The sequence below is a fragment of the Penicillium canariense genome (assembly GCF_028826845.1).
Source record: "Penicillium canariense strain IBT 26290 chromosome Unknown utg000004l_segment0_segment0, whole genome shotgun sequence".
In the NCBI taxonomy this organism is placed as follows: domain Eukaryota; kingdom Fungi; phylum Ascomycota; class Eurotiomycetes; order Eurotiales; family Aspergillaceae; genus Penicillium; species Penicillium canariense.
Genome location: NW_026622731.1, coordinates 12,032 through 75,108, shown reverse-complemented (window position 1 = coordinate 75,108; position 63,077 = coordinate 12,032). Strand labels below are relative to the sequence as shown.

General features: G+C 37.0%; 5 protein-coding genes across 5 annotated transcripts; 2 read left to right on the top strand and 3 right to left on the bottom strand.

Annotated features, from left to right (window-relative positions):
• Positions 1-31,427: 31,427 nt before the first annotated feature.
• Positions 31,428-36,506, bottom strand: N7482_006370 (uncharacterized protein; the record flags this gene model as incomplete). The annotated part of the gene is made up of 9 exons (XM_056688495.1): positions 31,428-31,995; positions 32,049-32,606; positions 32,693-32,813; positions 32,872-33,052; positions 33,136-33,954; positions 34,148-34,246; positions 34,293-34,502; positions 34,560-35,060; positions 35,127-36,506. The coding sequence occupies 9 exons, from the start codon at positions 36,504-36,506 to the stop codon at positions 31,428-31,430; spliced, it is 4,437 nt and encodes a 1,478-aa protein (XP_056540924.1).
• Positions 36,507-39,442: 2,936 nt separating this feature from the next.
• On the top strand, positions 39,443-40,264 carry N7482_006369 (uncharacterized protein; the record flags this gene model as incomplete). The annotated part of the gene is made up of 1 exon (XM_056688494.1): positions 39,443-40,264. The coding sequence occupies one exon, from the start codon at positions 39,443-39,445 to the stop codon at positions 40,262-40,264; it is 822 nt and encodes a 273-aa protein (XP_056540923.1).
• A 12,550-nt stretch (positions 40,265-52,814) lies between these two features.
• Positions 52,815-56,761, bottom strand: N7482_006368 (class V chitinase; the record flags this gene model as incomplete). The annotated part of the gene is made up of 4 exons (XM_056688493.1): positions 52,815-55,172; positions 55,245-55,284; positions 55,340-55,496; positions 55,576-56,761. The coding sequence occupies 4 exons, from the start codon at positions 56,759-56,761 to the stop codon at positions 52,815-52,817; spliced, it is 3,741 nt and encodes a 1,246-aa protein (XP_056540922.1).
• Positions 56,762-58,814: 2,053 nt separating this feature from the next.
• On the top strand, positions 58,815-59,710 carry N7482_006367 (uncharacterized protein; the record flags this gene model as incomplete). The annotated part of the gene is made up of 2 exons (XM_056688492.1): positions 58,815-59,203; positions 59,263-59,710. 2 exons carry the CDS (start codon positions 58,815-58,817, stop codon positions 59,708-59,710), a joined length of 837 nt encoding a protein of 278 aa, XP_056540921.1.
• Positions 59,711-59,970: 260 nt separating this feature from the next.
• N7482_006366 (uncharacterized protein) lies at positions 59,971-61,656 on the bottom strand (the record flags this gene model as incomplete). The annotated part of the gene is made up of 1 exon (XM_056688491.1): positions 59,971-61,656. The coding sequence occupies one exon, from the start codon at positions 61,654-61,656 to the stop codon at positions 59,971-59,973; it is 1,686 nt and encodes a 561-aa protein (XP_056540920.1).
• Positions 61,657-63,077: the final 1,421 nt, after the last annotated feature.

Genomic DNA, 63,077 nt, shown 5'->3' with positions numbered 1-63,077 from the left:
AGGGATATCGCGATAACTAAATAACGACTAGATATAACTAACGAGGAACTTAAAGAATACGTCCTTATTAGTAATAAAAAGATATCCCTTTACGCTACGGGAGCGCTAGAAGAAGAATATAAGATCCCCGAGGAATATATTAAATTCTAGGATATATTTACGCTACTACTAGATAGTAAGCTACTAGAATATAGTCTATTCGACTATAAGATTAAAATTAAAGAAGGCGAGGAACTAAGGTTTATACTAATTTACCTACTATCGCAGAAAGAGTTAGCGATACTATAAGAATATATTAGGGATAATCTTAAGAAAGGAAATATTAGAAAATCGAAATCGTCGGTAAGATACCTAATCCTATTTATACCTAAGAAAGAAGGGGAACTTCGGATATACGTTAATTATCGATAACTTAACGATATTACGATTAAAGACTAATATCCGCTACTACTAATCAGCGAGATATAAGATATTATTTAAGGAGTAAAATATTTTAGTAAATATAATATTACTAACGTATATAACCGACTCTAAATTAAAATAGGAGACGAATAGAAAACGGTATTTAGGACTAAGTTCGGTTACTACGAATATACTATTATACCCTTCGGACTTACTAACGTACCTATATTATTTTAACGTTTTATCTTTACTATATTAGAAGAATATCTCGACGAGTTCGTTATCGCGTACCTAGATAATATTTTCGTATTTTCTAAAACTAAGGAAGAATACCTTAAATATAATAAGAAAGTACTATAGAAGCTAAGGGAAGTAAAAGTTACACTTAAACTTAAGAAATACGAGTTCTATATTTAGGAAACGAGTTTCCTCGGATATACTATTAGCCTAGATAGGTTAGGGATAGAATAAGATAAAGTTAAGAGTATTCTTAAATAGCTAATATCGATATACGTTAAGGACGTTTAGAGCTTCCTCGGATTAGCTAATTACTACTAAAAGCTCGTTCCGAAATACTTATAATATACGGCCGGACTCTACCGATTTACTAAAAAGAGAGTACTATTTAAATAGGACGACGAGACGGAAAAGTCGTTTATAGTACTTAAAGAAATATATAATAAGAAAATAGGAGAGGTAATTCTTATAATCTTTAACTACGATGCGCTAATTATTATAGAAACCGATATATCAAACTTCGCGCTCGACGTATAGCTTATATAACTAGGAGAGGACGGTAAGCTTAGACCTATTACCTTTTAGTCTTAGAAGATAATCCTAGCAGAGCTTAATTACGATATCTACGATAAGGAATTATTAGCTATAGTGTTAGTATTCTAAACCTAGAGAGCGTACCTAGAAAGAGCGAAATATACTATAATTATATAGATAGATTACTATAATCTTATATACTTTATAACGATAAAAAAACTTATACGACGATAAGCTAGATAGGTAGAAACCCTAGCCTAGTACGACTTTAAGATAGTATACTATAAGGGAACAGAAAACGTAGTCGTAGACGTACTAAGTCGACGACCCGACTACGAACTTAGGACTAAGGAAGTAGTACCTACTATCCTAACTACGAACGACGAGGGATATATCGTCTATAATTACTAAATCCTCGTAGTAACTAGCGAAGTATAAAATGACGAATAGCTACAGAAGATTCGAGAAGCTATAACTAACGATAAATTAATATAAAAGATTTTAGGTAATAATACCGCGCTAACTAGAAATAGTTTAGTCTATATTTATAGTTTAGTATACGTTCCTAGAAACTTATAGACTAAGATTATCTAATTACACTACGACGAACTAATATAAGGATATTTAGGAATCGAAAAAATAATCGAGAAAATTATACGGAACTACTATATCCTAGCGATATATAGAAAAGTTAAAAAATATATCTAGTAATATAATTTATATTAATAGAATAAGCCGTCTCGATACGTACTATACGGAGAGCTATAAATAGTAGAAATACTAACCCGACTATAGGAGTAGATTACTATAGATTTTATTATTATTATATAAACTACTAATAGAACGATTAGATAGGATTATTACTAATAGCGTAATTTACGTATAATAATACTATATACTTAATAACTAAAGAAATACTATTCTTCGTAAATTATAGGCTTAATCCTATAATCATCGGAGAACCTATCGGTAAATAACTAATTACGGAATTATTACGACTACTAGCGATAGGGATAAAGTAATTATACCTTTAACTATCTAGAGATATCGAGTTTCTTAATATACGTATAAAGTTCTACTACGACTAGTTACGCTAGGAGGCGCCGGACTTCTAAGAGGGGGAGAAAGTTTACCTCTTACGACGTAATATTCGCACTAGACGACCTAGTATAAAACTCGATCACCTTAAATTAGGACTATTCGAAATTACAGAGAAAACGGGACTACTTAATTATCGACTAAAGTTACTAGAAAGTATACGACGTATCTATATAACATTTTATATCTCCTTATTAGAAAAAGTACCTAGAAACGCCGAAATCGCTACTAATATAGAAATCGAGGAAGAAACGGAGAATAAATATAAGGTCGAGGAAATCCTAGTAATAAGTAAAGTTAACGGGAAACCTTACTATCTTATAAGATAGTAAGGATATAATACCTCGGAGAATACGTAGGAACCTATCGAGAATTTAATAGGCTACTACTAGCTTATTTAATAATTCTACTAGCGCTACTAACGGAGAAGTTTAAGTCGTTCCAGAAGGACGGCGATATCGGAGTTATCTCTAACATCTAGATCAGAGTAGGATTCTCTAACGTAGCGGCAAGAGCGCAAGTATCCTCGATATCGGCGAGACGATCTAGCTCCGTAAGATCCTTAGCACTAAAAGGATCCTTAGTATCTAACTACTCTATTATTTTAGTATCGTAACTTAACATCCGATCGTTACGAGTTCGTAAAAATTATCGTTACCTGCGAAGACGAATTATTTTTATTATTATTTCTATTTACTATTACTCAGCCTAAGTAAGGTTATTATTAACTTTCTTCTACTCGCGAAGAACCTTCTGCTATTCGGACTCGCTATAAAACTTCTTCGCGTATTTACGACCGCGACGAGTGTATTCGGTATAGTTACAATATTTCGGGTCTATTATATAATTAATACCGCGAGAGAAGGAATATTCGTAAGACGATTCGGAAATAGACCTATTAGTCAGAATAGACTAATATTAGATAAGCCTATTTTACTTACGAGTTTTGTTATTAATAGGTATATTATAAGAGGTATATAGCCAACAAAAAAGAATAAGGAAAAGAAGAAAAACATATACTTACCTAAGGGGATACTAACGTTTAAATCCTTTAGGGATAAAGGATAAGGAAGAGGGGGGATAATATTACGAACCTTAAGAAGGCGTAGGGGCCGTAGCTATTTAAGGGTAACCGTAGACTAATTATTCTACGGACGCTAGAGACTAGTATTATTACGTACGTTTCGGTATACTTAGGTATACCCCGGTAGGGCTCTAAGACGGACATCCCGGGCGGGAGCTAGGACCGGTATACGACTAACCGTCATAACCAGTACGCGTCTACTCTACGGGACGGTTAGCGTAACGTAGGAAACGGCTATTATTTTACTAGTACCGAGATTACGCCCTAAGTGTTAGGTACCGGTAAAATACGTAATACTAAGGATATACTCCTAGCGTAACTCTAAAGAGTAGATAATAAGGTATACGGCGACTCTAGATATACTCCTAGGGAGTAGATCAGGAGTAGGAAGGGCTAGATATATAAGGACACTTATTTCGTATTATATATTTAGTTCTTCGCGATCAATTATATATTATTACTTAGTTACTACCTTTAGTACTCTACTTCATAGTTCACCTTTAAGATAACCTAACCTACAAGCAGGGGAGCTCACTTCGTAGTAACACTTAGTGACTAACCTACTTAGCACGCACCTCTAGCACGTTCTGCAAGATACTCAACAGGACCCGAACCCGACGTAAGGCTAAGTATAGTAACGGTACAGTTACGAGATACTCTTGGAATCCGCAGTTGGAACTAGGTAAGTATAACCCGAACGTTCTAACTCACAGTGACCAGTCGGCACCGCGTAACATTAGTCCGTACCGAGGATCGGAAGTAAAAGATAAGGGATTAAAAGAGGTCGTTAAGGACCCTAATCGGCTACGAACGTAAATATTTAGACTAGAAATACCTTAACTATATCTAAATTTTATTTAATCTAGAACCTTTATTTAAAAAACTTATTTTATTATAGAAAGTACCGTAGCTACTAGCCCGGGATAGATACGTCCGATTACTCCCGTTATAGAGAAAGCCTTTAGTTATCTACTAAAGAACCTAGCCGATTCCTACCGGGAGCGGATTATAAATAACGCTAATCCTAATATCTATAAAGAGATAGCGAAAGAGACCGCCTAGATAATTTATAAAGTAGCTATCTAGCTATAAGCGCCTATTCCGGCGTAACCGGCCGTATAGATATCTATATCTCTACTGTAGGCTACTATAGGACTATTAGTACCTTTTAATTAGGCCCGATAGGAGATAAAAAGAACTATTCTAAAATATATTAGAAAGATTAAGGAGTATAATAGTAGTATTCCAGATAAAGCCGTACGCTATTATCTTCGTAATTACGAGCGTTATTTCGCGGAAGTAGCTAGATTCGTAGATATTAAACCTAATAATAAAGATAAGGTTATATATACTTACGGAGCCTTAACTAGCTATACTAATAATCGCTAGGAGCGATAGCTCGTGAATTTATATAGTAAAAAGATCGAGACCTAGTAAGTCTACTAGGATTAGATCTTATATAAATTTTCGGAGTATCTTAATAGTACAAAAAAATAGGACTATTTTATATTATATAAATAAGGCCGAAAGACTTTTACGTAGTATATTACTAAACTCTAGTAGGCCGTATCCGAGTATAATCCTAAGATATAAAAGGATATTATTATCTAATACCTCCGAATAGGCGTAAATACTAACTTATAGAAGAGATAGGTAGAAGAACGTAACCCTCCGACCGATCTATAGGGCGTTATTAACTATTTTATTAATTTTAAGCGAGGGTTAATAATCGCGAACTATATTAGTAGAATAATTACTAGCGACGAGTATAACCTAGATAAGATAGATCTAAATATAGTATAATCCTAGTAGAAAGATAAGAAAGGATCGAAATCGAATAATACTAAATACTTCGCTTATAGTAAAAAAGGTTATTTTAAGCGCGAATACCCTAATCCTAAAACCGATAAGTTAAAAAGGGACTAGAACCTACTAATACCTAGGGACTCGAAAAACTAAAAAGGCCGACTACTCTCGAAGTAGTAGTTAGCCGTATAAAAAAAGCTTCGGTAGTACCTAAACTACTAGATTAGGACCTATTAGATCCGGAGTAAGCTAATTAGGCTAACTTAAATACCTTAGCGTATAAGTTCGGCCCTATTAGGCCTAGAATTAAAGCTTCCCTCTTTACTCTAGGGGATTTATTATTATTTTATAAGATAGTATTAGGAGCTACCTATAGAAATATAGTAGTATAGGCTCTTCTAGACTATAGTATATTATATATCTTTATCTTAATAGATATTATAAAGAGATTTTCGGGCCTAGGACTAACCTACTAGTAAATAGATAAGCTAAGAGTATAGATACCCGATAGTAGCTATTTAGCTACTAATATATCCGTCCGTTTACTAGTTACCTTAGGTTTATAGCGGGGATATCTAATAGTATAGATTCTAGATCTTTCTAACTATAAATTTATCCTTAGTAAAGATTTCCTTACTATCTAAAATCCTAAGATTAACTAGGTAACTTCGAAGATAAAATTACGTAATTATAAGCGAACCTATATAATTACGCTAATTAACCGCTAGAATACCTTAGAAGCAGACGACGGTTATCTAAACTTAATAAGAGCGAAATAAATTCTACGGGTAGTATAGAAGAAGAGCACCGAGGCTATCCTTTTAGTCCTAAAAGTATTAAAAAAGGAGAAAACGGACGAGGTACTAATATTAGTACTAGATTATAGGAATAGATATATCCGGAAGATTATATATAAGTTTAAGTATATCTTTAAAGATAAACTCCCTAAGGCACTCCCGCCCGAGCGTATTATCGCCTATAAAATTAATACTAGGGATATACGACTAGTTAATATTAACTTATACCCTATATCGGATAAAAAGCTCTAGGAATAGGTATAATAGATCGAAAGCCTATTTTAAAAAGGCTTAATCCGTCTATTAGCGAGCGTATAGGGCTTCCCTATTATCTTTATAAAAAAGCCTAATAACGATTAGTATATATATATAGATTATAGGGCTTTAAATAAACTAATAGCTAAGAACGGGTATCTATTACTATATATCTAGGAGCTTTTAGATTAGGTAGGTACTGCTAGGGTCCTATTAAAGATTAATCTTACATCGGGGTACTAGTAAATTCGGATAGGGGAGGGATTAATCGAGAAGATTACTTTTAATATAATTTAGGATAAGTATAAATAGCTCGCTATACCTTTCGGACTCTATAATACCCCCGCTACTTTCTAAATAACTATAAACGAGGCCTTTCGGCCGTTTTTAGGAGATTTCGTAGTTATCTATCTCGACGATATTTTAATCTTCTCTAATTTAATAGAAGAGTATTACTAATACCTAGAAAAGGTCCTCTCTATACTCGATTAATAGTAGCTAATCGCCTAGCTAGGTAAATATATAATAGCGACTAAAGAGTTAGAATTCTATAGCTATATTATCGGGAATAGTTAGATCCGTCTAGTCCCTACTAAAGTTAATATTATCTAGAAATAGCCGACCCTTTAGAATATATATAAAGTCCGTTAGTTTATCGGACTAGCTATATACTATCGTAAGTTTATCCGAGGTTTCGTATAGATCTACGTACCGCTATATAAGTTACTAAAAAAGAAAAACGAGGATTTATATAAAAAGAAATTCCGTCCGATTTAGTAGACGACTAGTTATAAGAGTACTTTCCGAAAACTTAAGAAAGTACTTATAGATACTCCTATCCTAATCTAAGCGGATAGAGTAAAGCCCTTTACTATCGAAATAGATATATCCGAATAGGCGATTAGGATAGTATTACTTTAAGCTAATTAAGATAAGAAGCTATACCTAATAGTATTCGATAGCCGTAAGCTAACTAGAGCGGAATTAAACTACCCTATCTACGAGAAGGAGCTATTAGCTATTAAAAAAGCGCTATATCTATAGGATCGATATATCGAGAATAGTACCTAGACTATAGTTATTACCGATTATATAAGTTTATAGTACTTATAGATAACCCTAACCTATAGTAAGCGTTTAGCTCGCTAGATTAGTAAATTCTAGGAATATAACCTAAAAATTTAGTACTATAAGGGATCGGACGCTATAGTCCCTAATATAATTAGTAAGAGACCTAATTTCGTTTATAATAGCTCTACGAATATATTATAATCCCGACCGGTCTAGGATATCGCCCTAGCCGTAATTTAAGCAGTCCGCTAGACTATTAATAAAGTCCTAGAAGAAGATTAGTTAGCTATAACTATATACTTCTTTAACTATAAGAAACTACTAAATAATAAAACTACTATAAAAGCTATATAGAAGTTTACTCCGAACTTAAGCTTCTATATACCGAAGGGCGTAAAAGTAGAGGAACGGTAACTAATCTTTATCTACAAAGACGGGCTTTATATATCTTATTTAGAGCTAGTCTTTCGTAGCGATTTAGTATCCCGCCTATATAAAAAATTCGGCTATTTAGGCTATCTAGGCCTAAATAGAGTTATTCGCCTACGGGCGTAGTAGCTATAGATACAGTAGAATATAGAAGATCTCGTACGATTATATCCGAATTATTAAGTTTTATAGGGCCTTAAGAAAGGATTAGAGCGGGAAACCCCCTAATATATAGTTACTACTAGGATCCGACCCTTCTAGAGATAGGGTATCGACTTAATCGGACGCCTACTAATTACTCCGAATAGGAATAGATAGATTATTATAGCTATCGATTATATAATCGGTTAGCCGGTCGTTAAAACTATCCTAGAAGTAATAGAGGAGGCGTTAGGCTAGTTCTTATATAATAAAATCTTTATATACTATAGTATACTAATAGAGTTAATTTCCGATAACGGCTAGAATCTCCTAGCCGGTACCGTTCGTTACTACCTAAATCTATTAAAGATAAAATACCGGATAATAATACCTTACTATCTACGAACGAATAGGAAGGTAGAGAACTTAAACGGACTCTTAGGGCGGATACTAATAAAATATCTAATAAATAAGCCGATAAAAATATAGGATCTATACCTTTCGTAAGCCCTCTTAGCTATAAGGCTCTATAAGTATACTATTATAGGCTTTAGTCTATTCTTCTTAGTATATAGTGTATATCCGCGAATCCCTAGTAACGATTCGTCTACGAACGCTTAACCCTTTACGGAAAGGCTAGATAAGCTTTAGAATCTTAATAATACCCGGACGAAGGTAAACGAGTTACTACTCGCTAGGACTATTAGGATAAATCGTATTCGTAATAGTTTAGTTACGAAGATAAGCTTCCGGGAGGGAGACTAGGTTCTTATTCGTAATAAAAGTAGGTAGAAGTTCGAGAGTAAGTAGTTTAGGCCCTATCGGGTCCTATTAGCCTATCTACTTAGAATATATGCTCTCGAGGAGCTAAATAGTTATATACTCTAAAGCCTTATTAATAGATTAAGACTCTTAGAAGCTAACGTAGATAATCCTAAGCGTTTATAGATATCCTAGGTAGCGTATAGTACCCTTCGTAGGGCCGGATTACGCCTAAATAGACCTAAAAAAGTTAGAAAGATCCTTAAGATAGATAAATATCTATCTAGTTACTCGGATTTATCTATATTTACTCGAGAAGAATAGGATAAATTTAGGTATAACGATATATACTATAAATAAGTAAGGAAGGAAGCGATCGTTTAGTATATTATCGCTAAGAATATAGCTAAAAATATATAGAAAAAAAGAAGTAGTATAAAACTACAGAAAAAGACTAGGAGGAACTCTAGTCGGAAGTTTTAGGGGACGAATCTACTATAGATTCGGAAGCTTTAGTCGAAGAAGATATTCTTCGGGAAGGTATCTAGCGCTATCGGGACGCTAATAAGTACGAAAGGATACTATTTAATAGGCTATTTATAGTAATAGTCTCTTTAGTAACTAAAAGGCTACGGATATCTTCGGACTAGTCGCCTTAGTTACCTCTATAAAGGCTAAATCATATTTATAGTCCTTTTAGGAATAAGATTATATATATAAGCCTACGGCTAGAAGCTATAGTTACCTAGAAAAGAAAATTCTTAGAAAGTATATTTAATTCGTAAGTAATTTACGAAAGATCGGAGCTATTTACTAGTAAACGGGTACTATTAATCGAGAAAATTTAATAAAAAAGCTACATCGGCCGCCGAAAAATAATATATTAGATATTCTTATCTAAACGCCTCTAAATACTAGAAGCTACCTTAGTCTAAGAGGTAGGGATTCTTTATACCCTCCTCTTTCTCTTTTTTAGACTCGATAGGGAAGGGAATAGGAGTATCTAACTAGCCGAACTTCTCTAAAGGGCCTTTTATCTTATATTAGTACTTCTATAGGGCTTTAATTATACTAAGAATAGACCGATAGGCTATACGGGTAATAGTAAAGTTATCGTCTACGGTAGTTACCTATATATATAGGTTATCGGTAGGTAGGACGAGCTAAGGGTTACGGAAGGGCAGGTTTAGGATAATAGCTAGGCTAATATCGGCCGTAGAAGATCTAGTCTAGGAAGTCTCCGGGGCCTTACTCTTTCTTTTATTAGAGGTTACGGGTACGTATACTCGAACGGATATAGTACTAGGCGCCGGGATAGTAATATATAATATACTACTAGTACTAGAAGTACCCTTATAGAGGGTAGCGATAGCGAAGCGGGTCCTACTAGACGTAGAAGAGTTAGTTAGGATCTTTTTAGTTATAAACTCTATACGAGTATAGGGGAGTTTAAGGTATTTCTAGTAAATATAGTCTACGTACTTACGAGTTAGGGTCGAGGGCCTAGTAGAAACTACCTATTTAGGAGGGGGAGCTTTAATTTCCTCTACGTCGGAGTCCGTAAAAGCCTTATAGGTACGTTTACCCTTACTAGACTTACCCGGACTACTCTTATTAGGATACTTTAATACGGGGTAGTAAGGGTTTAGGTCTTTTAAGGGCCGTAAGATAAATTTCGGTAGTATCTAACTAGGCTACCGGAAGCTATAGTAATTACTAGCTATATTAAAATTATAGTAGGCGTAGGACCTATTAAAAGTCGGCTTAAAGGTACCTTTCTCGTCCGTAATATTAATAACGTAGGTCGCGAACGGTCTATATCTATTTACGTATTACTTATAGGCCTATTCGGCTATAAACCTAATCTACTAAATAAAGATAGAGTACGTTTAGGAGGGCGTAGTGTAGTTCTTAGGCTTTCCCCTACGCTAGTCTATATTCCGTTAGGTAGGCTATTTTAAAAAGGCTAGATTAAGTATAGTATAAAAAAGGGAAGTGTCCGGATTACTATAGTCGTCTAGCCTTTTAACCTAAGCGGGAGGGTTCGAGACCGGAATAGAGGGGACGGGGGTAGTAGGAATTATAATAGCGATAGGGACAGGAGCTATAGTAACGGGTATAGCTTAAACGGGAGCTATAACTAGGTCCTCTTCTAGCTTATCAAGTATAAAAGGAAGTAAAAAGTCCCTAGAGATAGGGGGGCTAGTAGAGCCGGCAGCGTTAGAAGGCTAATTATTATTACTAGTAGCGATAGGAGTCAGGGAAGGATCGGCTATAATTACGACCGAAAGGATACTTCGAAGGGAACCTAGTTATAGAAGTATTAGTAAGACTATTTCTAAAGTGCTAATAGTAGGGCGTAGTAGGAAGGCTGTTTCTAGAAGTGCCTAATAGTAGTATACTATAAGAAGGCTATTCCTAGAGTGCCTAATAGCTATATATATTAGAAAAGCTATCCCTGCGGTATCTACTAGCCGTATATATTAGGAAGGCTCTCCCTAAGGTATCTAGCAGCCGAATATATTAGGGTAGCTAATTCTAGTGTATTTAGAGATAGACGACCGATAAAATTAATAGAAACTTACGTAAGGTAGATAAGATAGGCGTTAACGAGCGATAATAGACGGTAGGGGATCTAATAATATTTATATCGGATACATAGACGGCCTTAGGGCGCCTACTAGCCTTAGGCCGTTATTTAAGCCGTTTATTTACCTAATACGCTATATCTTTATTAATATTTTTAGCTGATACGTCCCTTTATATCCGAAAACGGAAATATTACCTCTATTTACGTTTATCTACTACAGGGGGTGTTTCTACGTACTAATACGTTATATAATACCTCCGTAACTACTAGGGTATTATATAATACGTCGGGTTACCTACGGATAGGTACCCTAGGTAGTTTAGTAGGGTACTTTTACACTACAGTTTAACTACAGTTTAGCCGCGACCGGCCACTTTTCTTTTATCTACGTATATATTTATGTGTACTAGTACACTTTCGGGTCCGACAAGGACTGATTTTATACGGTAGACTCGGGTCGAGTCTTATTAAGTAGGGGAGGATATAATCCTAGGCGTACTTTACCTTCCTTTAACCTTACATATTCGGCCCCTTACGGGTACTTTCTGCCATGTTTGACCGCACTTATATCCTTATAGACACATTCGCTTACGATAATAACAGAACATGCTCTTACACTCCCGTTATCTCAATATATTGCTAATATACTACGCGAGAAAGCACCAAACTAGCTAATTATATATCGAGATCTATATAATAAACGACGTAAGATTTAATAAGATAAGATCGGACTAAAGAGTAATCTTGAATATCTTCAAGAATTACTCGATTCGGAAGGATATAAATATAAATTTAGGCAAGATAAAGATGGCTATATTAAATTCTTTCTATTCGCTTACCCCTACGTAATCTAATTGGCTAATCTCTATAATAGAGTCTATATATTAGACTGTACATATAAAACTAACCGTTTTAGGATGCCGCTTTGTTATATAATTGGTATGACTTCATCTAATACTATATTTATAATTGCTTTATGTTTTATATAAAATAAGCTTTAAATAAGCTATACGTAGGTCTTAAAGACCTTTTTTGATTGGCTAAGTCTACCCCTAAATTATTATCTAATCTTAGTAACTGACCGCGATCTAGCGCTATTGGCTATAATTAGTAATATTCGATCTGATTATCTATATCTATTATGCATTTGGCATATAAATAAAGCTGTCCTAGCGAAGGTAAAGCGTCTAATAGTATTAGATTAATCAATAGACCAATTAACTAAAGATAAATTTGATAATTTTATACGGAAATGGAATGAATTAGTCTAATTACCTACTAAGGATGATTATAAGATTAATCTGATTAATCTTAATAAGATCTACGCTAAGCCTTACCCCTAACTAACTAACTATATTAAAGATATATGGCTAATCTATAAACAGAAGTTTGTTTACGTATGGACTAAGAACTACCTACATCTAGGCAATTCAGCATCCTTACGTGTAGAGGGGGCCTACGCAGCACTAAAAAGCTATCTAAATAGCTTATCTAGTGATTTATACACTATTTGGAGGGCTATTTATTAAGCTATATGCGTATAATATACGTAGATTAATCTAATCTCTGCGCAAGATAAGATAACTAAGCTAAATCTTGCATCTGATTGGCTATATATCTATATTAATAAGCGAATATCGCGGTATTCGCTAAGATTAATCGATAAACAGCGATTCTATGTAGATCAGGCTACCCCCTAGGCCCCTATTAGTGTATGCACTAACTATTTTACTAGTATAATAGGTTTACTATATAAGCACCGATTGGCTAGTCTAATTAGATCAAAACAGCCAATCTTATTAGCTGAGATTCATCCGTTCTGGCGGATTAGATTAGATTCATCTGATCTAGCTTATTTACCCTTACTAGACCCTCTGATTACCACGGCAACGACGCAGAGATCTGCTAATCAGATCGATAATACTACCCAAGATCAGATTACAAAGCGAAGGGCGCCAGGGAAGTGTTCGAATTGTGGGGAAATTGGTCATAGATATAAATCATGCCTAGTAGGTAGATCAGACCATTGAATTTAGATCAGATGAATCAGATAGATCAGGTGATTTGATTATGTAAAAGCTCCTGATACTGATTACATAATAAAATGTTGTGCCCCGAACAGAAATTCTGTTGTGTCCCGATCAATTCCCAGTAACGTAATTCCCGCCCGACCGAGCCACCCGGCCGACCGAGCCACCCCATCAAAAAACGCATCTTCTAACCCACCTACCTAATTTAACCACCTACTATGCCACCAATTCGCTCTAGATCTGCTCAGAAATCAGCCAATCAAGAGGGCAAGATCTTATTAGCCCTTAACGATATCAAAAATGGTCGTGTCGAGTCTATACGCGTAGTAGCGAAGCTATACGTAATACCTCGCACTACACTACAACACCGCGCTGTCGGCCGCCTCCTACGCGTCGATGTGTGCCCATCTAGTCATAAATTAACCTAATACGAAGAGGATTCGCTTACTGAGTAGATAATCTCTATGGATACGTATAGTGCAGCGCCTAGGCCCTCTATAGTGCGAGAAATAGCTAATATTCTACTAGCTACGCGTAGTAAAGACCCTCTAGCTACTGTAGGTAAAAATTGGCTATTAAGCTTCGTGTAATGACGCCCTAAGCTTCGTTCAGCATTCTCTAGACGCTACGATTACTAAAGAGCCCAAAACGAAGACCCTACCTCACTACGAGCCTAGTTTACGACCGTATAAGATATTATCGACGCGAATAGTATCTAACCGGAGGATATCTATAACTTTAACGAGACCGGCTTCGCTATAGGGATTATAGCTATATAGAAGGTCGTTATAAGGCCGGAATATTATAGTCGGCGATCGATTTTATAACCGGGTAATCGTAAATAGGTTATAGCGGTCGAAGTAGTTAGCGCTAATAGCTACTCGCTACCGCTATACGTAATATTTAAAAGTAAAAACTTTATAGCGTTATAGTTCGACGAGAAGCTTCTAAAAGATTAGCGTATCGAGGTTTCGCTAAACGGCTAGACTACCGATAAAATTAGCCTTCGGTAGCTACAGAAGCTATTCATTCCAGCGACGACGATATATACAAAAGGGAAATATCGACTCTTAATTCTTAACGGCCACGGTAGCTATCTTATACCTCAATTCGACTAGATCTACACAGAAAATCATATTATACCACTTTATATACCTCTACACTCTTCGTATCTTTTATAACCGCTTAATATTAGGTATTTTACTATATTAAAACACACATACAGTCGCTACGTAAGCGATCTTACTCGTACGTCGTATAACTATATCGACAAGTTCGATTTCCTCGTAGAGTACGCCTAGGCGTATACGGAGGCCTTTCAACCTTATATTATTCAAAATAGCTTCGCTACTACCGGTCTTATTCTAGTCGACGCAGATCGAGTGCTTTCGAAGCTTAATATCTTACTCCGAACGCTATCGCTACTAAATAGCAGGCCAACCACTAGCTACAGCCAATTTAGCCCAAAAACACCCAGGACGGTCGTGTAATTACAAAAATCAGCTTCGATATTAAAGGATCTATTAAGATATCGGTTAAATAGCCCTCCGAGCCTATCAAAAACCGTACTAGATCAGATTATCAAAGGCGCTTACATATCGCTTCACGGGGCCGCGCTATTAGCGCAGGAAAACAGCGATCTACACACAGCGAATTAGAAAATACGCCAAAAACGCACACGATCTAAACAATAGATAGTGCACGAAGGAGGCCTCACGGTCGAAGAGGGCCTACAGCTAGTTCAGCAGCTAAATCAGCCAATTAAAGACACTCTAGTAGTAGTGTAGCCGCAGGGCGATGAGGCTATTTAACTAGCTCAGCCAATTAGAAAAGCTCCACCGAAGTGTAGTGGGTATGGGCAGGTCGGACATAAGGTTAATTATTGTAAAAACCGCTAGATATAGCTAAATTAATACGTTTTGGTTAAGATATTAAGATTCAAAATTTCCTAATGGGGTAGGGTGGCTCGGTCGGCCGGGTGGCTCGGTCGGGCGGGAATTACGTTAGTTACGGAGGTATTATATAATGTATTAGTACGTAGAAATACCCCCTATAGTAGATAAATGTAAATAGAGGTAATATTTCCGTTTTTAGATATAAAAGGACGTATTAGCTAAAAATATTAATAAAGATATAGTGTATTAGGTAAATAAACGGCTTAAATAACGGCCTAAGGCTAGTAGGCGTCCTAAGGCCGTCTATATATCCGATATAAATATTATTAGATTCCCTACTGTCTACCGTCGCTCGTTAACGCCTATCTTATCTACCCTACGTAAGTTTCTATTAATTTTATCGGTCGTCTATCTCTAAATATACTAGAATTAGCTACCCTAATATATTCGGCTACTAGATACCTTAGGGAGAGCCTTCTTAACGTATATAGCTAGTAGATACTATAGGGATAGCTTTTCTAATATATATAGCTATTAGGTACTCTAGGAATAGCCTTCCTATAGTATATTACTATTAGGTACTTCTAGAAATAGCCTTCCTACTACGCCCTACTATTAGTACTTTAGAAATAGCCTTACTAATACTTCTATAACTAGGTTCCCTCCGAAGTATCTTTTCGGTTATAATTATAGCCGATCCTTCCCTGACTCTTACTGCTGCTAGTAATAATAATTAGCCTTCTAATACTACTAGCTCTACCGGCCCCCTCTATCCCTAGGGACCTGTTACGCGGTGCCGACTGGTTACTGTGAGTTAGAACGTTCGGGTTATACTTGCCTAGTTCTAACTGCGGATTCCAAGAGTATCTCGTAACCGTACCGTTGCTATGCTTAGCCTTACGTCGGGTTCGGGTTCTGTTGAGTATCTTGCAGAACGTGCTAGAGGTACGCGCTAAGTAGGTTAGTTACTATGTATTACTACGAAGTGAGCTCCCCTACTTATAGGTTGTGTTATCTTAAAGGTAAACTGTAAAGTAGAGTACTAAAGGTAGTAACTAAGTAATAATGTGTAATTAATCGCGAAGAACTAAATATATAATACTAAATAAATATCTTTATATATCTAGTCCTTCGTGATAGTATAGGTAGTAGATAGTAGAGTAGTAGATAAGTCTTAGTACGATCTACCTATATACTAATCTACCCTTCTACTACTAGAGGTTACGTATAGTTTTACTAGTACCTAGTACTTAGGGCGTAATCTAAGTACGGGTAAAATAGTAGCCGTTTCCTATATTATACTAACTACCTCTTTATGTAAGTAGGTATTATCCGTAGTAGTTAGCTATAGGTTATTTCTAGTTCTCTTTCCGGAATATCTTAGGGCCTTCCGGGGTATACCTAAATATACCGAAACGTACGTAATAATATTACTCCTTAGCGTCCGTAGACGATTAGTTTACGGTTACTCCTTAAATAACTACGGTCCTTACGCCTCTTAAGGTCCGTAATATTATCCCCTCCTCTCTAGTCCTTTATCCTTAAAGGATTTCCTTTTAAACGTTAGTACCCCTTTAGATAGGTATAATATTTTTCTATTTTTTCTTCTTACCCCGTTATATCTATTTATTATACCTAAACGTAAGACTAACTCTATTCTTAAAGGTATTCCTAAACTTCCTATTCTACGCACTTAGGTCGCTAGTCATATTCGTTAAGCTAAATATATCGTTATAAATAGCTTTATTACGTCTATTCTTTACGATTATTACCGGGAATCTAGTAAAGAGTATATAATAGATCGGAGTCGTCGATATTCTAAGTGTACTTCTTATACTTACGCTAGTCGGGCGTATAAGCGAGAGTTTTATATTAGTCGGGAATAGGATTTATTACGTTACGTTAAGGATAAACTTTCCTCCGATATCGAAAAGAATAAAAATAAACTCGACTTATTAGAACCTAAGTTAAGCGATTTATAGTCTCGTCTCGTAGAGCTATATTAATAATTATTAAATAAATAAAAATAGTATTAGGAAGCTATATCTCGATAGTGTCGTCTATAAAAATAAATAGCCTTCCTTAAGTAAAAGGGTTTTAAAATATTAGAATATAATACTAAATTATTAAGAATTCTTAATAAAAAAATATCGTTCCTAGAGTAGGCTACTCCCTCTACCCTTAAAGTTTAGTAGTTAGCGTCTATTACTAAGAATCCGAACTTTAATTAGATATTTTAGGAGATTACTTAGTTACTTTTATCCTTCTAGGATAATTTAGACGTTTCTAGGCTAGGTAGCTCCCTCTTTACTAATAGAACTATTAAACTAGCTAGTAGTAGCCTATTAGGTTCTCGATAGGTTCCTATATATTTTCTAAGGTATTATATCTTTGCTATTTTACGAGGTAGTAAGGTTTCCTATTAACTTTATTTATTGCTAGGATTTCCTCGACCTTATATTTATTCTCTGTTTCTTCCTCGATCTCTATATTAGTAGTAGCTTCGGCGTTTCTAGGTACTTTTTCTAATAATAAGATATAAAATATTATATAGATATATTATATACTCTCTAGTAGCTTTAGTCGATAGTTAAGTAGTCCTATTTTTTCTGTAATTTCGAATAGTCCTAGTTTAAGGTAATCGAGTTTCGTACTAGGTCGTCTAGTACGAATATTATATTATAGGAGGTAAACTTTCTCCCTCTCTTAGAAGTCCGGCGCCTCCTAGCGTAACTAGTTATAGTAGAACTTTATATATATATTAAGAAACTCGATGTCTCTAGATAGTTAAAGATATAATTACTTTATCCCTATCGCTAGTAGTCGTAATAATTCCGTAATTAGTCGTTTACCGATAGATTCTCCGATAATTATAGGATTAAGTCTATAATTTACGAAGAATAGTGTTTCTTTAGTTATTAAGTATATAGCGTTATTATACGTAAATTACGCTATTAGTAATAATCCTATCTAATTATTTTATTAGTAGTTTATATAATAATATAGGTATTATTCTAAGGTCTAGTTAACTCGTTCTATTTATCCGTTAGTTTAAGGATAGTATACAGTAAAGAGTCTATACTTAATACCGATCTAATCCGTAAGTAATTACTATATATTAGATATAAAGAGTTTATCTCTATCCGAGGTAATCTTACTCGGTATTCTATAGTTAGCGAATATATATCTAAGTAGTAGGTTAGCTATTATCTATACGTTAATAGTTTCGGTTATCGGGATTATATATATATATTTAGTTAGTTAATCTACGACTACTATAATTATATCGTTCCCCTCTAAGATAGGTAATTTTATAATAAAATCTATAGTAATCTATTCCTACAGTCGGGTCGGTGTTTCTGCTACCTATAGTTCTCCGTATAGTATATATCAAGATAACTTATTCTGTTAATATAAGTTATATTACTAGATATATTTTTTAACTTTTCTATATATCGCTAGGATATAGTAGTTCCGTATAATCTTCTCGATTATTTTTTTAATTCCGAAATGTCCTTATATCGGTTCGTCGTAGTATAATTAGATAATCTTAGTCTATAAGTCCTTAGAAATATATACTAAGCTATAGATATAGACTAAGCTATTCCTAATTAGTGTAGTATTATTACCTAAGATCTTCTATATTAATTTATCGTTAGTTATAGCTTCTCGAATTCTCTATAGCTATTCGTTATCCTAAACTTCGCTAGTTACTATAAGGATTTAGTAGTTATAGATAATATATCCCTCGTCGTTCGTAGTTAAGATAGTAGGTACTGCTTCTTTAGTCCTAAGTTCGTAATCTAGTCGTCGACTTAGTACGTCTATAACTATATTTTTAGTTCTTTTATAGTATACTATCTTAAAGTCGTACTAGGCTAAGGTCTCTATCTATCTAGCTTATCGTTATATAAGTTTTTTTATTATTATAAAGTATATAAGGTTATAGTAGTCTATCCGTACGATTATAGTATATTTCGCTCTTTCTAGGTACGCTCTCTAGGTTTAGAATACTAATACTATAGCTAATAATTCCTTATTATAGATATCGTAATTAAGCTCTACTAGGATTATTTTCTAAGACTAAAAGGTAATAGGTCTAAGCTTACCGTCTTCTCCTAGTTATATAAGTTATATACCGAGCGCGAAGTCTAATACGTCGGTTTCTATAATAATTAGTGCGTTATAGTTAAAGATTATAAGAATTACTTCTCCTATTTTCTTATTATATATTTCTTTAAGTACTATAAACGACTTTTCTGTTTTATTATCCTATTTAAATAGTACTCTCTTTTTAGTAAATCGGTAGAGTCTAGCTATATATTATAAGTATTTCGGAACGAGCTTTTAGTAGTAATTAGCTAATCCGAGGAAGCTCTAAATATTCTTAACGTATATCGGAGTTAGCTATTTAAGAATACTCTTAACCTTATCTTATTCTATCCCTAACCCGTCGGGGCTAATAGTGTATCTAAGGAAACTCGTTTCCTAAATATAGAACTTATATTTCTTAAGTTTAAGTATAACTTTTACTTCTTTTAGCTTCTATAGTACTTTCTTATTATATTTAAGGTATTCTTCCTTAGTTTTAGAGAATACGAGGATATTATCTAGGTACGTAATAATAAACTCGTCGAGATATTCTTCTAATATAGTAAAGATAAAGCGTTAGAATAATACGGGTACGTTAGTAAGTCTAAAGGGTATAACGGTATATTCGTAGTAACTAAACTTAGTCCTAAATACCGTTTTCTATTCGTCTCCTATCTTAATTCGAAGTTAGTTATATACGTTAGTGATATCGTATTTACTAAAATATTTCGCTTCTTAAATAATATCTTATATCTCGCTGATTAGTAGTAGCGGATATTAGTCTTTAATCGTAATATCGTTAAGTTATTAATAATTAACGTATATCCGAAGTTCCCCTCTTTTCTTAGGTATAAATAGGATTAGGTATCCTATTAACGATTTCGATTTTCTGATATTTCTTTTCTTAAGATTATCCCTAATATATTCTTATAGTATCGCTAACTCTTTTTACGATAGTAGATAAATTAGTATAAATCTTAGTTCTTTACCTTCTTTAATTTTAATCTTATAGTCGAACGGACTATATTCTAGTAGCTTACTATCTAGTAGTAGCGTAAATATATCCTAGAATTCGATATATTCTTCGGGGATCTTATATTCTCCTTCTAGCGCTCCCGTAGCGTAAAGGGACGTTTCTTCGTCGCTAACGAGAATGTATTCTTTAAGTTCTTTATTAGTTATATCTAGTCGTTATTCGGTTATCGCGATATCTCTAATATCGGTTATTTCTTAGTTAGACCTACCTCTAGGCCGAAAACTCCTCTTAAGTTTACCTTCGTAAGGGTTCTCCTAAGTATCTACTTCCCCTTCGCTAGGTCTCTTTAGCACTTTTTATATCTTATCTCCGGTCTATATCTCGCTAGTTTATCGATAGTTATATCTATCGAATAATATATATTCTTATTACTAATTAATAGCTAGGTTATACTTCCTTAGCTAGGGTACTCCGAGTACTATATTATATTCTCCGAGGCTTATAATATCGAAGTTAATTACCTCGAAGTAGTCTCCGATGACTATTAGTAATAGTCTACTCTTATATATAATTCCTAGTCCTAGGCTCTCTCCGTTAAGCTTAATAATAGGTTAAGGTTATAGCTTTTCTACGTCTTAGATCTTATAACGGTATTTATACCGTAGGCTTATAAAGTTTCCTATTACTCCCGAATCGAGTATTACTTTAGTTAATCGAAATACGATATTAGTAGTAATCTTTATATACGTACCCTATATAGTAGCTACGAGATACTGTAGTTCGGTATTTATCCTCCGGTCTCTATACTAGAGTCCTATATATTCCGAGCTCTAATTTAGTTTCTTTTCTCGTCGTAGCGGTTTTAGTTCTAGGCTATTTTCGACTTTTCCTACTATATATATCGTATACCCCTCGTCGTAGTATCTTATTATAGATCTAAGTCGGTAGTTAGGGTATTATATATATCTTTAGTATATATAATAGTCTTGCTAGTATAGATAAAGTCTGTCTTTAATCTTTACTTTTAATTGATATAGTTCGTATAACTAATTAGTGATTTCGAGGGCTTTATCGATTATCTAGCTATTATTTCTTTCTTTATTTTAGAATAAATCTTAGAGTTCGTTCTGTAGCTATTTAATATCGGCGATGATATCGGCTTTCTAGGGTTTTTCTTAAGGCTGTTTAGTTATATCTATCCCTAGGAGCTAGGGTAGAGTCTCCGGGATCTCTAGGGTTCCTAGAATCTTAATTAGTATTTTTAGGATCCCTATACCCTACTCCTAGTACTTATCGGATAGTTTCTAGGAGTCGATAGTATTCCTAGGACTATACTAGATCTACCCTTAACTCTTAATATTTTCCTAGTCTATCTCGGGGAAATTCTCTATTATATACTTTACGCTATTTAGGCTGCGGTATTCGATGTCGTCCGTAAAGGTATCCGTAGTTTTATCCTTCGTAGCGTTCTTTATAATCTCTACTCGGTCGTTATAGGTATATTCGGCCTTTTCTAGGCTTAGTTCCTATTCTTTAGTCCCCTTAGTAGCTTATAGCTATTAGGGTCGGACCTTACTATCCTAAGTAGCCTTTAGTTATTATAGCTTTACGTTATTACGTCCGTTATCCCGCTTACGTGCCTATAGCTTTACGTTATTACGCTTATTATACTTATACGCCCGATATCCTAGCTTCCTGTACTCGAAGTATAGGTTATTATCCTTTCGCCGTCTCTTTTCTTTAGTAAGGAGTCTTACTACGTTAAGCTCTATTAGTTATAGCCTATAGGGGTCGCTATATAACTCCCTTAGTTAGTTTCGTCGCTACCCTCGCCTACTTTCGTAGCGGCGGTATTAGTGTAGTACTATACCTCGGTTACCTCCTTATTACTACTCCCGTTATTAGAGTTTACGTTTATAAAGTTAATTATCGAATTTAACCGCGAGTTTAATTATTTTATAAAGTTCTTCTAGTCGGTTAATTCTTATAAGTTCGTTTTTAACGTCTTCCTTAAGTCCTTGTTTAAAGAGCTAAATATAGGTATCGTTATCGAAGTTAAGGTGCGAAATAATCTATTAGAATTTAGCGGTGTATATACTAGCTAATCTAGTCTATTATAGCCGATTAAGTCGTCTCTCTGCTATTTTTACGGCGTTAATATTACTAAAGGTTTATTCTAATTTTTTCTTGAAAGTTTTATAGGATACGAAAATTTCTTTAGTGATATCTCCCTAATCCCCTAGGGGTTTATCGTTAAATTCCCGGACGTAAGGCTTAAACTATTCGAATACCTATCCGCAGAGGTAGGTAGAAGCGTAGATTACTCTATTAGCTTCTTCTATATAATTAATTAAGCGGAGCTATATATCTATTTAAGTTAAGAAAGAACGAAGCTTAGTTCGTTTACTATAGTAAAACTCGGGTTTCGGTAGTTTAACTATAGCCGGCGTACGGGTATTACTTATCTATACGAGTTATTCTTATAACTAGGATATTATCTCTATAAGTTACGTATTAGTAGGTATAGCGTTCGATCTGCTCGAAACGTTACTTAAAGTACTATTATTACCTACTATAATAACTATGCTCTACGGTTTAAAGATAGGGCGATTAATATATTACGCGATACCGACTAGTTACTATAAGTTAGAACGTTCGGGTTATACTTACCTAGTTCTAACTACGGATTCTAAGAGTATCTTATAACTGTACTATTACTATACTTAGCCTTACGTCGGGTTCGGGTTCTATTGAGTATCTTATAGAACGTACTAGAGGTACGCGCTAAGTAGGTTAGTTACTATGTATTACTACGAAGTGAGCTCCCCTGCTTATAGGTTATATTATCTTAAAGGTAAACTATAAAGTAGAGTACTAAAGGTAGTAACTAAGTAATAATATATAATTAATCGCGAAGAACTAAATATATGATGCTAAATAAGTGTCTTTATATATCTAGTCCTTCGTAATAGTATAGGTAGTAGATAGTAGAGTAGTAGATGAGTCTTGGTACGATCTACCTATATACTAATCTACCCTTCTACTACTAGAGGTTACGTATAGTTTTACTAGTACCTAGTACTTAGGGCGTAATCTAAGTGCGGGTAAAATAGTAGCCGTTTCCTACGTTGCACTAACTACCTCTTTATATAAGTAGGTATTATCCGTAGTAGTTAGCTATAGGTCGTTTCTAGTTCTCTTTCCGGAATATCTTAGGGCCTTCCGGGGTATGCCTAAGTATACCGAAACGTACGTAATAACGCTACTCCTTACCCTCCGTAGACGATTAGTTCACGGTTGCTCCTTAAATAACTGCGGTCCCCGCGCCTCTTGAGGTCCGTAACAGGACCCTTCGCTTCTTTTCGTGCTCGATAAGCTAGAAAAGGATCTAGTTATAGCTCCTATTTAAGCTATACCCGTTACTATAGCTCCTATCCCTATTACTATTTTAATTCCTACTACCCCTGTTCCCTCTATTCTAGTCTCGAACCCTCCTACTTAGATTAAAGGGCTAGACGACTATAGTAATCTAGATACTTTCCTTTTTTATACTACGTTTAATCTAGCCTTTTTAAAATAGCCTACCTAACGGAATATAGACTAGTATAGGGGAAAGCCTAAGAACTATACTATACCCTCCTAAATACGCTCTACCTTTATTTAGTAGATCGGGTTTATAGCTAAATAGGCCTATAAGTAATATATAAATAGATATAGACTGTTTACGATCTATATTATTAATATTATAGATAAGAAAGGTACCTTTAAGCTAACTTTTAATAGGTCCTACGCCTACTATAATTTTAATATAGCTAGTAATTACTATAGCTTCCGGTAGCCTAGTTAGATATTACCGAAATTTATCTTATAGCCCCTAAAAGACCTAAACCTTTACTACCCTATATTAAAATATCCTAATAAAGATAGTCCGGGTAAGTCTAGTAAGGGTAAATATACCTATAAGGCTCTTATAGACTCCGACGTAGAGGAAATTAAAGCTCTCTCTCCTAAATAGGTAGTTTCTACTAGGCCCTCGACCCTAACTCGTAAGTATATAGACTATATTTACTAGAAATACCTTAAACTTCCCTATATTAGTATAGAGTTTATAACTAAAAAGATCCTAACTAACTCTTCTATATCTAGTAAGACCCGCTCCGCTATCGCTACCCCCTATAAAGATACTTCTAGTATTAGTAGTATATCGTATATTACTATCCCGGTGCCTAGTACTATATCTATTCGAGTATATATATCTATAATCTCTAATAAAAAGAAGGATAAGGCCCTAGAGACTTCCTAGACTAGATCTTCTATAGCCGATATTAGCCTAGCTATTATCCCGAATCTATCTTTCCGTAACTTTTAGCTCGTCCTACCTACCGATAACCTATATATATAGATAACTACTATAGACGATAACTTTACTATTATCTATATAGCCTATCGGTCTATTTTTAGTATAATCGAGGCCCTATAGAAGTACTAACGTAAGATAAAGGGCCTTTTAGAGAAGTTCGGCTAGTTAGATACTCCCGTTCCCTCCTCTATCGAGTCTAAGAAAGAGGAAGAGGAGGGTATAAAGAATCTCTATCTCTTAGACTAAGGTAGCTTCTAGTATTTAGGGGTATTCGGATAAAGATACCTAATATATTATTTTTCGGCGGCCGATATAGCCTTTTTATTAAATTTTCTCGATCGATAGTACCTGTTTACTAGTAAATAGCTCCGATCTTTCGTAAATTACTTATAAATTAAATATACTTTCTAAGAATTTTCTTTTCTAGATAACTATAGCTTCTAGCTATAGACTTATATATATAATCTTATTCCTAAAAAGACTATAAATATAATTTAGCTTTTATAGAGATAACTAAGGCGACTAGTCCGAAAACGTTTATAGCTTTTTAGTTACTAAAAGGACTATTACTATAAATAGCCTATTAAATAGTATCTTTTCGTACTTATTAGTATTCTAATAGCGCTAGATACCTTCCCGAAGAATATCTTCTTCGACTAAAGCTTCTAAATCTATAGTAGATTTATCTTTTAAAGTTTCTAACTAGAGTTCCTCCTAGTCTTCTTCTATAGTTTTATACTATTTCTTTTTCTTCTATATATTTTTAGCTATATTCTTAGTAATAATACGCTAAACGATCATTTCCTTCCCTATTTATTTATAGTATATACTATTACGTCTAAATTTATCCTATTCTTCTCGAGTAAATATAGATAAATCTAAGTAACTAAATAGATATTTATCTACCTTAAGGATCTTTCTAATCTCTTTAGGTCTATTTAGGCGTAATCTAGCCTTACGAAAGGTACTATACGCTATCTAGGATATCTATAAACGCTTAGGATTATCTACGTTAGCTTCTAGGAGTCTTAATCTATTAATAAGGCTTTAGAGTATATAACTATTCGGCTTTTTAAGAGTATATATTCTAAGTAGATAGGTAGATAGGACCTAATAGGGCCTAAATTACTTACTCTCGAATTTCTATCTACTTTTATTACGAATAAGAACCTAGTCTCCCTCCCGGAAGCTTATTTTCGTAACTAAACTATTATAAATATAATTCGTCCTAATAGTCCTAGCGAGTAGTAACTTATTTACCTTTATCTAGGTATTATTAAGATTCTAAAGCTTATCTAGCCTTTCCGTAAAAGGTTAAGTATTTATAGACGAATCGTTACTAGGGATTTACGGATATATACTATATACTAAAAAGAATAGACTAAAGCCTATAATAGTATATTTATAGAGCCTTATAGCTAAGAGGGCTTATAAAAGGTATAGATCCTATACTTTTATTAGTTTATTTATTAGATATTTTATTAGTGTCCGCCCTAAAAGTCCGTTTAAGTTCTCTATCTTTCTATTTATTCGTAGATAGTAGGATATTATTATCTAGTATTTTATCTTTAATAGATTTAGATAGTAACGAATAGTACTAGCTAGAAGATTCTAGCTATTATTAGAAATTAACTCTATTAGTATACTATAGTATATAAAGATTTTATTATATAAAAACTAGCCTAATATCTCCTCTATTATTTCTAGGATAGCTTTAGCGACTAGCTAATCGGTTATATAATTAATAGCTATAATAATCTATCTATTCCCATTTAGAGTAGTTAGTAAGCGTCTAATTAAGTTAATATCCTATCTCTAGAAAGGTCGGATCCTAGTAATAACTATATATTAGGGGGTTTCCCGCTCTAATCCCTTCTTAAAGCCCTATAAAACTTAATAATTTAGATATAATTATATAAGATCTTCTATATTCTACTATATCTACGGCTACTACACCCGTAGATAAATAACTCTATTTAGGCCTAGATAGCCTAAATAGCTAAACTCTTTATATAGATAAGATACTAAATCGCTACGAAAGACTAGCTCTAAATAAGATTTATAAAGCCTATCTTTATAGGTAAAGATTAGTTACTATTCCTCTACTCTTATATCTTTTTATATATAGAAGCTTAAGTTTAGAGCGAATTTCTATATAGTCTTTATAGTAGCTTTATTATTTAGTAGCTTTTTATAGTTAAGGAAGTATATAGTTATAGCTAACTAATCTTCTTCTAGGACTTTATTAATAGTCTAGCGGACTACTTAAATTATAGCTAGGGCGATATCTTAGACCGGTCGGGATTATAATATATTTATAAGGCTATTTTAAATAAAATTAGGCCTCCTACTAATTATATTAGGGACTATAGTGTCCGATCTTTTATAGTACTAAATTTTTAGATTATATTCCTAGAATTTACTAACCTAGCGAGCTAAATACTTACTATAGGTCGGGGTTATCTATAAGTACTATAAACTTATATAATTAGTAATAACTATAGTCTAGGTACTATTCTCGATATATCGATCCTATAGACGTAGCGTTTTTTTAATAGCTAATAGCTCCTTCTTATAGATAGGGTAGTTTAATTCCGCTCTAGTTAGCTTATAGCTATCGAATACTATTAGATATAGTTTCTTATCTTAATTAGCTTAAAATAATACTATCCTAATCGCCTATTCGGATATATCTATTTCGATAGTAAAAGGCTTTACTCTATCCGCTTAGATTAGGATAGGAGTATCTATAAGTATTTTCTTAAGCTTTCGGAAAGTACTCTTATAATTAGTTGTTTACCGAATCGGACGAAACTTCTTTTTATATAAGTCCTCGTCTTTCTCTTTTAGTAACTTATATAGCGGTACGTAGATCTATACGAAACCTCGGATAAACTTATAATAGTACGTAGCTAATCCGATAAACTAATAGACTTTATATATATTCTAAAAAGTTAGCTACTTCTAGATAATATTAATTTTAGTAAGAACTAGATAGATCTAACTATTCCTAATAATATAGCTATAAAATTCTAACTTCTTAGTCGCTATTATATATTTACCTAGCTAGGCGATTAGCTACTATTAATCGAGTATAGAGAGGACTTTTTCTAGGTATTAGTAATACTTTTCTATTAAATTAGAGAAGATTAAAATATTATCGAGATAGATAACTACGAAATCTCCTAAAAACGGCCGAAGGGCCTTATTTATAGTTATTTAGAAAGTAGCGGGGGTATTATAGAGTCCGAAAAATATAGCGAGCTATTCGTACTTACCCTAAATTATATTAAAGGTAGTCTTCTCGATTAATCTCTTCCCTATCCGAATTTATTAGTATCCTAATATAAGATTAATCTTTAATAGGATCCTAGTAGTACCTATCTAATCTAAAAGCTCCTAAATATATAGTAATAGGTACCTATTCTTAGCTATTAGTTTATTTAAAGCCCTATAATCTATATATATATACTAACTATTATTAGGCTTTTTTATAAAGATAATAGGGAAGCCCTATACGCTCGCTAATAGATAGATTAAGCCTTTTTAAAGTAGGCTTTCGATCTATTATACCTATTCCTAGAGCTTTTTATCCGATATAGGGTATAAATTAATATTAACTAGTTATATATCTCTAGTATTAATTTCGTAGGCGATAATATACTTAGGTAGGAGTACCTTAGGGAGTTTATCTTTAAAGATATACTTAAACTTATATATAATCTTCTAGATATATCTATTCCTATAATCTAGTACTAATATTAGTACTTTATCTATTTTCTCCTCTTTTAATATTTTTAGGACTAAAAGGATAGCCTTAGTACTCTTCTTCCGTACCGCCTATAGAACTTATTTCGCTTTTATTAAGTTTAGATAACCGTTATCTATTTCTAAGGTATTCTAGTAGTCGATTAGCGTAATTATATAGGTTCGCTTATAATTATATAATTTTATCTTCGAAGTTACCTAGTCGATCTTAGGATTTTAGATAGTAAAGAAATCTTTACCGAGGATAAATTTATAGTTAGGAAGATCTAGAATCTATACTATTAGATATCCCTGCTATAAACCTATAGTAACTAGTAGGTAGACGGATATATTAGTAGCTAAATAGCTACTATCGGGTATCTATACTCTTAACTTATCTATTTATTAGTAGATTAGTCCTAGGCCCGAAAATCTCTTTATAATATCTATTAAGATAAAGGTATACGATATACTATAGTCTAAAAGAGCCTATATTACTATATTTCTATCGGTAGCTCCTAATACTATCTTATAAAATAATAATAAATCCTCTATAGTAAAAAAAGAAACTTTAATTCTAGGCCTAATAGGGCTAAATTTATATACTAAGGTATTTAAGTTAGCCTAATTAGCTTACTCCGGATCTAATAGGTCCTAATCCGGTAGTTTAGGTACTACTAAAGCTTTTTTTATATAGCTAACTACTACTTTAAGAGTAATCGGCCTTTTTAGTTTTTCGAGTCTCTAGATATTAGTAGGTTCTAGTCCCTTTTTAACTTATTAGTTTTAGGATTAGGGTATTTATATTTAAAATAATCTTTTTTACCGTAAATAAAGTATTTAGTATTATTCGACTTCGATCTTTTCTTATCTTTTTACTAGGATTATACTATATTTAGATCTATCTTATTTAGGTTACGCTCGTCGCTAGTAATTATTCTATTAATATAGTTTACGATTATTAATCCTCGCTTAAAATTAATAAAATAGTTAATAATACCCTATAGATTAGTTAGAGGGTTATATTCTTCCGCCTATCTCTTCTATAAGTTAGTATTTATACCCGTTTAGAGGTATTAGATAATAATATCCTCCTATATCTTAGGATTATACTTAGATATAGCTTACTAGAGTTTAGTAATATACTATATAAAAATCTTTCGGCCCTATTTATATAATATAAAATAGTCTTACTTCTTTATATTACTAAGATACTCCGAAAACTTATATAAGATCTAATCCTAGTAGACTTACTAGGTCTCGATTTTTTTATTATATAAGTTTACGAGCTATTACTCCTAGTAATTATTAGTATAGCCGGTTAAGGCTCTACGAGTATATATAACCTTATTTTTATTATTAGGTTTAATACCTATAAATCTAGCTACTTCTACGAAATAACGTTTATAATTATAAAGATAATAGTATATAGCTTTATCCGGAATACTACTATTATACTCCTTAATCTTTCTAATATATTTTAGAATAGTTTTTTTTATCTCCTATCGGGCCTAATTAAAAAGTACTAATAGTCCTATAGTAGCCTATAGTAGAGATATAGATACCTATATAGCCGGTTATACTAAAATAGACACTTATAGCTAGATAGCTACTTTATAAATTACCTAGGCGGTCTGTTTCGCTATCTCTTTATAGATACTAGGATTAGTATTATTTATAATCTACTCCCGGTAGGAATCGGCTAGGTTCTTTAGTAGATAACTAAAGATTTCCTCCGTAATAGGAGTAATCGGATATATCTATCCTAGGCTAGTAGCTATAGTACTTTCTATAATAAGATAAGTTCTTTAAATAAAGGTTCTAGATTAAATAAAATTTAGATATAGTTAAGGTATTTCTAGTCTAAATATTTACGTTCGTAGCTAATCGGGGTCCTTAACGACCTTTTTTAATCTTTTATCTTTTACTTCCGATCCTCGGTATAGACTAAGTCTACGTACCCGAAGGTAATCTCCGGAAGGATACTTTATTATAGGGTAATCTAAAGTAATTAGACTATTCTATCCGTTTCTCTATCTTCCTATTATAGTCGGGAGATATCGTATATATACTAATATAATTATTTATAGATCTTTACGTAGTAATAAAAGGTTTCGGTTACTACTACTTTCCTAAAGACCCCGAGGTCGCCGATATCGCCGACTATAAGCTATCGCTCGCTAGGTCTTAATACTGTACTACTACGCTAGAATAGATAGAAGAAAGGTTCTTAGAGCTCCTAATTAACCTAATTTTTCCTTTACTCTCTCCGTTATACAGAGATCGTTTTAGGAGGACCTCCCGATAGTTAAGATTTACTATACGGTTAGGCCCTCCCGTAAGCGGCCGTAGAAGGCTACTTAGTTTTAAAGGTTTACTACTATATAAGATAACGGGAGTATAAGAGTATATTCTGTTATTATCGTAAGTAAATATATCTATAAGGACATAAGTGTAGTCAAACATGGCAGAAAGTACCCGTAAGGGGCCGAACATATAAGGTTAAAGGAAGGTAAAGTACGCCTAGGATCACAGAATAGTGATTTCGTCTACGGGGTTCGCCGGGACTAACTATACCGTATAGATTAGGAATAACTTAGAGTAAAGCCTTTCGCGGACGCTAGTATATATAACTTTACCCGATGCTTTATCTCAAAAGATGTATATAAGATCAGCATCAAAACATCTACACCCTCAAAGGTAGCGTCCATAGTTTTACATGAATCAAGGTATTTTGTTGTGAGGTCTCTGTTTAGAAGAAAACAATACGGGTGGGTGAGCGGCTCGCTTGTGTCAGCGGCCTGTTTGAGAACTACACATCATTGCTCCTGCAACATCTCCTCGTCCTTCTAAACTCAATTGACTTGTCGAAGAGCATCGATACAAATTAATTACTGCTGAGCAGTCCTCGAGAATGGAAATTGAACTTCTTGCCCAGAAAATATACATGGGAAAAAAAAATAAAAGATAGGACGGGCTGACAAACAACAGTTGGGGAGTATATCACTCCACTTTCGTTGACAGATCCTTGTTCCTCACTCCTCTCCCCAGCACGAGATAAAGGTTTCTCCCTGCATCAAGCGCATGGAGTAGCCTGTCTCCCACATATCATCTGATCTCATCAAGTATGGTAAAGCCCCCAGTTAACATTGTCGTTTCCTGCATCTCCCTGGCATGCAATGTTGCCTGAGGCACCCACCAAGCCACCCGACGCAAACATTTGAATCGATGAATTGATAAGATCCACGATATCCTGAGCGCCTACATTGAAGTCAACATCACCGGTTCCAGTTGTTCCCGTCACCCCAAATGCACAAGTTCCATACTGCACTAGTTGATGCTGCTCACCAACCGAGCATTCGACCTCCCATGAGCCCTGGGTGCCAGCAATATTGGTCACAATCTGCTGGCAATCAGTAACAAGTGGGGAACCGCCACTGGTTGCGTCGGTGAATGTCGAGGTTCCGCAGTCATTGGGGCTTGGCACTACGGCGCAGGGATAATTGGCCGAGGCAGTGATGTCGGCTTCAACCGCAGTTTGGGCCATCTCTGGGGTACACACTGCAATATTGATGAAGCCAGGAGTAGTGTAGTCCTGGCTAATCAAATCATCAACGGTCGATTGGGCGTTTAGATCTGCGACGACACCACCGTTGGCATTGTTATTGGATTGATAGCTGCGAACGGCTCTGTGAGTTTTGTTAGTCATGATCGTCAATAGCGACAAACGGGCGCAACTTACCCTTGAATAAGAGACTGTACAGTGACACCTCCCCACGCCCCCTCAGTCAACGTTGAGAGTCCAGGCGGAGCTGTGAATGGAACCTCTGGGCAACGTCCATCTGGTGGGTTACTGCCACAATTGGGCATGAATTGACTCGTAACCGGCATAGCGAGGTAGTAGAGCTCTCCGGTATTCTCAGGATAGCAGCCCCATGAGACTGCCTGATCTTCAGTAGTCATGTATTGGGTGATAGGATTGACTGTGCCGCAGGGAGCTCCGCTGTCGATGACGAACACATCATAGCTTGCAGCCGACCAAATAGCAGGGATAGCGTACGCATAGAAGGCGGAATCAATTGACACAGTAAGGTTCTCCTGGTCCGGTGGGAAACCGTTATTCTCTGGCATGCCAGCGATGAGTTTACCTCCTGTGATCAGGGTATCAAGATTGAGTAGAGAGGTCGAGTCGCCAGACAGTAATTCTTGTAGCGCTAGATCCGTTAAGTTTGCCCAAGCGCCCACAATTTGTCCCATGTATGTAGAAAACGCATTTTGGTCATCCGCTGTCCATGATCCACTGCGCGTTTGAAACGTTAGCAATGATCCAAGCAAACGTGGAATTTGGGTTAGTACCAGGAGATGAAAGCTGCGGGGAAAACTTACATTGTTGTTTGGCCTGCGACAATATCTTTACCTACTACTACTCCCGCCGAGATAGCAGCGTAGGTGACATCCTTAATTGTGTCACTAGTCGCTGCGGCGAAATACGGCAGCTCTGAGAAAACTATTTAGTTTATACAGTAAGCATGAGTTTGACATGAATGGTGGGACTGAACACTCACAACTATTGAAAAACGGCGCAGCCACAGCGGTAGCTCCAAGACTGACAAAGTCCAGGAGGATTTGAAGCCAAGTATTGTCTGGTTGTGGAGGCACTGGCGCAAAGGTGTTCTCAAATTCAGTGAGACTGGGTTCGAAAATAGCAGCGGCTGTCCACAATGCATCCCATACGTCTTCGTATATCTGAGTTATGTTATGTTAGTCAATCTATTCACGTAAGCAGTCAAGCGTAATATGGCCCAGCTACAACATTTTGGGATACATACTTCGTGAACCATAACAAGGGAATTAAAGATCTCGTAAGAAACTGCACCAGCAGCTGGTGAACCATCAGACCCCGCTGTATCGAACCAACACTGTTGAGTCATTTGACAATTGTTAATCGGCCCGATCGACTCGCAATTAGTAAGCTCGGGGCCATGGATTGAATTCACAATAGAGGCAACGAAGGTGATGTCGCCGTTGGGTTGGTCCACATTTATCCACTGGTTTGTGACGTCTGCCCAAGCATCATCACCGTCCATTTCGCTCCATCGTTGCTGTGAGCTCATCTGATCTTGAACCCAAAAATTAGCGGCAGGATCAGTGCATTGTACACTAGTCCAGTTGCCAGTTATGTTCTCAGATTCAGAGAACAGGACTTGGCCGATCCTGATATCTGAGATAAATTCGGGCCATGAAGTCGCCGGGTATGGGACATTGTTGTAAGCCTCCAAATCCGTAGCCCAATCCGCGGAGCCACCCATGTTCAGACCCTGATAAAGAGACTGCCTTGAGGCTTTGATGGCATCGTCCATATATCCAACCCACTGAATATCGTCATAGACGAGTATGTTAGTGTTGCTAGCTTCGTCGATGTAGTTCTGGTTGACGCGGGTGGCGTTTTCGAGAATACTCTGAATCTCAGCGTTCGCAAGGATACCAGCCGTAGCTGTGCATGGACCCTCTTCTGCATTCGATTGAGAACTGGAACCAGTGAAAGTACAGTCCTCGGTCCAGCAGGATGCATCCGACATCTCGAAGGACCGTCCATAGCTAGTAACGCCAACAATGACTTGGCTGGAGGGCACACCGGCTTTTGTGATCTAAAAATGGTATTAGATGCGGCTTATAAGGAATGTGCAGAGAGATTTAGAATTGATGACAAACGCGCTTTCCGTTTGTCCAGAGTCATGCCAGGAAATTGGGCTTTTGTCCAAGTTGGTGACATGACTTGAATGGTTGAGATGGAAGCGACTGATTGTTGATCTGGAGCTCGGTAAAGTAGACTTAACTTACCATGGATAGAGAGTTCAATGTCTCCGTCAAGTTGACGTCACTGCGTAGACAACTTCCCGTTGCGCAGCCGTCTTGAGAATATGAATTGGATGCGTCCCACTATAAATAATTAGTATTTTTCTCAATTTGGAGTGGCAGCGCTTACTTGACCATGCAAATCATAGGTCATCAAAATGATATAGTCAATCACCCCAGCAATCTCTTGAATAGGGTAGTGTTGCAAATACCAGTATGAGGAGGGTGCCGTGATGGAGACTGTTTGGTTAGGAAGCATGCCCTTCAGAATAGTGAGGAATGCCAAGAAGTTTGCACCATCATCTGAAGATGCAGGAGGAATGCCTGGAATATCTGGAGCCTGAATAAATCGGATTAGAACGAATTCAATAATCGTAGAGGAGTTATCGACACTCACCCCAGGGTACTCCCAGTCAATATCAATACCATTGAGGTTATTTTCAATGATGAAATTGGCCATGTTTGTCGCCATAGTCTCCGCGTTAGCAGATGTCACACCGTTGCGGAAGATCATATAAGTGGATGGGTCCGTTGAGAAATCCCAGCCGCCAAATGACAGGACTCTTGCCGCTCCCGAGATTCTTAGAAACTGTGAAAACTCAAAGCTTGTCAGCTGATCACCTCCGAAGGTGGGGTCCACTGAGTAGTCGGAGTTGAGCAAGGCGAAACCAAAGTGCAAGTTCGTATACGCTGAAGCGTCGATTTGCATGGCGTCTTGATAAAGACAAGCACGGTCAAGACCAAATCCTTCAAAGTATGCAACCGTTCGCCACAAAGCAGGCGCATCGCCTGAGATAATGTCTGTGCCACAGTTCGAAATGCAGCCATTGGTTCCCGGTGCGGCAGTGCCGGGCGCTCCAGTGTTGGTGTTTACGCAGAATTCGGGCGTAGTCCCACACTACAGGGACATTCGTTAGCTGGCGGGGAGACACAGAGTGGTTGCTCTGGCTGTGGATGGACTTACCTGGCCCCAGAAATCGCAGCATGCATTGAGAGGGCAAGGATTGAGCATGGATATGTTCGTCCCAGCAGGTGGCGTTGGTGTACCCGGTACTGTTGGTCCGCAAAGAGCATTGGCGACTGCAGCGGGCATGGGCGGAGTGCCAGTGCTTAGGCAAATGACGATACCGACGAACAGATCATCACAGCCGTTCCAAGACCAAGTATCAGCGTTGTACTCGGTCAATTCTTCAGTAGTGATGCTGTTTGCTGCTGCAATGGACGAGCAAGTGTCGCCGCTATTAACGGTGTACGAGGCACAGGATCCATCAGAATTGGGTTGTGGAGCAAAGTCAGGAAGCGTTCCCTCTGAGCAGCAGACATACTCGCCAGGTTGGAGATCGTTGCAAAAGTCGGGGTCCGAGGGATTATACTCGGAAAGTTCGTCCTGGGTAATGCCACACTTTTGCGACAAAGAGTAGCAACCATCCCCCGAGGCGACTTGAATGTAGGAGCAAGTATCGCGGATCTGGAGACGTCTGGTCGATGATCTCTTGGAGGAAGTGCCTAACGTGGAGTTGGTTTTGATAGTTGAATTGGTGGTCTGTGCTTGTGGCAGATTGAGTACCAAAGGAGTGGTGAAGTAGGCAGGACCAGTAATATTGCTGGTATTGCGGAAAGATAGGCACTCTGCATTGGACCATGACTGAAGAGCCTTTTGAATAGGTTCAAATGTTGAATTGCTGGTCGCCATGATGCCAAACACATGATCACCATCGTTTCCAGGCTGGCAGAGCTGCATAGCCACAGTTCCAGTACCTTGCACTGCAGACGCAACAGCCCTTTCAAAGAATTTGAGGGCAAAATCACTAGTACCTTCCTTTTGCAGGCCCTTTCCAATATAGAGGCCTACCGAAGTCTTAGCGACTCGGGCGAACAGAATAACGGAATTGTTCGTGGCCCCAAATCCATTTCCGATGTACTCGCGTATCTGCCTCACCAACGAACGCACATAGGCAGGAGACATGCCGCCTTCATGCCCAGTGCCAAATTGATACGTCGAATTGATGGTAGTAGCACGAACCGCGTTCCCCGTTGCATTGGGCAAGTTTGACCAATCAGGGCCGTAAGAAGAGCAAGAATAGATACGGTGAAAACCGCTTGGATTGTCGACGGGGTCAAAGAGAGAAAAGTCATAGAACATAGTCAGATCGCAGGAGCCAATTTGTTCCAAGTTAGGATACAAGGACCAGTTGCCTGGATTGGGTCCCGCAGTGCTGCATCGTCCTGGACAAGGGTGCTTAGGCTGATAGCCCGGGCTAGCAGGCAGTCTAGCAGCATACCCAAGGGCAGTGTCAGAAAAGAGGGCCACGGCTGCAAGGCCGAGTTTGACCCAGGAAGACATGATTTTTGGCAGCTTCCGAAGACGACTCTGAAAAAGAAAGGAGTGACAGTTCCATTGCTTTATATAGACCGGATAGTGACTGTACTGAAAGAGTGACTGAACAACCGATTAACGAGCTACTAGTTTCTTGGTTAGTAGCTTCGGACTGGCCGAAATGAGATATGCATTAGCATCGACAAATGCGTGGTGTCTGCGCCATCCATTAATTTACAATCCCGACATTGAATATCCATCTACCAGTTATATCAGTTATATCATTCCACGTTACCAGAGGGTCGCAGTGTAGCATGAGACATATACCCACCCTACTAGACTAAAAAACTGTGACCGAAGGGTTTTAAAATCGCGCAACGATCCATCCCATAAAACCCATGCATTTTGTTGAGTTCTACGCCCCACCTAGCCAGCTTTTTGAAGTACCTATTAATCCACTGCGCTATGTTACGGTAAAAATCTTAGTGGTTTCTATGACAGATTTTATCTGCTGAAATCCCTTATCTTTCATAACATCGCTTCTCTGCTTCTACAAAATTGATGCAATACATCTAGATATATAGAGCTGAACGTAGCCAGTAAGCGAATGACGAACCCTAAGACACTATAGTGATGCGATAAACTACGGTTTGATATCTTAGCAATCATAGCTACTCATGTAGTCTTCCCATAAATCTATAACCTCTGTAATGTGTCTATTATATTTCTCACTTATTAGGAAGTTTTACGGGGTGATGAATTTATGATGTATATTTGGCCCTCCAAGTGCGGTATTTTATTAGCAACATCAGAAAATAATTAAGAATTACGTTAAACTTCTAAATTAGACTAGATATGCCGTATATAGAATAAGAAGAAACCAAGTGAGATGAATTTCTTGTTGTTGAGATATTCCTTGCTAAAAATGTTGTATGTGCTAAGGTGTTTTAGGTTACTCCACTCGCTTTTATGCGTTTCTCGCTTTCGTATTATATTATCGCGGGAAGTGGAGTTGAGTGGGTATAGCAAATGGCTACAAAGGTGGTGTTAAAGGGCCTGTTTCACGCTTAATTCACTAAAGTAGTACTAATTTGTCACTATTGATAGTTCTAAACGGGGGTACGCTATTAGCCATCTTGGCCCGGTGCATAGACACCCGTGGGCTAATGGTGATGGGCCGGGTAGATTTCGCCGCCTGCAAGTAGGACTGGACCCTACTCTACGCCTGCATCCAGCTATCGTTATTTATTTTCTTCCTATGGCGTGATCCTAAAGTACGCGAGAGGATTATCGTGAGCGCGGCCGACCGATAAACAGTCTTATTGTGCTCCGTATAGGATGGATTAAAACTGTAGCTTAACCGCGCCCCGAATTTTGGTACCTAACGCTCCGATGGATATATGATTAAGTGTTACTTCCCGGAGTATATACGCAGTAATCTTAATACCGTTTTCTGAGGCTTATTTCCCCTGTCTAAAGTATACAAGCTGTATAAAACTAGAACGTACGTACGAGATTTCGCTCTCCTTTAGACTTTAACCACCCGTGGTATATAGGTTGTGAAATCGCGCCACGACCTATTTATTTTATTAAGGATTACTTCCCTCCCTTCAGTCGGCTAAAAAACCCTTAATAAGAAGGGGTGGTGGGTATTTAGGTAGAAACCCGATTACTAGACACGAAAGGGCTCTAGCGCGACATTTCAGCTTACGCGGCCGAGTCCTCCGGAAAGCTTGTTTATAGCTAAGCTTTTGACATCGCCTTGACCATAGGTATCGGGGCTTACCTTCCGTGCTCCCCGAGATTTGCGATCGCTAAACGATTTTATCTTCTAGTGTAATTGGTAGACTAATATACTTTCTTGATTCGACTTTCGAGGATTTTGAAAAATCCCTTGCTAGGCTGTCCCGGTGGCTAAGAATCCGTCTATGCGTAGGTCTATTTCCTCATATCGTGAGCAAAGATAAATCCCTACCGCTGGACGTCTAAAATCCTCTATCACTAACAGCGCTTGACGCTTCTTAAATATTAGATACTAAGGGCGGTCGGGTTGGGGCTCTCTAATTTGCATAGAGATTCCTTAGAACCCCACCCCTAGCGACGGGCTGCTTATAGTGCACTTTCCGTCCAAAGATTCCAACCCCAGGCATTACTATCAGCTAGGTGTAGTATTCGTTGCGACGCTAACCCCTAGTTCTCGCCGGTTCTGGTTGTCCTTAATAGGAAGGAACAATCGCGACTTTTCGGTAGGTGGGAACCGCCGCTAAGGTAGGCTCAGTGGAGTTCTCCTGCGAGGCGTCTTAGCTTGCACTAGCTTGCAGGGACACGGAGATTCGATACAACCCTACAGTTCGGAGCTCCCGAGGTCGGCACGTAGATATGTAGTCAGGTCCGTGTCGATCACTATACCGACGGTACGTGCTACCGCGACTAACTGCTTGGGTAGTTACCCCTGACTATTCCTACTTACACCCAACCTAGCCAGCCTTTTGCAGCATCCACTCAATTCCAAGGCTAAGCTACATACGTATATCCTAACTATATATCGATTCAATGTAGGTAGAGAAGCGATATTAAGAACAATGGGGGGATTTTAGATCTGTCGTAAAAATCACTCCAGTTTAAATTGGGGGAAGTGGAGTTAAATGGGTACGGATTAGCGTAATAATCGCTCAAGCCTACCGCCCGGCCACCTTCGTCAAACTCTTCCAAGAGTGCCTAAGTAGAGTGGGGTACTTGAGTAGGCAAGTCTAACACGGGCCACTCGCTGAGATTCAACTTCGCATACTTAACCAAGAATATCTCCCTCTCCCCTCCTCTTCTATTATATCGTGAACGTACATTGTTCGCTGAACTCAGAGTCCGGCTCGGCAATAGCCTCTTTATCATTATTACTATTGCTCGCCTACTACCCCTGCTATTCTTGATACCCCAGAAACGCTTTTTTTTTTGATCTTGGTCAAATGTTTCCCTCCAATATTGCAGCATGCCTCCTCCTGGCCCTATCAATAGGATGGTCTTCTGCGCAAAATCTTCCATCAATTGCAGAAGTTGACCTTCTTTTTCCTAGAAACGACACATACGCGCCTACAGTCCTTATGCCCTTGGTTTTCGGTATCCAAAACCCTTCAGCCGCTGTACCTCTCCATCTAAGTCTGTGGTGGAATCTCTGGCAACTCGAGGGCGGCAATATGACCGGGTATGGAGTTATACCTAAGGCATATTACATCCCAACTGGTGCCCGTCAATATTACGAGTACAGCAGTTTTTACGACCTTACTACCATAGAAGGCACCTGGTTATTCCAGTGGCACGTCGACTCTGTCAACTGCTCCCAGTTCCCAGCCAACAACTATTCCATGGGCTCGTACACCCAAGGCAAACGCATTATCTTCACAACCAAGAACGGCGCGCAAGCGCCTGATCTCGTTACGGCTACGGCTGATGATGTTTGTGCTAGCGCAGAGGGCTTTACCTTTAACGTTACGGGACTTGAAAAAGTATCTATAAGGAGTCCGGATAATCCGGATGGCAAGGATTCTGTGACTACATGTGCGGACGTAGTGCCGATGTCTCCGACGTATCGTCCGAACCCTTGTGCAGCACAGTTAAATGCGACGGGCGCGTCAAGCATTTCTCTAGCGCTTACGACTACAGCTTGTTGGTTGCCCTCTTCGGTGGTGAGCTGCCCAGCTAAGAGTGCAGGGAGCCTGAAAGGTCAATTGGGAGGACCGATATGGGCGGTAGCGACTTTTGGCTGGCTCCTATACTCTCTTGTCAGATAATTGATTTAGGGGATTACTCGGCGAACCCCTTCTGCCTGTTGATGCTTGTATTGTGGCGGAACGCCAGCAGCATGTGGAGACCGGAAGGGAGATTTGATATTCCGCATGTTATAACATCTGCATCATGATCTCCGCATTGCACAAAGCGTGATATAGTACCATGGCTTTCATGTCCTCCATAGTTTTTTCACATTCTCTAACTCAAATTGGAACAATTTAACAACGTCACCAATACGGTCACCCATAGGGCTGAGGGTTGCAAGCAATAGTATCAACTGGTAGAGCGACAAATGACATTGAGAATTCCAGCTTATACTGTAAGCGAAGCAATAGCAATACAGTTCAGCGTAGACTGCGCCAAAACCCACGTTTGGGCCCGGACCCTAGGCCTAAGGCCTAACCCGCGTAGGCTTTGGGCCTAACCTAACCCGCAGGCCTATCCTATAGGGGTTGGTGGAATGGGTAGACTTCCGCAGAACCTAACTTAACCCGGACCCAACCCGGACCTAACCCGGACTGGGTTAGGTTCTAGGTCGAAGGTTTCGACCTAGCGTTGGGTCCGGGTTATGAATCTCGACCTAGTGTTAGGTTAATAACCTAAGTTAGGTTATAAATATTATAAATACGCTAAGACCTATAACTATATAACTTATATAATTTTTAGGCTATAATATTTAGTATTTATATAATAAGCTATAGTCTCTCTAGTATATTAGATTATTTACTATATTTCTAACGGCTATTAGAATTTAGGCTATCTATTACCTAGAGACTATTAATATCTTTACTATATTTCTAATAGTTATTAGAATTTAGGCCTTTTACTAGGTCTAGTAAATAGTAGAGCTTCAATAACTTTATTCTAATAGTACTTAAAGAGATTATTATCTCGATTCTTACGCTTCTTTTCTAATATATATATCTAGGTATAATTCTTTAGTAATAGTAGTTAGGATTCGCCGATTATTTACTCTCTATCTTTAGTCGATAAAGTTTTATCTAGCTCTATATTATTATTAATTATAGTATCCTATTCTTTAGTATTACTAATTAGCTCTACTTTAACCTCGTCAAGCTTCTTATTCTTCTTTTTTTTACTATTTCTATCTTATTATAAGAGAAGAACTTCTTAAGAAGCTTTATCTTTTATTTTTCTATATTAAACTATAATATATAAAGAAATATTATTAAGTCTTCGATTATCTAAGATTTTATCTATCTTTAATAGTAATAATAGATATCCTAAGTAGTATTAAAGAGCTATTTAATCCTAGTACCTATTATAAAGAAAGAGAGTATATTTTATATAAAAGCTATAATTACTAGAAAATAAGCTTAGTATTCTCTCTAGAATACTAGAGACCTAATCTAAATAATATCTATTTATAAATTAGTATAATATATCTATAATATAAATATAGTATAAATATATTACTATTAAGATATTAGATTATTTTATTAGTAGCTATATTTAGTTATAGCTTATTTTTATCTAATATCTTATTAAGTTTTAAGCTTAGCTAAGATACTCTCTAGAAACCTTTATTAGACTAATTAAGAGTTATAAAGTACTCTTAATATAGAAATAGAGCTTATTAAAAGGATTTATAATAGGTATCTTGCTATTACTAATCCTAGTCTTTTAAGAGGAAGAACTTAAACTTATTTATAGGTACTAGTATTATAACGGGCCAGTGCCCGGATGGCACTATGTGACTATGGCATACCGCTTGCCTTAGGCCGGTACTATATTGATCCGATTGTAAATAACTATAACTATTCAGCCTTTTTTATACTTCTTTCTCTAAGATTCTTGTCGATAGTTCGTAGCTTAGCTAGTTTAAATATAAGACTTATTTTGACCTTTTATATATAAGAATCTTCCGATACTAATTATTAATCGCCCCTAAAGTATTCGGAAGCTTTATAGTAGTAGTATAAAGTCTCTAGAAGCCCTAGAGTATACGGAAACCCCCTATCGAACTATATATATAGGGTAAAGCGGCTACTTTCGCCTATAATAGACGAACTAAGCTAGGAAGGAATACTTAAATAGGCTCGAATGCTAATAAATTAGCTAAGCGAATATAAATAGAGAATAGATATATATATAGGAGTAATCGAGGTTTATACCTTATATATAACTATCCTAGAGGGAATAACTACCCTAGACCTAGTAACTTATATCCCTCTCTTTATATTACTACCGCTAGCCCTATATTATTAGCCCTAGCTATATTTACCTAACCCCCTAATATTTAAAAAGAGCTATTCGGGTTAGCTAGCCTAGTAACTTATTATAGAAAATAAGTTATTAGTAGACTAAGAGGCTCTTAAAGATAACTTAGAATATATACTCTATATTTACTCTCGTTTAGAAGATAATATAAGTAAAAACTCTATCGCCTTTATTACCTAGCGTAAAGAGATATAGTAAGAAAAGCTAGAGGATCTAATCGACTAGCTTAAAAATATATATAGCGATCCGAACCGGAAGAGAAGGGTAACTTAATACCTTAGCTAGTTATAATAGGGAGCGAAATAATCCTTCGCTAAGTTTCTATTTACGCTCGAGAAAGAATTTACGGATTCGGGAGCGATATCCTAGCTAGAGGAGGCTAAGATATCTATCCTATCTCAAGCGCTTAATCTAATAATATATAATATCTTAGTATACCGAGAGATCCCTAGAATAATATAGGATCTTATAACCCTCTTACGAAGAATCGATACTAATCTAGATTTTCTTATAGTCGATATAAAGTATAAAGCAAGAAATTAGGGCTAGTCGGACTACCTTAAGTTACTAACTAGAGATAAAATAGACTAGACGCCTACGTCTAGGGTAAATAAGTCATCCTCCGAAGAAAGACTTTATATAAGATAGGCTAAATAGATTACTCCGGAAGAATTCGAATAATACCGGAAGAACGGACTCTATTTCTATTATAGCCGAGATAGATATAATACCTATATCTATCCCTATCTCCCTACTATTAAACCCGACCCTAAATCCTATATAGTTAAGGCTATTTCTAATAAGGACTAGAAGGAAGTAAAACTATCTACTTAGGCGAAGAAGTCTTATACCGCGAAGCTAGAAAAGAGTAAATTAAATAAATTAGAGTCCTCTGAGAATAATATAATCTCTAAAAGTAGCTCGGAAAATAAGTAGCTCCTATTCTTAGCTATAAGTAAGAGTAAAAAAAGATTAAAGATCTTATAAGAAAGGAATTATTACTATTTTATATCGATACTAGAGTAAATAGAATTAAGTTTATAAAAGCCTTTATTAATAATAGCTATACTAGCTATATAACTATAAATAAAAGCCTTATAAGATCTCTTAATCTCCTATATATCTATCTAAGTATACTATAATAGCTAGATAGTATAATTTATAACCTTAGAAGGATTATATATATAATATATTTCGATCTAGATATATATAGATATAAATAACTATATATATTCGCCTATATTATAGACTAATAGGATAATAAGATAATACTAGGTAATATATAGATAAAATAAGTAAATAGTTACTACTCTATATAAAAAAGATATCTTAATATCTATTCTACTACCTATAAGTATACTTACTACTAGAATAGGGTAGATAGCTCGATCGGACTAGTTAGAGCTAAAAGACTATAAATATAAAAATACTTAGCTAAAAAGATTAAAGTCTAGTATAAAAGAATCGACCCTTACTAATAAATATAAGTTAGAAAAGTAATAATAGTAGATATCGAGGTAATAGTATATATTAAAAAATATATAAAGCTAAAAGAGAAACTACTAAAATATTACTAGAAATAGATAGAAGTATTTAACTAAGAGTTAGCTAACTAATTACTACTAAACTAGCCTAGAATTAATTACTAAATCCCTCTTAAGTATAATAAGGATAGATAGGAGGAAACCCCTCTATATAGACCTCTCTATAGAATAAATAAAGAGGAATTACTATATCTTTAGAAGATCTTAATAGACCTATTAGATAAGAACTTTATCTAAGTTAGCTAATCGCCTATAGCCGTACCTATCTTATTTATATAAAAGCTAGGAGAGAGAGTTTATTTCTATATAGACTATTATAGTCTAAATAAAATTAGTATAAAAGATCGATACCTTTTTCTCTTAATCTAAGAGACCCTCTATAATATAAAAAGTACCTATTAGTTTATAAAATTAGATATTATCGCTACCTTCTATAAGATTAGAATCTAACTAAGAGAGGAGTAAAAGACTACTTTTTATATCTATTATAGCTTTTTTAAATAGAATATAATCCTATTTAGACTTACTAGAGTACTTATAACCTTTTAGTAGTTTATTAATTATACCTTTTAGGAGTTTTTAGACGATTTTATATCTATTTATATTAATAATATTATTATCTATTTAAGTAGTTCTTTAGAGGATTACTATTAGAAGATTAAGAAAGTATTATAGAAGCTCTAAGATATAGGCCTTTAATATAATATTAATAAGTTAGAATTTAAATAAAAGTTAGTTAAATATTTAGGCTTTATAATTTATATAGATAAAAGAGTATATATTAATCCTAAAAAGATTAAGGCTATCTATATATAGGGGATACCTAAAATAATTAGAGATATATAGATATTTATCGGATTCACTAACTTCTACTAGGTATTTATCCCTAAGTTTATAGATCTAGCGGCCCTCCTAACTAGACTAATATAGAAGAATATAGAATTTAAATAGAATAATAACTATAAATAAGTATTTAGTAAATTAAAGGAACTTTTTATTATAGCACTAATTCTCTCCTATTTCGAGGACTAAGAAATAGTAATTAAAATAGATACTTTAGGATAGGTAACTAGGGCTATATTATCCTAATAATAGATAAATAGAGACCTAGCCCTATATATCTATCTCTTATAAAAGTTTTTACCTATAGAAATAAACTACAAGATCTATAATAAAGAGCTATTAGTAATTATATAAGCCTTAAAAAAATAGAGGCTAGAGCTAAAGATAGTACTAAAGTTTATAATTATAACTAATTATAAGAACCTTAAATATTTCTAGAAAGCCTAGTACCTAATAGAATAGTAAATATAGTAGTTAATATTACTATTAGAATTTAACTATAAGCTATATTACTACTCTAGTAAGCTAGTAGTATATCTTAATATACTCTCCTAGAGAGGATAGGATATCCTTAAAGATATAACTAATAAAAGTCTTATAAATTAGTTCCGGATACTTCTAAAGAATATAAGGATTAAACTAGGCTATATAGAGGCGGAATTAAATAATAAAGATATACTATTAGATTTTAAAATAGAAGTCTCGCTCTTTAACTAACTAGATATATAGTAAGAATAGACCTAATTATAAATATAAGACCTAGTATATTAAGTTTACTTAACTATACTATATAAAAATAACTAATAGATTATAGCCGAACTAGGTATAAAAATAAGCCTTATAGAGTATTACTTAGATAAATAAAGCCTACTATATTTCTATTAAAAGATCTAGATCCCTAAAAGCGAGAGCCTCTAGATATAAATTATCTAGTAAATTTATAACTTATATATTACTAGATACCCTAGCTAGGACTAGATATATATAATCTTATCTAGATAGTTCTTTTAGCTAGATATAGTAAAAGATATATAATAACTCCTTAAGAACTATAATATCTATAGATAAAGTATAATATAGTATAATATAAAATATAGGCTTTTAAAGCTATTATTAATCCTATAGCGAATTTAGGCCGAGATTTCGATAGACTTTATAACTAATCTATCCCTATCGGGCCTATCCGGAGTAATAAATTACCTAGTTATTACCAATCGGCTTATAAAAGGAATTATCTTAATTAGAATAGATAAGATTACCTTAGAAGTAATTATAGATATATTCTTTATATACTTTTATATATACTATAGCCTCCTACTAGCTATTACTAGCGACTATAGAGTATAGTTCATAAGTATATTTTAGAAAATTATCTATAAAAGACTCTCGATCGAGCAACAACTATCTACGGCTTTTTATCTATAGATAGATAGGTTAATAGAAGAAGTGAATTAAGAAGTCGAACAGATCCTATAAGTATTTATAACCTATATATAGGATAACTAGACCTAATTACTCCTAGTTATAGCCGGAGCTATTAATAATCGGGATACTATATCTACTAGATTATTACTTTTCTTCTTTACCTATAGTTATTATATCGACCTAATTATATTAGATAAGAGTATAAATAAGGAAGAACTTATATCGCTAGAGGCTACCGGTTAAGCTTTTATAGAATACTTATAAGAAGCTATAGATTAGATATAATCCGCGATAGCTATAGCTTAGGAATAGTAATAGGAGTAAACTAATAGGAATAGATAGCTAGCACTAGTCTATAAAGTATATAATAGGATATAGTTAAACCTCTATAATATATATATATAATATCCTTCGAAGAAACTTAACTAGTTATATATAAAATATAAAGTTTTAGAAGTCCCTATACTTTATACTATATAACTAAAGATCCTAACTAGTATCTATCTAGTCTTTTATATAGATCTAGTCTGCCTAGTAATAATAAATCCCCTACTATTATAGATAGTAAATAATTTAGAGCTACTACTAATAGTAGTAGATAGCGAGCGAGAGTTTAAGGTAGAAGTAGACTACGCCAAAAACCGCAAAACCGCAAAACCATAAAAAACTAAACCGTAATTAGGGTGGTTTTTAGGGCCAATTCTAGAAACCGTAATAGTTCTTAGGGCCCTAATAGTTTAGTAAATAATGTAAACTAAGTAGGTCCTTAATACTATATATTTTATATAATTTTACTCTATTTCTTAGGGTATTTAATATATAATAAAGGCCTCTTTCTATTACCTTAATTTTTAAAGTATATTAAATAAGCTCTTTAAGCTATAGCACTACTTTTCTAATAGCTATCAGAAAAGGGCGATTAAGGAGCTACTATTTATACACTAGATTTTCTAACGGCTATCAGAAAATAGGGTTATCTAGCTACTATCTATATACTAGAAATCTAATAGCTATCAGAAAATAGGCTATTTAGCTATAGTATTAGCTTTTTAATAGCTATTAGAAATTTAGTAAGGCTATAGATAAAGGTTAATTCGCTAGTATTTATCGCTAGTAATACCTATATAGATCTTTATTACGTCGTATACGTTTCCGAGCTCTTACTAAAGTATATACCTAGGTACTATCCTCTTTATTAGAAGAAAGAGGAGGATCGGTACTATAGTTAGCCTTAACTAGTATATCCTCCTCTTCCTAGGTCTCTTTTTTTTAGTATTACTAATTAGATTAACGCTTATACTATCTAGTGTGATTTCTCTCTCTTCTTTTACTACTTTAATCTCGTCGTACGTAAAGAACTCCTATAGGAACACTACCTATTCCTCCTTAATATCGAACTTCGAAGTATAGAGAAATATTATTAACTCCTAAATAGTAGTTATACTTAACCTTCCCCGACGATAATAATAGATATCTCGAGCCGTATTAAATAGCCGTTTAATACTAGCACTAGTCGTAGGGACTAAAAGTATATCCTATACGAGGGCTGTAAGAGTAGGGAACCGATTAGTATTCTCCCTCTAAAATACTAAAGGTGTTATATCTATCGTAGCTATTTAATAGTTAGAAACCGTAATAGTTCTTGGGGTCCTAATAGTTTTTAAAGCGGGGCTAAAATATTACGTAGATAATATTCTATCGATATTTATTAGCTATATCTTAATTACTAAGCTATTTTAACTAGTTTATAACTAGTTATTATGTAATTTTATATAATTTTATGTAAGAATGGTTTTTGATGGTTCCCTAATAGGGAACCATAATGGTTTATAGTTTAGTTTAGTTTTTAGTTTTAAAAACTATAACTATTGCGGTTTGGTTTTTGGGGGCAAGGTTTGCCCCCAATTGCGGTTTTTGGCGCAGTCTAATTATTATTATCTTGTTAAGTTCTTAGAAGGCTTATTTATACTATATACTCTACTTAAATAGTATCTTATCCTCGGTAAGGCGATTTAGGAGTTTTATAATCTAACTATAGTTCTTTATAAATTATCGATAGAACTTATAGAATCTTAGGAAAGATTATACCCTATAAATTATAATAGACTACTATTAGTTAATAATTACTATAATCTTTTTAGGATTAATCTTAATACTATTAATATTAATAATAAAACTAAGGAACTAGATTATCTATATATAAAACTTATATTTATTTAGGCTTATCTATAGTCTAGCTTTTTAAAGCTTTTAAAATATTTTCTTAATATATTTAATATATTCCTCTATTATTTTGCTATAGATTAGGATATTATCGATAAAAATAGTTATAAAGTTATCGAGGTATCTACTAAGAGTTATATTAATAAACTATTAGAATATAGTAGGTCTATTTATTACTCTAAAAGGTATTATTTTATATTTATAGGATCTATATTATATATAGAAGGTAGTAAGGTCTTCTAAGTTAGGATCTATATAAATTCTATAAAATTCTTACTAGATATCTAACTTTATAAAGTATCTAGCCTTATCTAGCTATTAAAAGATCTTATTAATTAGTTAAATTAGATAATAATCTTTTTTTATAATCGAGTTAAGCTTATAGTAATCGACGTAAAACTAGAGTCTTTTACTAAGCTTCTAGACTATTAGGATTAGGGAAGTATAAAGAACCTTACTTTCTTCGATAAATCCTTATATAAGGTTTTTTATAATATAGATCTTAGTTACCTAAAGCTTTTTTTCTAATTATTTATAGAGTAGATAGTATTTAGGGATTAGGCCTTCTTTAAGGATAATTTAATAGTTAGTAAACTCTTAGTATAGTAGTAGTATATTAGAGTCTTACTATAAAAATATATTAGTATATTTATAATATTCCTTAGGAATAATATATTTTATTTTATATTCTTCTAATTAATACTTATATTATTTATTCTCTAGGATCTAGTTAATCTCCTTAAGTAAGATTAGAAAGACTTTACTACTATCTTTTTATATATATTAATAGAATCCTATAGTACTAATTATTATAATAGTTTCTAATAGAGAGATATAGATCTAAGGAGTTAGTTATTATCTTTCTAAAAAAAGATAGGATTATATCTTTTTTAGTATATACTCTATTTTAGCTAGTATATTTTTATAGTCTTTAGCTATAGTCTTTATTAGTTTATATTATAGTAAACGATTGATCTTTTTAAAAAACTAGTTACATTAATTAGTATCTTATTAGTAATTAGGATTAGGCTATTATAAGATTATCTAAAAAAAGATAGTAGATAGCTAACTAGCTACTTTATCCTATAGGCTCTATTCTTCTAGCTAGATTAATTAGTATTTTATATAGTTAAGAAAGATCTTATATTCTATAAACTACTTATATCTAAGGATTAGATTATACTAACTAAGATTAGTAACTAATATAAGTAAGTAATATTATATATAACTATTAATTATTAGTATTAGTTTAATAGTATAAGTAATTAGCTTTCTAAGGTAGTTATTAAACCTTTAGGTTAGTATCTCTTTTTCTAGCTATATCTAAGATATAGGGCCTACAAGGGCCTACCTATAAGATATATTTGATGTGGTCAAAACGGCTAGATATCTCGGCCAGATATCTCGGCCAGAAATCTTATCATGAATTTACCTCCTGCTACTACATAGCAGCTACCTATATCATAACGATATCATAAGCTACTACATAGCAGCCACCTATATCATAACGATATCATAAGCTACTACATAGCAGCCACCTATATCATAACGATATCATAAGCTATATCATAACCATACAATAGCAACCAATACTATGCAACTGGTGACAACCAGTGGCAACCAGAATCAGATATAAATATCCATCAAATCCCTAGCCAAATAATAATTGAACTAAGCTTCCTTTATATCTTTTCTTCCCCTTCTAAGTATCTTTATTATATCACACCTACCTATATTAACTGTCCTAATATAACTTCCTACGCAGCCTTACTGCTTGCTAATACTATATTACTAGCTATCTAAAGGCTTTTATAGCCTATAGGGCTAATTAGGTATTAATATATATAAATCTATCTACTCTAGTATTACTAAGTATAGAAATTAAGAATAAATATCTATTATAGGCTATTTAGGTATTAAAAGATAAACTATTTCCTCTTCCTAATAATTTCTATAGATTTAGTGTAAAAAGTAATAAAATTATACTACCTAAGAAAGAGACTTTCCCTAGGCTTAGGTATTTCCTAATTTAGAGATATTAATAGTAGTAAGGGCTTTATAATCGGCGAGTTCTTTAGTAATATTAATCGAAATAATAGTTATTAGTTTTTTTAGATAATTATATAAAATATATTCTTATTCGTAATATTTAAAATATCGATCTTCTTTTAGGTAGATCGCTTATTCTTTTATAGTTATTAATTTATAAGCCGGAGTAGTATTTTTATACTTAATAAAAAAGGATAATATAGGGTATCTATATAAAATAGTAGTTATAGCTAAGCCTAAGGCTAATTTAAAGATAGTTATAGCTATTTAGATATAATAAGATTCTTTCTATTTATAAAATAAACTTAGATTTAGGGCTATATACTAGTAGCTAGTAATAAATCTCTTAAAGCTAATATCTAAATTATTAAATAGGTATATTATCTAGGTCTAGAGTATTAGTAATAGCTTATTATAAAGATTATAGAGTTAGTTTTACTTAGGTTACTAAGCTTCTTTAGCTAAATAAGAGAAATTAATAAGAAAGTCGCTAAAATTATCCTTAGGCTTTATAGTTAGGTAGATATATTTATAGAGTATTTCTATAGCTTAGTTTAGGTTTAAGAAGATACTCTCGAGATACTTAATTATATCTTTTATATCGCTATATAGGTTAGATACTCTATCTCTTATTTAGGGACTAATATAGAGTAAGACCTTATTCTTAGTATAGCTTAAAATATAGTAGATTTAGTCGGACGGAGTTAAATAGTAGTTAGTATTACTATATAGCTTATATTAAATCTAGTTTATCTACTAGTTAAAATATATAGTTTTATTATTACTAAAGAGAGAGAGATTAGGAAATTTCGTAATATAGTAAGATATAGCTATTAGGGATTTATAGATTAATAAATAGTCTTATCTATATTTCTCTAGATCGATAACCTTTATAGTAAACTAACTAGCCTTTAGGGTAATAGTCTTAAGATCCTATTATATCTCTCTATATTTAATATTTATAGTATCTTACTAGTTAGTAAGAGTTCGAATTTTACGGTACTCTTAATAGAGAAGATTAAAGAGTTATTTAGGTATATAATTCTTAATAAAATTAAGATTAAGGTCCTTTTTAGAGGAGAAAGAGATTAGTTTATCTAGTCTTTACTATTTAGTAGATTTAGTACTAGCGATTATATTATTATTACTATTTATTTCGTACTCTTTAGCTAGGTTCTCTAGGGTCTAGTTATAAGACTTATTAGCTATAGTACTCTAATAGTATTAGATTATTAAATAGGATTATACTATAATATTAGCTTATCTTAGTAAGGGAAGGTTCGGTTCGGTTTAGTTAGAATTATTTAAGATTTATCGGTTTTAGTTTAGGGTAGGGCATCGCTCTAAATAAGATAGTAATAGTATACTATCTATATCTATATAACTTAAAGATAATAGGAAAGGGTAAAAAAGGATCTTCGTTATATATTATAATTATAGAAAAAGCTAACTAGAAAAGTAACTAGGTATATTTACGAAATAACGAAGGTAAAGAAGGAAGAAACTACGGAGGCTCTAGTAACTATCTTATAGAGAGCTTATATAAATAGGCCCTATTAGGTTAGCTCGGTCGGGTATTTCTATCACTCCGCGTCTATTAGGTGATCTCCGTCCATTATTCTGTCATGCGTTACACAGTTCATATAAAAAAAGCAAGATCCTGTTCTCTCAAGACGTACCGAACGGTCTCCTACTGTCTATGACCATATATTGCCCGTCAGCCCGGCCAGACGTTGCGAGCGGCACAGGACGTGTGGAGCCTGGTCAGAATGCATTGCCAGGCTTGCCGACCGGCGTAAAGAGCGAGATGGTATATCGTCAGTGCTATGTGCCTGTTCAATTGCTGGCGCAGATGCCGCTCTTGACTGCGGTTTTGATTAATCTAATGACGCCCGGCCTGCGTGGTGTAATCCTTGGACCAGCAGCATCGCTCACGCCACTCCCCCTGGGAGGGCGATACTGGGCTTTAAACACAAAATCCTGTTGGCTAAATGAAATGAACTCAGAACTCCTCGTCGCTGAGTTTAAAAAGGATTTTTATTTACCATTGGGGACATTCAGTGTGGTATGCAGAGTAATATGATTCTAGCCATAGCTCCATGCATTCTAGATAAACAACAAAGCTACATCTTTCACAATGCACAGGTCCGCCGTAGTGCACAGTGACTGGATTTCAAGTACAAAAGATCACCTCGAAATCTTTACGCCTTCCACTAAGCTTGCCTATCTAATAGCACCGTTGTATCAACTTTTCAACTTGGGCCATTCCACCCTTGACTTCAGTTCCCAACGCGTCAATATGCGTCGCGGAAATCGCTCTTCGGGCTTTGGCCGCGTTGGCAAATCCAGCTGGGGCCTTGATCATGGAAAGAGCCCCAGCACCGGCCAGAAGTATGCCGAGTACAGCAGCTGGACCATTCTCTTTGATGTTAACAACATCATATACGCTAATTCCAACATCGCCAGCGGTTCCAATCATTCTCAGAGAGGCTGCCAGAGTTCCAAGTTCCAAGGCCTCCGCTCCCTCCTCAAGACCAGGAATCAGGAAGAGAACAGCTGTCACAAACCACAAAATGGCATTTATAATCTTCTGCTCCTCGTAGTCCTCTCCAATGTCCTCAACACGGGACATACTCGTCACGGCTGATGATACCATGAAAACAAGTGTTGACGCTCCATCCACAACATCACTTGTATCCCCTGAGTATAAGCTGTAGTTGGCGAGCCCAGCCGTGAAATCCAGGCTTTCATGGAATGCAGTGATATTCGGCAGTCGCTTTGAAATCATGTCCTTAGGGTTATCAATTGTGTAATCCGTCTTCAACCATGGCTTTCCGTAATTGGTAGTGGTTCCCTGGTCCCCCGTAGAACTGTCATGGTATGATTCCGGGTCCATATCCCACCGAAGCCATTCAGGTGAGATCCCTGTCGTTGCTGTGAGGTCTTTTTCGAACTGTTCTTTGTCATGTACGCTCCAGTACACGTCAACGATAAGGCCAAGTTCTCTGTCATGAACACAACCTTTGTCTGTGTGATTCGTGTAGCCATCTGCATCTCCATTTTGAATGCAGTCGAAATATTTGGTATCATTTGCCTTCAAAAACGACTGTAGATTGAGGGGGGCAGATTCCCTGACAGCTTCCTCATACCAGCCAAATTTCTTGTCGTACTCGTCGTCCAAGATCTCTTGGTACTTTTTGAGAGATGCGGTAAGATTCCCTGATAATGCCTGCATCAGGTAGATGTTCACACAGAAGTCATCAAGTCCAGTTGCAGCCTCCAAATCATCCATGTTGTCAAAAGACTGGGTGCAGTTGGTCGGGTAGATAGCGTCCAATCTTGAGCCATCAGAATCTTCGCTGACAAACTCGGTAAGGTCAAGTGCCCATAGAGCAGTTCCGGCGAAATGACCATTTTGCCACCAGTCCAGTAAACGGGCAGTCCGGTTGGCCTTATTGCTGTAAGCAACCCAGGTACCACTTTCAGAGTAGGAGATAATCGATGCACTTTTTTCATCGTAGTAAGTGTTGATTTTCTCATTCTCATCAGCAAGCCACTCTCCAATCTCTGCATTTGCAATATAGCCTGCAGTTTGAGTACATTCGCCAGGCCTGGCTCCTGACTCCGGGCCTGTGAACTTGCATGTCGGGCCGTAGCAGGAGGGGTCTGCCATTCCGAAAGATCTCCCATAGCTGGCAACTCCACCGAAGATCTTATTGTTTGGCACACCAGCTTTGGTGATCATAGCGAACGCAAGAGCAGTTTCAGTCTCATTCACATGAGATCGAAGACAGGAGCCACCATCGCAACCATCCGATCCATTGGGCTTATCATAATCCCATTGACCGTGGAGATCATATGTCATGAAAACAATGTAGTCCACAACATCGGAGATCTTCTTGATTGGGAAGCCCTTGAGATACCAGAAGGATGCTGGGACAGCAACAGACACGGTCTTTCCTGATGGAAGCTTGTCTCGAACCTCCTTCAAAAAGTTGTAGTATCTTTCACCGTCGTCGGGATCACCGTGTGGAATGCCCGGGATATCAGGAGCCCCGGGGTATTCCCAGTCAAAGTCCAAACCGTCGAGGTTATTGTCTGTGGCAAATTGAACAACATTTGTCGCAAATTGGGAGCGTTGAGCATCTGTGACTCCCTTGCGGAAGATAGCGTAGGAGTCCAGATCTGTCGAGAACGACCAACCACCAAAAGACAGAACCTTGCCCTGATTAATCTCTTTCCCTGTTGGATCTTTTGGCTTTGCCAACTGTTTGAATTCTTCAAACTCGTCTTTGACAGTGCCTATATCAACCTGAAAGTCTTCGGTAATGTTGGCAAAGGCGAAATGGATATAGCTGTACGCGGAATCGATGGCAAGACTTCCATCTTCACCACCAGTTACCTCAAGGGTCATGATAGCTTGTGGATCCAGATTCAAGCATGGTCTTTGATTGTTGAACGCCTCATAATATGCCAAGGTGGCCGGTTCACTGGTGGCGTCTGTGTTCATTTTGATATAAACTCCACAATTGGAGATACAGCCGTTTGTATCTTTCTCGGCCGTGCCGGGAGCTCCAGTAGTAGACTGTTGACTGTCAGCCTGATTGCAAGTAGAAAATTTGGAAGAAAGGAGTATATTTCTTCTCTCAAAACTTACATTCGTTTGTGTGCAAAATTCAGGAGTGATTCCGCATTGACTGTTAACTGAGGTCAGTTATATTTTCGGTGAGTTATGGAATACTGAAGACTTACCCCCAAATATCGCAGCAAGCGTTCAAAGGACACGGATTGAGGGCCGAAATATCACCCCAATTATCTGGTCTCTTGGTTCCGTTTACCTGTGGCCCACAGACGGCGTTCGGAACGTTTGCAGGCATAGGTGGGTCACCTGAACTGATGCAAATGTAGCCTGTTATTATTAGTATAAGATCTCAGATTTGATACAGGCCCAGAAAGCTAGTGTTTTGAGCTCAGGAATTGTAGTTTACCATTCAAAGGGAGATTTCCGCAACCTTTCCATCCCCAGGTTTTCTTATTCCAGTCGCTGATATTATCAACAGTGACATCATGTGCGGCAGCAATTTGGCTGCAGAGATCCCCGTTATTGATCTTGTATGTTGCACAAGTTCCATCCTGGTTTGGGCTGGGTGCGAAACTAGGCCTAGTTCCAGCTGAGCAGCAAACGTGTTGACCTTTCTGTAAATTGCCACATAAAGTCGAGCTTGGGTTGTACTTTGTAAAGTCGGCAGGCGAGATACCGCAGGTTGCAGCAAGCTCCGTACAACTATGTTCATCCGTGAGTTGTATAGTTCTGCAGTCTGCACGACTGTGGAGTCCTGAGTGCGACTTCTTGGCATGGGCTTTCGCGTGGGAGCTAATATGAGAGCTGTTCCCACTCGGACGGACAACTTCCCCAACAGTAATTTCTGACTTGCGACTGTTCTTGTAACCTTGGACACATTCACCCCTGTTCCAGGCGGCAAGGGCTTCTTGAACAACAGACAGAGCTTCTTTGTTGTCTGAGTTTGCCTCAGATACAACACCGACAGTATATGCCGATGAACGACTGGCGTCACAAACCTGCATCATAGAACCAGAAGTGCTGAGCTCTCCCTTGCTGAGCTTGCCGAGGAAAGATGCAAGAATGCCGTTGTCTCTTGCTATAGCAGAGCCGATGTAAGCGCCCAAAGCAACTCCATTAGAATACCCAAAGGCAATGGTAGTATTTATTCCCCCAGCATTATCGAACTGGGATTTCACAAGCTTTGCCGCAGCTTCGGCGTGGGCTATGTATTGACTTGCTGCATCGCCGCGAGAAGCGACCTCCAGCTCCACATCCTTTGCTGTATACAGTTTGGTATCGGCGGCCTCGTTTTGAACCTTTGCAGATGGCAAGGTGTCATCAGCGGACAGAGAGCAAGCCAGTAGCGCGGAGGTTGCCTGGTTTCGGATGGGATTGTTGACAGCAAAGTTCAGAAGCATTGGCTCGTCACAGGTTTTGAGGATGCGAAGATTACTGTAGTAGCCCCAGTGACTGGAGTCACCACTATTGCAAGTTGAAGGGCACGCATTCCATTGAGTTGCGACGTATGGATCCGTAACAATATGGGAGGAGGCTGCGCTGACTAGGGCGGCCACTTGGCTAAACGTAGCCAAATGGACCAGCAACCCCATGTTCAATACAGTTTCGCAAGGCGGGAGGAAATGAAAGAGAAGAGAATGAACGAGTAAAAGATGGAGAAGTAAGATCCTGTCAAATGTCCACTAATAACACTTTCAAACAAGTATTTGGAGCATGAACGGCAGTATCTGAAAAGGATTGGCTTTGAGCCAGAGTGAGCCCTGATGATGGGAACAATGCTAGCAAATTCAGAGGCTGGCCAGCAGATATTTCATCTTGAGAGGCATTTTCAGACTCCACAGATATCAGCATAATTTCGATCCGAAATGAGCTTCGGCTTTATTCCGTGCTTTGAATGTAACTCTGCAATGCTTTAAGCCCATTCCAAGTATTTAGATTTCGCCCCTTGCACTCCGTACCTGCAGTAGCCCCAAGACCCATGTGGATATACAACGCTTAGCCTCCTGCCGTATACGAAGAACATCCGGAGCACTCGGGACAGGAAAGAGCAACGACAGGAAATGTCCTATGAGACTGCGAATCAAGGGACTAATCTCGCTTGTCCTGCTGGGATTGATTGAATATAGAAAATATTCGTTTGGACTTTCTTGAGTTCGGAAATACAACAGAATTCTCCACATTTGTAACATTTAGTGGAAGCGAGGTCGAAAGACCTTGAACTTACGTACCCTTAGTGCAAATCCGCCGCCCCGGGGGCCGTTCTCTCTTGGTGGTAGTGCAGTAGGGTGGTCGCTACGGAGTGTTTGATGTCTAGTTTTTCGTTAGCTCATTCGTCAGTTCTGAGACATGTCGGGAAGGGACTAGTTGACCGGGGTTAGAACCTGAAAATTTGCGGGAGTGGAGAACACGCTATTTTAGCTCCTGGACCCTTCCAAGAGGGGAAGAACCAACAGAATCAACTTCGTTTAGTCTGCAGCGGGCGGCCCCAACGCCAAGTTACGCCACAATTTGCTTGACCTTGGCGCCCTCTGATTGATGCTATTCGATTAATTTTCGCGCTGCTAACTATACAGTGAATTAGTTATCCATCAGTTAGACTTTACGGTGAGATCCGACTAAGCAATTTGTAAATGCTTCTTGCATTCAAGAAGCCTCCGCTCTTCACTCCGAGCGAACTAAGATTTCTTAGCCTATCTTGGCGTAGAATAGCCGAGTTATACTAGGCACATTATTAGTGTTTACCATTTATTTCTTTTTGGAAAAGGAGGTTTCTGGTATTGCTGGTTCTTGCTGTAGACCAAAAAACTTAGCCTCGAACATTGGTTCTTTGTCTCTATACCAATGCATAAAGATCATCCGTACAAGATACCTGCGCTTCCGCAACTCAATCTCGAATTCCGTTAGCGCCGACGCCCATCAATAGCTTACAGAGTTTCTGTGTAGAGCACTTGTTGTCTAGTCGTTCGGCCCCCAACCTCGGACGATCAGGCGCACGGACTTGAACGAGGCTGGACTACAGGCTACCGATGTTTCAGTAAACAACTGCATAAGATTCATGTTATGGTGTACATGGTTTGACTGGTCTGGGGCTAGCAAAACGAAATTAGAATCACACCCTCCTCTACCACCCGGGGGCTGGCCCTGTTCCCTGAATTTGGTTCATTCCTTGGCTCGGAGCGCTAGCAAAGTATGATCCCCTTTGAATGGTCTGGGGCTAGCAAAACGAGATTAGAATCACACCCTCCTCTACCACCCGGGGGCCGGCCCTGTTCCCTGAATTTGGTTCATTCCTTGGCTCGGAGCGCTAGCAAAATATGATCCCCAGGTAGAAAGGCGAAGCCGAGTTATACCGGCCAGGTAGAACAATATTCTACCAGCATGCTAACTCCCGACAACGCCGATCGCGAAAACGAGAGGCTCACAGGCAGGGTGAAACTCAAGGCGCAGAGAGACTAAGGAAATGAATATATCGAAATGGGTATTACATACAGCTAGGCTCTTTCAGGCGGACCCGAGGAGATGAAAATGAATTAGAGTATGATTGATTCCCAAGTCCCTCCACATTGCAAGTCTCGCATTCAAATGCCAGGTTAATCATATTTTCTTCCAAACCACGATTTCCGTTGGCATTTCTTCACCGTCAAAATGAGAACGATCTTATTCTATCTCGTGGCATTTTTTGCCCTTCGCATATCTGCCTTCGGTCTATCTGGCGCCTATGAGCGAATGTGGTACTGGTCAGCTTACCAGATGGAGCAGCAATATGTCGACGCGGCCAATCGAAAAATTGCTACGTCGTGCAAGTCGTGCTCCTTCGCCCAGTTCGTTACATGGATTGCTGATGCAGCGGATGAGGACACGGCCAAGTCTAAATTTGCAGCCTATAAAGCACAGAATGGAAAGGACTACGTTCCCGCCTCCGTAGATGAAGGGGCAAAGTGGCTGGATGACAACGGCATAACAAAACCGATGAGATTATTTCGAGTCATTCACAACGTCTATGATGTGCCCAATGTCTTTAAAGAAGTTTCAAAGTACGTTAAATAGCCCAGTGCGACTTACAGTTTTCCGAGCGCTCACAGGAAAAAAACAGGGCTATTGGCGCGATTTACAAGAGCAAGCAACCTGACCCCAGTCACCCTCCATTCAGTGACGCTTTCCTTGCTCGAAAGCGAGTTGATGTGATCCGTACTGCTGAAAGTCACTTGACGATCAGCCTGGCTCTTCGAACCCAATATGACGAAGCGAATGTGGACGGAACTAAACCTGTTTACCAAGGTTTGGTTAGGGATGACAACTCCAAGATACTTCCGAACGGCAAGGTTGTACCAGACTGCGATTTGAAGTCGGCTATCGATGCAATCCAGCAAGAGAAGAAAGTGACAGTATCAATCAATGATTACTACAAGGCTTATAGAGCTGGGACACTCAAAGCTTCAGGATCCGATGCGACGTCGAAGGACGACAATCATGCGGCGAATATTCAAGAGGTCCAGAGAGCGAAATACAGGATGCTGGGAGGTGTGTGCCGCAACGAATGAGCGCTCCACGGTAGGCGTTACACTAGTATTGAACTGAGTAAACATCAGATCTATACAGTAGTAATTGCCCGAGGCAGATATTATTGGCCTTGGAGGTTGTGAGCAATTGGCGTCAATCGTCCGCGGTACACGGCCTATGATTTTTGTTTCTATGTATCTAACACCTAAACTTGAAAGACTTTCATAGGTACTTGACCTCGCGGTACATAATTCTAGGAGGGGTTGACTGAAGCCATTGCTTTATTCAATGTAATGTACTACTATGTTGAAAGATCTCTGGCATCAAGAATGTCGTACATCTCCTGGACTTCAACGTGGCTTCTCTGATCCCATATCTTATCATCCAGCCCAATTGCATCCATGCCGAAAATTGTGAATCCCAAATTACTAGGCTCTCTCGAAAGTCCATCTGTGGCGCTCTCCCCCGATGTCAACGCGAAGGGTTTATCTTTGATCACAACTCTCTCGGCAGTTGAGCGCGGCGAATAGGTCCATCTCGCAGTGCGCATGTCATCCAGGTAGTACACACCGGATTCAAGCTTCTCCACGCTGGCTTTTCCAAGCAACATTATGTCGTCCAAGTAGTGCGGATTTGACGAATCCTTAGCCTCGGCATAGATATGCGACCCGATGACTTTGGAAAGTCGAGTGATTTTGGGATCGTTCGGGGTATCGGATGACCCGAGCAAAATCTCATCCCATGCCGCTTCGTAATTTGCGACAATACATGCTCGTAGACAAGAATCAATCATATCAGGCCTTTTCTGTGCGAGACGCACATAGGTCACCGGAGAAGCAACACTAGGCCACCAGATTCTGCGAGGAACCAGCGATTCTGGGGTATCAGGTGTGATACAAGTGATATCGTCACTGATGATGCGTCGAACATTAACTGCGCGCCGTATGGATACGTCCTCTCTGCTTTCGGGAACCTCCGGCACCTGTGTGCTCCACCATCGCGCCCAAAGGGGGTGATGGTATATCCCCAGAATGATCGCGTGGAATTCTTGTTCGATCATCTGTGGGCGTCGAAGGCGTACATATCGATCCACGTCACCTGTATATGCAGCCGATAGGATCAGGTTGTCTTTATTCACTGGTGGAAGGTCTGTCGGGAGAGGCGAATACAGAAGTGGCCAAAAGCTGGCCAAAGGCTCAGGCGCACCGCAACTATGATCGTCGACTCCCAAGTCCTCAGTGATGTTGAAGTGGCTATACGTATTGTACTCTTTCGGATCCCACTCGATGTAGTCAACAAGATTGACGCCAAGTTTGCTGCTGTTGTCCACTCCTGCATGAAGCATGTGGGCAGTAAGATCGGAAAAAACCGCCGTATCTCCATTTAGATGTGCCGGACGCGGGTTTTCAAGATTGACGGATCGATCATAATCATTCATTATCTCGAACTTCAAATGCTTCGACATTATTTGCTCGTATATTGCTTCGCTGCCTTTGTTCTTCCTTGCCAGGCTAGCGTCGCGAGCTTCGGCGGCAACATGAACCTCGGGAAGAACCTGAAGCTCCGAGTAAAGATCAAAATATCCCGCCACGGCACAGGCGCGAGCAGCGTGATATATCATGTTGGGATAACGCTTCACCAGATTGCGCAGGGTCTCCTGGGGCGGAGGCTCCGGGTACCAGATGCAATAGGGTATCTCGGAGGAGTCATTGATCTCCGGGATGACTCCGCTCATGATTGCACGCGCGTTGAGTGCACGAGTGAATTCCGGTGCGACACCGCGTAACTCGTGGGCGAAACCATCGTGGTGTCGAATGCCACGGATCACGGCGAAGCGTTGGACTTTCAGTCCGAGGCCACCGGGAATCTTTTGTCCGCGAATCGCGCCATTGCAGTCGTCTTCATTGTACAGGGTGATTTTGAGTCTTTTCTCCCATGGAAGATCCTCCAGGTGGAAGTTTTGCTGGCGGGGTTTGGATCTGCCCATTATGGGAGATCTGTGGGTTCAAGGTATTTCTCTGATGGGTGGGAATGGAGAGGTCGAGGAGGATGGAGAATCCCTAGTACTTAAATAAACTGGATGCAACGTTGACGGAAACTCCACCACAATCTGGGTTATTCGTCACAGTGCTGTATTGCGTGACAATACGTCGAATATACTTAATTTACCGGGGTCCGAGCGACTTTCGGAGACCCCCAAATCTACTCCTCCGCAGTACAGCAATATTCGAAATTGGCTTCCATGTTTTGCACGGAGAAACTATCTCAAGCCCCACCGCCAAGATGATGGTGAAACGGCTTAGGTTAATTTGGGTTAGGCTACAGGTCCCCTAATCCGTCATAATGGAAATGTAAGTTTCCTGACAAGAGGATACGCCCACACCTTGTTCTAAAGATAGAATTGAACACCAAACACAACTTCGCGCCCAGAAAGTCACATGACAGTGAGATTGAGAATAAACGCTGCCAGGTTAGGACCTTCTACCTAAGAAACCAACGCAGTGTCTACATCGCATGTTAGCTCTTCAATGCCATGTTGTGCAATTTAAATAACTTAGAAATATCGGAGTAGTATAGGAAGCTGGTATGAAGTTTCCCAGAGACTGGAATACCAATGACGAACAGAAAGGCCGCTGAGAGCCCGAGAAATTGCCTTTTTATATGTTACTAACCCTGTCGCCTATGCCGATGGGCGTGTAGGGGTATGACAATGTGCCCCGAGATGCACGATGAGCGCCTTGAATATGGTTAATTGTTTAGACACCTTCCAACCTAGGTATCATCCTTGCCGACGCCGGCCCTTTGATTGTCTTATTCTGTGGACAAAAGTACGAACACTGAGCTGCATACCCTAGATCACATTGTACGCCTGAGAAAAAGTATCATAAGCTACAATTATGCCAATCAATCATGGGCCTAGATGTATCACGTACTAGGAAATATGGAAAATATGGAGAATATAGGAAATATAGGAAATATAGGAAATATAGGAAATATGGGAAAGATAGGAAATATAGGAAATATGGGAAGCTCACAGGAAGCGAGAGTTTTCCGCATCGCTTACTCGCAATTTGATAATAAAAGCCGAGCACAGAAAAGAATGCCTATCAAATCTAAACTCCTACTAGGTATACTTAATGTGCCCTTAATAACTTACAATAGTATTAGCGAAAGATATGTGGTTTGAATGGTTGATTAGGAGGTTCTAATCATATAAGTGTCTAGAAGTAGACCTCGGTAAGGACCGCCTAGGACCGGACTAGGACCGGGACCGGACTATACTATATAGGGCTTAGTCCTTACTTTTAGGACTACTAGGCAGTCCTGACTTTTTTACTTTTTTAGGACTATATTACTATAGTCCCGGTCCCCTATATAGACCTCGGTAAAGACCGGGTCCGGTCCTAA